Source organism: Rhinatrema bivittatum, chromosome 19, assembly GCF_901001135.1.
Source record: "Rhinatrema bivittatum chromosome 19, aRhiBiv1.1, whole genome shotgun sequence".
Taxonomy (NCBI): domain Eukaryota; kingdom Metazoa; phylum Chordata; class Amphibia; order Gymnophiona; family Rhinatrematidae; genus Rhinatrema; species Rhinatrema bivittatum.
The window spans coordinates 10682584-10749004 of NC_042633.1; the positions used below are offsets into that span (position 1 = coordinate 10682584).

The following is a 66421-nucleotide window of genomic DNA, read 5'->3' on the forward strand; positions in this document are numbered from 1 at the left end:
TGGTCCCTGACTAACCACTACAACATCCACTGGGAGTCATCTGACGGAGGCCCACCTAAGACCAGCTGGCCCCGGCACCCAAGGGCTCAACCTGTGGGGAACGCGGGCTGGTATTGGCAAAGCTCCAGTAGGCCTCCGTCTCCTAGTCTGCTCCGCTTCCCGACAGTGGGGGCCCATGGTGCTTGCCCTATGGGTAGCGTGAACCCCCACCTCGGGCCAAGGGTCCACCTCTGGCGCAACAGGGAGGGATCTAGTGAAGCTTGAGGAATGGTCTAAGATCTGGCAGCTAAGATTTAATGCTAAATATGCAGAGTAATGCTTTTAGGATGCAAAAATTCAAGGAAAAGGTACTATATTGGAGGTGAAATTTTTCTAAGCACAAAGGAAGAGTGGGATCTGTGGGAAGTTGTATCTGATGATCATAAGGTGGCCAAACAGGTGGATAAATTGATGCAAAAAGACAGAAAGATGCTTGGCTGCATAGGGAGAGGAACTGTCAGAAGAAAAAGGGAGGTTATATTGCCCCTGTATAGGTCCCTGATAAGATCTCACTTGGAATATTGTGTACAATTCTGGAGACTGCACCTTCAAAAGGATATAAACAGGATTGAGTAGGTCCAGAGGGTGGCTACTAAAATGGTCAATGGTCTTTCTTCTAAAACATATGGAAATAGACTTAAAGATCTAAACATGTATATCCTAGAGGAAAAGCAAGATAGGGGAGATATGATAGAGACATTAAAATATCTCAAAGGTTTCCATGCACAGGAGGTGAGCCTTTTTCAATGGAAAGGAGGCTCTAGAAGGAGGGATCATGAGATGAGGGTGAAAAGGGGTAGACTCAGGAGTAATCTTAGGAAATATTTCTTTACAGAGAGAATGGTGAATGCGTGGAACAGTTTCTTAGTAGAGATGGTGGAGACAAAAACAGTACCTGAATTCAAGAAAGCATGGCATACATACAGGAGATCTTTAAGGAAGTGATGAGAATTATAATTCTAAATTAATTGGATGGTTGGGCAGACTGCATGGGCCATACAGTTTATTTCTGCTGTCATGGAATTCTATGTCATGGAATTTCTATGTCATGGAATTCTATGTCATGGAATTTCTATGTCATGGAATTCTATGTCATGTTTCTATGTCATGGAATATGATCAGAAAGAAATTCCATTTCTTGACATCCAGATTTTCAGAGAAGATGATAAAATGAGCACAATATTAAGAACATAAGAACATAAGAAAATGCCATACTGGGTCAGACCAAGGGTCCATCAAGCCCAGCATCCTGTTTCCAACAGTGGCCAATCCAGGCCATAAGAACCTGGCAAGTACCCAAAAACTAAGTCTATTCCATGATGTAACCATTGCTAATGGCAGTGGCTATTCTCTAAGTGAACTTAATAGCAGGTAATGGACTTCTCCTCCAAGAACTTATCCAATCCTTTTTTAAACACAGCTATACTTACTGCACGAACCACATTCTCTGGCAACAAATTCCAGAGTTTAATTGTGCGTTGAGTAAAAAAGAACTTTCTCCGATTAGTTTTAAATGTGCCCCATGCTAACTTCATGGAGTGTCCCCTAGTCTTTCTACTATCCGAAAGAGTAAATAACCGATTCACATCTACCCATTCTAGACCTCTCATGATTTTAAACACCTCTATCATATCCCGCTCAGTCGTCTCTTCTCCAAGCTGAAAAGTCCTAACCTCTTTAGTCTTTCCTCATAGGGGAGTTGTTCCATTCCCCTTATCATTTTGGTAGCCCTTCTCTGTACCTTCTCCATCGCAATTATATCTTTTTTGAGATGCGGCGACCAGAATTGTACACAGTATTCAAGGTGCGGTCTCACCATGGAGCGATACAGAGGCATTATGACATTTTCCGTTTTATTCATCATTCCTTTTCTAATAATTCCCAACATTCTGTTTGCTTTTTTGACTGCCGCAGCACACTGAACCGACGATTTCAATGTGTTATCCACTATGACACCTAGATCTCTTTCTTGGGTTGTAGCACCTAATATGGAACCCAACATCGTGTAATTATAGCATGGGTTATTTTTCCCTATATGCATCACCTTGCACTTATCCACATTAAATTTCATCTGCCATTTGGATGCCCAATTTTCCAGTCTCACAAGGTCTTCCTGCAATTTATCACAATCTGCTTGTGATTTAACTACTCTGAACAATTTTGTGTCATCTGCAAATTTGATTATCTCACTCGTCGTATTTCTTTCCAGATCATTTAAAAATATATTGAACAGTAAGGGTCCCAATACAGATCCCTGAGGCACTCCACTGTCCACTCCCTTCCACTGAGAAAATTGCCCATTTAATCCTACTCTCTGTTTCCTGTCTTTTAGCCAGTTTGCAATCCACGAAAGGACATCGCCACCTATCCCATGACTTTTTACTTTTCCTAGAAGCCTCTCATGAGGAACTTTGTCAAACGCCTTCTGAAAATCCAAGTATACTATATCTACCGGTTCACCTTTATCCACATGTTTATTAACTCCTTCAAAAAAGTGAAGCAGATTTGTGAGGCAAGACTTGCCCTGGGTAAAGCCATGCTGACTTTGTTCCATTAAACCATGTCTTTCTATATGTTCTGTGATTTTGATGTTTAGAACACTTTCCACTATTTTTCCTGGCACTGAAGTCAGGCTAACCGGTCTGTAGTTTCCCGGATCGCCCCTGGAGCCCTTTTTAAATATTGGGGTTACATTTGCTATCCTCCAGTCTTCAGGTACAATGGATGATTTTAATGATAAGTTACAAATTTTTACTAATAGGTCTGAAATTTCATTTTTTAGTTCCTTCAGAACTCTGGGGTGTATACCATCCGGTCCAGGTGATTTACTACTCTTCAGTTTGTCAATCAGGCCTACCACATCTTCTAGGTTCACCGTGATTTGATTCAGTCCATCTGAATCATTACCCATGAAAACCTTGTCCATTACGGGTACCTCCCCAACATCCTCTTCAGTAAACACCGAAGCAAAGAAATCATTTAATCTTTCCGCGATGGCCTTATCTTCTCTAAGTGCCCCTTTAACCCCTCGATCATCTAACGGTCCAACTGACTCCCTCACAGGCTTTCTGCTTCGGATATATTTAAAAAAGTTTTTACTGTGAGTTTTTGCCTCTACAGCCAACTTCTTTTCAAATTCTCTCTTAGCCTGTCTTATCAATGTCTTACATTTAACTTGCCAATGTTTATGCTTTATCCTATTTTCTTCTGTTGGATCCTTCTTCCAATTTTTGAATGAAGATCTTTTGGCTAAAATAGCTTCTTTCACCTCCCCTTTTAACCATGCCGGTAATCGTTTTGCCTTCTTTCCACCTTTCTTAATGTGTGGAATACATCTGGACTGTGCTTCTAGAATGGTATTTTTTAACAATGACCACGCCTCTTGGACATTTTTTTACTTTTGTAGCTGCTCCTTTCAGTTTTTTTCTAACAATTTTTCTCATTTTATCAAAGTTTCCCTTTTGAAAGTTTAGCACGAGAGCCTTGGATTTGCACACTGTTCCTTTTCCAGTCATTAAATCAAATTTGATCATATTATGATCACTATTGCCAAGCGGCCCCACCACCGTTACCTCTCTCACCAAGTCCTGTGCTCCACTGAGAATTAGATCTAAAATTGCTCCCTCTCTCGTCGGTTCCTGAACCAATTGCTCCATAAAGCTATCATTTATTCCATCCAGGAACGTTATCTCTCTAGCGTGACCCGATGATACATTTACCCAGTCCATATTGGGGTAATTGAAGTCTCCCATTATTACTGCACTACCAATTTGGTTAGCTTCCCTAATTTCTCTTAGCATTTCACTGTCCATCTCACCATCTTGACCAGGTGGACGGTAGTATACCCCTATCACTGTAGTCTTCCCTGATACACAAGGGATTTCTACCCATAAAGATTCAATTTTGTATTTAGTCTCATGCAGGATGTTTATCCTGTTGGACTCTATGCCATCCCGGACATAAAGCGCCACACCTCCTCCCGACTGCTCCTCTCTGTCATTGCGATATAATTTGTACCCCGGTTATAGCACTGTCCCATTGGTTATCCTCTTTCCACCATGTCTCTGAGATGCCAATTAAGTCTATGTCATCATTTACTGCTATACATTCTAATTCTCCCATCTTACTTCTTAGACTTCTGGCATTAGCATACAAACATTTCAAAGTTTGTTTTTTGTTTGTATTTTTATTCTGCTTTTTAATTGATAGGGATAAGTTAGAATTTTTTAGCTCAGGTGAGTTTTTAGTTACAGGCACTTGGACTACTTTTCTAATTATTGGAACCTCACTGTCGGGATGCCCTAATTCTAATGCATCATTAGTATCCTTTAAAGATACATCTCTCCGAACCATGCGCTGCTGAGCGACTGTCGGCTTTCCCCTTTGTTCTAGTTTAAAAGCTGCTCTATCTCCTTTTTAAAGGTTAGCGCCAGCAGTCTGGTTCCACCCTGGTTAAGGTGGAGCCCATCCCTTCGGAAGAGACTCCCCCTTCCCCAAAAGGTTGTATCAAAAACCAACTGAACATAATAATTTACTGCATTTTTCTAGTTTCCACCCTCCCAGTCTGAGAAAAAACCTTTCGGTTGGGCAATTTTCCTGAGGATACATTGGATCTGTTCTAGTAAGGATGTCTTGTTCACCATGCACAGGAATTAAACACACGATTGTTAGATCACAGCTATCTGTTTTACACTAAAAACAAGGCTTATAAAAGAGTTATCCTTGCAAATAGATCATGGCTATTTTTAGACAAAAAGCACAGTCAAAATGTGTCTCTGGTACGTGTACTAGAGTACTCTCATTTATCAAGAACTATTGCATCCATTTTCAAACATTAGCATAGCTTGTCACTTCATTTGGTGCTCACTATCCCACCTCTGATTTCCTTGCAGTAGTATGTAAGATAGCTCCATGAATCATAGGGGGACATATTAAAAGGATTTTGGAAGGATTAGAACATGAATATGGTCTTCAGAAGGATAGGGCATGGAGATATTTGATCTGCTGGAGAGAATAGATGAGTTTTTGGTATGAGCTAAAGAACAAAGACCTACTGGAAGGAGCGGAAGCTCTAATACATCAGCCATCATCAACCATTTCAGTGAGTTGTGAGGTGAAGGAGGAGAACTCTTCTGTTCTTCAGTGGGGCCTAAAGGAAGGAAATGGCCTTACTGGGGTCCTGAGAGGGAAAACTCTTCATTTGGACCGTACTCAAGTGACATGAGAAAGTAACTGTTTTGTGCTTTTGGATTATCTCATAAACTATGGAATCTGCTTTTGTTGCGCTCGGGGGTGGACCCTTGTCCTGAGGCAGTAGAGAACTTCCTTCTGGTTGCGACCAGAAAGCAACTACCCCCAGGGGGTGGAGCACTGGAGGAGACAGAGGCTAGGTAGAGCTTCACCACTGGAAGCTCGAGGTCCCCCCGAGAGGAGCCCATAGGGACCCGGGCCACTTGGACTTAGGTGGGCCTCACAGGGTCTCCTGGGAAGGTAAGAGTCTGGCGTGCCCATGGGCAGAAGAGGAGCATGGTCAGGTTCAAAGCAGGAGGTCCGATGTAACAAGGAGAACCAGAAGAGCGTGGGTGATGACAAGGTGAGGAATAGAGCCAGAATCCTGAGATATGGTCAGGCAGGCAGAGGTCAAGTCCAAGAGTCAGTCTGAGGAGTGGTCAGTGAGCAGAGGTCAGGTACTGGAGGTCAGACAAGGTCACAGGTAGGCCGAGGTCAGAAGGCAGGCAGCAGACAGGCAGGTCAATGAACAGACTGGAGTCAGAGGCAGGCAGCAGGCAGGTGAGTCGAGGGATGGACTGGAGTCAGGAGGCAGGAGAGTTGAGGAACGGCCTGGAGTCAGGAGGCAGGCAGCAGACAGGCAGGCAGGTCGAGGAACAAACTGGAGTCAGAAGGCAGACAGCAGACAGGCAGGCAGGTCAAGGAACAAGCCGAGGTCAGTACCAGTAAGACAGTCCGGGGTACTATCTGGGTAGATGAACAGCCAAACAGGAACAGGAGGACGCTGGAGTACTAAGAAGCAGGAACAAGGCAGGAACAGAACTGGAACAGAAGGATCCTGGAACAAGACTTGGAACAAGACAGGAGCAAGCAACAAATGCAGTGACAATCTAGCACAAATGCCGACCCGATTGCCAAGACAAGGAAGTTCAAGCAATTACTTCCTTATAACGGGGAATCAATCAGGGCTTGCTGTGGAGCTATGACCCGACCTTGGCCCTACAAGAGGCCGGGCGGTATGCAGCCACGCACGTAGGGGCGTGGCCGACACAGCCGAGGACGCCGAGCTCCGGTGTGAGGCCTGGTACGTAGTGGAAGGCCCGGTGACTGCCACCGCGGGACGCCGGGGCCTGGAAGCGCTAGCAGCAGCTGCTAGGGAGGCCAACCCAGGACCTGCCGTGGAACCACGAAGGTGAGTAGGCCCGTGTGCAGGCCGGGCGCAGATGGGATGCGTAACAGCTTTGCCTCCATCTAGGATATTTTAACTTTTTGCAATAAATTCTTTTTTCTTTGGAAAGCCAAATTGTGTGGACTACATTTGTTAAATTCCTTAGGACCCACAGGTAATTGTTCATTTTGTGTACTTATTTGTATCCCTGTTAATTAAAACCCAATAAACATATTTGGAAAAAGAAGATGTAAAAATTTCAGAAACTTTGTTGTACATTCTTTACTTCCTCCGGCAAAACAATTGCAATCATTTTCCCCCTGTTCACAGATATTGTGGTAACTCAGTTTTTGTTCTTAGGACATAAATGGCATAAAATGGACCCATCCTGGTTCAGGTAAAGTTATTAAGCTTCTCAATGCTAGAAACTGAATGTTATCGTATATTATGTACGTCTTACAATGTATGTGTAGAAACATATGTTGGACACACAAAACACAACATCAAGACCCAACTTACTGAACCCTAAAGCTGTATCAATAACAATAAGGTCCAAACTCATATAGTAGCTCACTGCTTAGAGCACAACTATCAGTTCAAGGACCTAAGGAGGGAATTCTTGAACAGATTATTGAGACACCAAGAGGAGGTAATCACTCTCAACATCTAAATAAAAGAGAACAATTTTGAATTTACCACTAAATTTGTAAGTTGAAAGGTATTCACTGATTTAAAATGTCCTTTTCGCATCTGGTCAATATGTAGATAAGCAATCACCTGACAAAGCCTCTCTTGTCTTCTGTTTCACATTTTGACACCAAAAACAAGCCATGGTGAGAGAGGGAAATGTCTATGAATACATTTCTTTGACTCACATTGTTCTGTTTCTTTAAATATTATTTAAAAGAAATTGGTAGAAATATGCTACATATGGACATCTGCCTGTTCATTTATTTTGATGAGTTTTACATGCTATTACTTATTGTAATGAAAAAGAATGAATGGGTGGAGTTGAAGAGGCTGCTCATCTTCGATCTAAAGGGTACAGTTAGGCAGAAAAAAGTTGTCTGTGTCTTTAGATACCCTTTAAAAAAAAAGAAAAAATAATATATGTTATCACTCTCATAAATGCTGATCAAGGGTAAGAAAAACTAATTAATGCTCTTGGTGGAATTCCTCTAGATCAGCTATGCCTCAACTGTAGCCACTCTTAGTGATAAAAATCGATTTCCATCTTTCCTCCGCACTACTCCAAGTGATGAGTTACAGTCTCTGGGCATTGCCCGGTTGATCACCTTTTTCAGTTGGACATGGGTTGGAATCCTTGCTGAGGACAGTGAATATGGACAGATTGGGAGTCAGATGCTAAAAGAAGAGCTGGTCAAGTCTGGAGTGTGCATAGCCTTCTACGAAATCATCCCCTTGTTTTACTCTCAAGAGAAGACACGGCGCATTGTGGAGGTGGTGAAGAAGATGACAGCCAGGGTCATAGTGATCTTTTCCACTGGTAACAATCTCTATCCAGTGATGCTGGCAATTGCAAAGAATAACATATCTGGGAAAATCTGGATTGCTACGGATGGCTGGGCATTCAATCCAAAATTTAATGAAAAGGATTTCTTAAAAACTCTGAAAGGAACCATTGCATTCTTCGTTCCTACGGGTAACATTCCAAGCTTCAAAGAGTACCTCTATGACCTTCATCCTCTCAGAACTGCAGAAGACATCTTTGTTGGGCTATTTTGGGAAGAAGTCTTTGGCTGCAGATGGGCAGACCCCAACATGGACCAGGTCACTCTTGAAGAACTAAGCAGAAAAGTGAAACTCTGCACAGGGAAGGAAGACTTGAGGACCCTTACTATTCGTTTCTTTGACACAACAAACCTAAGATCTGTTTATAATGCTTATAATGCTGTGTACATGGTGGCCCATGCCCTCCATGCCATGTATACCTGTGAACCTGGAAAAGGACCTTTCTTCAATGGGACATGTGGGGACATTAAACACTTTGAGCCTTGGCAGGTATGTACCAATGTTTGAGATATGTGACTTTCAATAAGCATGTAAGTTCACTACATTACAATGGCAAATAGTAGACTTTTCAGCCTATAGAAACTTCAATGGTCTTAAAACACCAGCTACTTGCATACATTTTTTTTAATATCGGCTTCCTATGTGGCTAAAAGTTTGTATGGCTACTTAAGTGATATTAACAATTATGATTATTAATATTTGATGTCTTTATATACTGCCATTTCAAACTGGTGCTCCCTGCAGTTTACAGCATGCATAAAATGATTGAGTGTGCTTTGTGCAATTTACAACAAACATAAAGTGCTATAAAAATATATTTAACTACCCCACTCCCCCATACTGCCAAGCCCTATGTTGCACTCGGGGGTGGACCTTTGTCCTGGGACAGTGAAGGAACGTCTCCTGAAAGGGAACAGGAGGTAACTGCCCCCAGGGGGCAGAGCACTGGAGGAGACAGAGGCTATGAAGAACTTCACCACTGGAAGTCTGAGGTCCCCCTGGGAGGACCCCGTAGGGATCCGGGCCGCTTGGACTTAGGTGGGCCTTGCAGGGTCTCCTGAGAGAATGAAAGTCTGGCATGCCCACGGACACAGGGGGAGTGCAATTGGATTTGAAGTTGGAACAAGGAGAACCAGGACAGAGTTGGTGATGACAAGGCGAGGAACAGAGCCAGAATCTGGAGACGTGGTCAATCAGGCACAGGTCAGAATCCAAGGGTCAGTCCGAGAAGTGGTCAACAAAGCAGGGGTCAGGTACCAGAGGTCAGATGAGGTCAAAGGCAGGCTGAGGTCTTGAGGCAGGTGGCAGGTAGGCAGGCAGGTCAGGAGCAAGCTGAGGTCAGTACCAGTAAGACAGTCTGAGGGTACTACCTGGGTAGACAGACAGACAAACACAGGAACAAGCAGGTCTTAGGAACTAGGATGCAGGAACAAGTCAGGAACAGAACTGGAACAGAAGGATCCTGGAACGAGGCTAGGAACAGGCAAGAGCAGGAACAAACGCAGAGGCAATCTTAGAACAAACCGACCCGATTGCCAAGGCAAGGAAGCATAGACAGGAACTTCCTTATATCGCGGGATCAATCAGGGTGCTCCACGGAGCTAAGACCCGCCATTGACCCTACATGATTGGGGGCGGTCCGTGCGCGCGTGTATGGATGTGGCTAACATGGCAGAGGACACCGAGCCTCAGCATGACATGCAGAGGAAGGCCCGGCGACCGCCTCTGTGGGACACCAGAGCCTGGCAGGGCTGGCAACTACCACGAGGGAGGTCGTCCCAGGACCCACTGTGGAACCATGAAGGTGAGCAGGCCCGTGCTCAGGACGGCCGCGGGCAGGGCGCGTAACACCCTAGACAAATCATTTCAAACTTTAGAGAAATGCATGGATTTGTGCTGTGGGAAGCAGGATTACCTGCAGGTTCTAAGGAATTTAAAAAATGTAGTCCACATAACTTGGCAATCCAAAGAAGAAATTATTTATTGCAAAAAGATAACATATCCTAGATGCAGGCAAAGCAGATTCCATAGTTTGAGATAATCAAAAGCACAAAACAGTTACTCAGTTTCTCAGTACAGGTTGAAGAGTTTTCCCTCTCAGGTCCCCAGTAAGTCTTTTTCTTTCTTTTAGGCCCCACTGAAGAACAGAAAACCTTTCCTCCTTCATCACATAACTCACTGAGATGGGGTTACACTCACTGAGATGGGGTTACACTCCTTCCAGTAGGTCTTTACTCTTTAGCTCATACCAAAAGCTCATCTACTCTCTCCAACAGATCAAATATCTCTCATGCCCTATTCCTGAACTCCTCAAGACCATATTCAGGTTCTAATATTTCCAAAATCCTTTTAATATCTCCCCCCTTTGACTCATGGAGCTATCTTATATACTACTTCTAAAACCTTTGGTGGAAGGATCCACCTTTCACTCACTATCACTGACGGAAGAACTCCAGTGATAAAACATAGCACAACCTGTGTTACATAGGCAGCATATACATTTTTTTAAATATATAAATAAACTAGCGGAATACCCATGCTTCGCTACGGTGGAGAAGTTGATAGAAACGTGTGAGTTTATTTCACACAAGTTGAAAAGTAATTGTTTTGAGTGAGTGAGGGCTTTGGAGTTTATATATTTAAAATGAACATGTTATTATTATAGAGTGAGGTTAGTGGTAATTAAAAAATGTGAAATGAATATGGGGAATGAATGTACTGTGAGTTGCCTGTCATGACATAATGATTTCTTTGTATACAACGTTTGCGACCCTCTGGCTGCAGTATGATGAGGCTATCAGCTGAGCTGACTCTAGAGCAGGCATTGTACAGCTGGCCATGTGAGAAGCAGTGGTGCCTCAAGTCAACACCAACGACCTTGAGAGTCTGGCCCTGAGATTTGTTAATAGTCATCGCGAAGCAGACGCTGACCGGGAGCTGCAGGCATTTAAATTGAAAGGGTACGTCTGATGGTATAAGGGGGATGCGAGGGATGAAAACTGTTTCCCCTCGTCCACAACCTGTGAAAATGATTGCTTCAATGACATTTATGTGGAGAGACATGACTTGAAGTCTGGTGCCATTGCAAAGTTTTGGTGGCTGTAGATTTCTTAGTAACATAATTGGTGTTCTGACCTTCAAAATGAGATTGTGCTGAGGAATGCCTGGAGGGTTGAGACTGTTCAGGAACTCAACAGGGTAATGTACCGCATCGTCGACTTCGATGACCAAGTCCACAGACTTATAAGTTTTTGCTTCTGAGGTGAACGCCTGCAGGAGTGTGTAATTGATGGAGTTTGTCGTGTCATTTGTAGAAGTTAAAATTGCCCTCTCTCTAAACCACGATGTGTCCTTCATGTGGATGTTTTGAAGATCCGGGTATACCTTTTGTGTAAGACAATGGCCACTGGCCAAGTCCTCGCCACTGAATCGGAGACTTTTCACAGATGCTTCTTCATCCCCGAAAGCATGATAGAGATGAGCATTTCGAAAGACCTGAAAGCGGTTTTGGAACAATTCAGCTGCTGCCATCAACTCACATGTGGAACCATAGGTGCAGGCCCTCAACATGTCACCTGTGTAGTGAATTTGGGAAGTGTAATTGTTCCCCATATCATCATCAGTCCACACTTAGAACCTGTCCCATTTCAGACAGACATAGTAGACTATTGCTATCCTGATATCAACGGTGGAATGTGCGTTGTCATGCAGTAAATAGGACAACAAATGGAAAAGACACAAACCATCATGAGGCATAGGAACAACAGTGTAGGGGCAACTTGTGTGGCCAGTGGTGACAACCTTACAAGACATGTCGGTCTTGGTAATGATGAAGGTGAGTGAAAGGAATGAACGTATGTAGAAAGCAAGGAAGTACGTAGAAAGTAACCAAGAAATGCAGAATCGTAAGGAAGAAGTGTTAATAACTGTTTGGTGGTCCTTAAAAGTACCGATTGAAGCAAAGCAAAAGAAATGAACCAAGGAATAAATCAAGAGATGTGATACTGTGAGGCTCCGGAGAGCACGATGTAGACAGTCCAACCATACTGGAAGGACAGTTGAGAGAGCGAGTGTGTGGCTGGGTATGATACCCCTGTGCATGGGCAATGGGGAGAGAGAGGGACACCCCTGCGCATCGGCATGTGTGACGCGTACCAACCAATGCGGCAAGGCGGGGTGTGCTAGTGTGGTGCACGTGGAAGGGGTGCTGCCGCATGCGTGGTTGCAACGTAGGGAAGTGGAAGGTGGCCCTTGACCTTTTGGTGAACGCAAATGCCTGTTTAGATTGAATGATGCAACGTGGGAAAGTGAAAACCGGATCCAAGTTGCAGTGCTGTAGGGACTCGGGAAGTGGGAGAATTAGTAATGAGTGAGTGAGTAAGTGAGGGCTTTGGAGTTTATATATATAGATGTAACGTATATAAGAACATAAGAAATTGCCATGCTGGGTCAGACCAAGGGTCTATCAAGCCCAGCATCCTGTTTCCAACAGAGGCCAAACCAGGCCACAAGAACCTGGCAATTACCCAAACACTAAGAAGATCCCATGCTACTGATGCAATTAATAGCAGTGGCTATTCCCTAAGTAAACTTGATTAATAGCCGTTAATGGACTTCTCCTCCAAGAACGTATCCAAACCTTTTTTGAACCCAGCTACAGTAACTGCACTAAACACATCCTCTGGCAACAAATTCCAGAGCTTTATTGTGCGTTGAGTGAAAAATAATTTTCTCTGATTAGTCTTAAATGTGCTACTTGCTAACTTCATGGAATGCCCCCTTCAGATGGATACTTCTTCCAATTTTTGAAGGATGTTTTTTTGGGCTAAAATAGCCTCTTTCACCTCACCTTTTAACCATGATGGTAATCGTTTTGCCTTCTTTCCACCTTTCTTAATGTGTGGAATACATATGGACTGCGCCTCTAGGATTGTATTTTTAAACAATGTCCAAGCCTGTTGAACACTTTTAACCTTTGCAGCTGCACCTTTCAGTTTTTTTCTAACTATTTTCCTCATTTTATCAAAGTTTCCCTTTTGAAAATTTAGTGTTAGAGCTGTAGATTTACATATTGTCCCCCTTCCAGTTATTAGTTTAAATTTGATCATGTTATGATCACTGTTGCCAAGTGGCCCCACCACCATTACCTCTCTCACCAAATCCTGCATTCCACTAAGAATTAAATCTAAAATAGCTCCCTCTCTTGTTGGTTCCTGAACCAATTGCTCCATGAAGCAATCATTTATTACATCCAGGAACTTTATGTCTCTAGCAAGTCCTGATGTTACATTTACCCAGTCAATACTGGGGTAATTGAAATCTCACATTATTATTGCACTGCCAAATTGGTTAGCTTCCCTGATTTCTCTTAGCATTTCATCATCTGACCATTTTGTCCAAGAGGACGGTAGTATACTCCTATCACTATACTCTTACCCAACACACATGGGATTTCTACCCATATAGATTCTACTGAGCATTTAGTCTCTTGTATGATCTTTATCCTGTTGGACTCTATACCTTCCTGAACATAAAGTGCCACACCCCCACCAAGTTGATCCTCCCTATCATTGAGATATAATTTGTATCCTAATATAGCAGAGGATACTTGTCTTTACGAGTATGATGTACTATTGCATGATTGGCACATAATATCCTGCATTACGGAATGCTATTCATATCCCATTCTGACTGGGTATCTGAGTACTCAACATTGGAGTGCTATTCATATCCCATTCTATCCCATTTTCTTGGTGACCCCAACATGACCCTGGTGGGGTGTTGCGTTCGATGGCAGTATGGAACTATATCCCATTCTATCCCATTCCGACTGGGCATGCGAGTACTCAACATTTATTTTGATGACCCTGACGTGACCCTGGTGGGGTGTTGCATTTGATGGAGGTATGGAACGAACCATTGAATGTAGGAAAGTAAGAAGTGGTTAGTTTTTCCAAGGACATGATAGGGAATGACGGAGCCAAGTTTCAGCCTTGTCGGTATTTGGGAAGTGGGAGAGTTAGTGATCAGTAAGTCAGTGAGTGAGTCAGTGAAGGCTTTGGCATTTATAGATATAGAAAATGTCAAACCTGACAGTAACATAGTATCATCATAAGGATGGCAGAAAAGGACCAGATAGCCCTTATCTCTGTGCAGATATTACCATAAGGATATGTGAAGTGATCAAATTTGCAGATGACAAAATTATTCAGAATATTTAAATCACAAGTGGATTGTGATAAATTGCAGGGAAACCTTACAAGACTGGAAGATTGGTTGTCATATGAAGATGTAATAAAATGTGGACAAGTGCAAGGTGATGCATATAGGGAAAAATAACCCATGCTGTAGCTACACAGTGTTAGGTTCCATTTTAGGAGTCGAGTTACCAGCAGGAAAAAGATCTGGGTATCATAGTTGATATTATATTGTAATGGCTGGCTCAGTGTGCTGTTGTGGTCAAAAAAGGAAACAAAATCTTAGGAATTATTAGGAAGGGAATGTCATAATGCCTCTGTATTGCTCCATGGTGAGACCGTACCTTGAATATTGTGTGAAATTCTGGTCACCGCATCTCAAAAAGGATATAGCAGCACTGGAGAAAGTTCAGAGAAGGGCGACCAAAATGATTAGGGACATGGAACAGCTGCCCTATCAGGAAAGGCTAAAGGAGTTAGGGCTGTTCAGTTTGGAGAAGAGACGACTGAGTGGGAATATGATAGAAGTCTACAAAATCATGAAAGGACTTGAACAAGTTAATGTAAATTAGGGATGTGAATCGTTTTAGGACGATTAAAATTATCGTCCGATAATTTTAATATCGTCTTAAACCGTTATGGAACACAATACAATAGAGATTCTAACGATTTATCGTTATAAATCGTTAGAATCGTGAGCCGGCACACTAAAACCCGCTAAAACCCACCCCCGACCCTTTAAATTAAATCCCCCACCCTCCCGAACCCCCCCCAAATAACTTAAACATTTCCTTGCCAAATCCTACCTCCTTCAATCCCCCACCCAAATGACTTAAATTACCTGGGGGTCCGGAACGGCAGCGGTCCGGAACGGGCTCCTGCTACTGAATCTTGTTGTCTTCGGCCGGCGCCATTTTCCAAAATGGCGCCAAAAAATGGCGGCGGCCATAGACCAACAGGATTTGACAGCAGGAGGTCCTTCCGGACCCCCGCTGGACTTTTGGCAAGTCTTGTGGGGATCAGGAGGCCCCCCCCAAGCTGGCCAAAAGTTCCTGGAGGTCCAGCGGGGGTCAGGGAGCGATTTCCCGCCGCGAATCGTTTTCCGTACGGAAAATGGCGCCGGCAGGAGATCGACTGCAGGAGGTCGTTCAGCGAGGGTTCCGGCGCCTCGCTGAACGACCTCCTGCAGTCGATCTCCTGCCGGCGCCATTTTCCGTACGGAAAACGATTCGCGGCGGGAAATCACTCCCTGACCCCCGCTGGACCTCCAGGAACTTTTGGCCAGCTTGGGGGGGGCCTCCTGACCCCCACAAGACTTGCCAAAAGTCCAGCGGGGGTCCGGAAGGACCTCCTGCCGTCGAATCCTGTTGGTCTATGGCCGCCGCCATTTTTTCGGCGCCATTTTGGAAAATGGCGCCGGCCGAAGACAACAAGATTCAGTAGCAGGAGCCCGTTCCGGACCGCTGCCGTTCCGGACCGCCGCTGGACCACCAGGTAATTTAAGTCATTTGGGGGGGGGGGGTTCGGGAGGGTGGGGGATTTAATTTAAAGGGTCGGGGGTGGGTTTTAGCGGGTTTTAACGATTTTAACGATATATCACGATATTTTACCCCCCCAAACGGCAACAATACGATTCCCTCCCCCTCCCAGCCGAAATCGATCGTTAAGACGATCGAGGACACGATTCACATCTCTAATGTAAATCGGTTATTTACTCTCTCAGATAATAAAAGTACCAGAGGGCACTCCATGAAGTTAGCAAGTAGCTCATTTAAAACAAATCAATACATTTTTGTTCACTCAGCGCATAGTTAAGCTCTGGAATTCATTGCCAGAGGATGTGGTTACAGCAGTTAGTGTAACTGGGTTTAAAAAAGGTTTGGATACATTCCTAAACTGCTATTATGGTAATTAATAAGCAAATGTAGCTTGTGACTTATCTAATGTTTAGGTACTTGTCAGGTACTTGTGACTTGGATTGGCCACTGTTGGAAACAGGATACAGGGCTTGATGGACCCTTGGTCTGACTCAGTATGGCAGATCTGATGTTCTTATGTTATATTCAGGATACCCACCATGTTTTTCTAAAGGGTAGAAACTGTCAGTGTAGTTATTTCCAAGCCTTATGATAAGGGTAGTAATATTTACAATCAAAACCAAGCAACTGTCAACCCCTTAAATTACTGCTAGCAACATATTTACTGGGTGAGGAGCCTTTTTGATAATTCTGATAATGCTCCTTGATGTTCTTTGCTTTGGGACACCTATAGATTGAGACAGATTGAGTAACCAGGTGTACGGCAAGGATCAAATAAATATGGTGGCTCAATTATTAGGTGGGCAATAAGCAGTAAATATCAACACAAGAATAGATGAGAGGTAAGTGCATATAGCAGGTGTTCTGTCCATACCTGCAGACTCTCCTGATTTGGTGAGGAAACTACCGAATTCAAAAGAAATTGCCAGATCCCTGGGCAATAATCCGCTGCAGCGGAAGCAGGTCCTAGAATTGAAAGTTGCCTGCGTCATACGGGGAGTGGAGGAGGAGGAGTTTGAACTGAGGCCCATGTGGCTAAAAGAAGAAGAAACATCAGCCACCGCATGGGGAAAGATGACACAAAATCCATGGGGTGGAAGATGCAACTGGGGAGAGAATGGCTGAGCATGTGCATGGAAAAAAAGAGCGTGAATGTCTGCGTGTGGAAGCAGAGCAGTAGAAAGCATGTATGAGAGGTCGTGAGAGTGAGCGTGTGTGTGTGTGTAAGAATGAGCATGTTACGGGACCGGGCCATGCCCCGGTCCCTCCACTCACCTCGGGGCCGGCCCGGCCCGTGCGACGCTCTCTGCAGCCCCCTGGGCCTGTCCTGCTGCCTGCCGCGGCGTCTCCACCGCGAGGGAGACGCCGCCGACTCCCGTCACTGGCCCCGCCCCCCAGGCACGCGCGCATGCGGGGACTCCTCTCTTAAAGGGGCCAGCGTGGGAGAACCAAGGACTGCTGGCGGATGATGTCAGACGCTGCAGGGTATATCACCCTGCAGCTCAGAGAAGATCTTCGCCTTGCAACAAGGTTCCTGGTCTCCTGTCTGTTGTTGCTGCGTTCCTGGATTGCCCTTCGTTCCGACCCGGCTTGTCTCCTGACTCCTCTCCGCTTCATCCTTGGTTCTGGCTCTTCATCCCGCTTCTGCTCTGCCTTCCTTGCTGGATTGATTCTTCTGGACTCCGACCCCTGGACTGGCTTAGGACCGCTCTCTGGACACCGACCCCTGGACTGGCTGCGGACCGCTCTTTGGACTCAGACTCCTGGACCAGCTTTTGGATTTTCTTCAACTTCTCTACAGAAACTACCTACGACCTGCTGGAGGTGCAAGCCGTCTGGAACCAACGACCTGCAGGAGGTGCCTGCATCCAGACCAACATTCAGGGAGTCGCCTAAGTCCCAGCGTCCGTGTCCCTACGGGCTCCTACTGGGGGGACTCCGGCTTCCAGGGTGAATCTCCAAAAGTCCCAGCAGCTGGACTCCTAAGGGCTCCTCCCGGGGGAGTGCCGGTCTCCAGGTTGAAGATTCTTCAATCACCAGGCTCCAACGTCATCCATCCTCCCACGGGGTACCGAGTCCTTGGTCGCATAGGACGCCACCGCAGTCCAGTATCTCAGCTTGCTCCGAGTCTCCGAACCGCCTCCTGGTTGGGACACTTACTGTGGACCTCTACAGCACTCCATCCTCAGTCCCAACTGGCCCAAGGGTCCACGAACACAACAGAGCATTTATGTGTGTTAGTGTAAGAAAGTCTCCAAGGACGTTTTGGTGCATGCTGCTTTAGATCCTACCCCCCCCCCCCCCCCCCCCCGTACATCCATGATAATCTCAGGATCAGTGAAAATCCAAAGTCGCCTGTTTTTAGTTTTCATTATTGAGGCCTGGGCTATGAATGGGATGATGAATGGAGAGTTTTGTTTGTGGCATACAGAATCAGCTGATCCCTATAAAGTTCACTAGTTAGAGGCATGCCTGCTATGGACATACATTTATTAAACTTAAATATGCGTGTAGAGTTTCCTACCATGCTTCCAAATTTCTCCATGCAATCACTCTTTACTGTGGGCCTGATATCCAAAGCTGTTCAGATATGTATCTTAGCTGGATATGACTTATCTGGCTAAGTTACAAGGGATGTTCAGTGGTAGAGCTATACCGCTAAATATCCATGTACAGTCCGCTTCTTAGCTGGATAAGTTATATCTAGCTAAGTTAAACCTGCTCATTGACAGGTATAACTTACTGCCAATCACAAACACCAAAAGAGTCTGAATGCACTCCATATAGAAAATCAATTTCATGTATTCATGGCAACATTCAAATTTCTTATTAGAATGACATTGTAGTTTCTGCTTTGGACTGTCATAAAACCCGTGCATGCCAAGCTATTGTTTTCCTTTTGAACGTACTTGCAGCAAGTCTTAGGTCATGGAATCACCCATCCAGCAACAGGTCTTAAGTCAAGGAATGGGCAATGGAAGGTTGCAATCATTTAACTGAATAATGAGGCTTGTAAATTTATTTTATTTATTTATTTATTTATTTATTTAGAAGTGTTTATATACCGCTTTTACAAATATGATTTAATCAAAATGGTTAACAACTAAAATGAACATAATCTACAGAAGTTAAGATAATAAATAAATATAAATGGAAGAAACCAACATTTGTAACTAAAAATCAAAAAAGTATTATACAATAAGTAATTAACATAAGTGCCAAAGAATCACAAAAATTGTTAAATTAGATAGGGATGGAAAGGGACGGGGGGGGGGGGGGGGGATAAAGCTAGTCTTGTAATTTTTTTTTTTTTAATTTAATCTTTATTAAGTTTTAACCATTTTCATGACTTAACTATATGATATTTAAAGACAACAACATTAGGAAAAAAAATATAGAGGCGCTTATTCGGAGTGGAAGAGTAGCCTAGTGGCTAGAGCAGTGGGCTACAAGCCAGGGGAGCAGAGAGGTGTTGCATCCGTCGGTCTCAGATGGCTTCAACCTCTGTGCCTCACCTTTCTTCCTTCTCTCTGCACAAGCCTTGGGAAGATGGCTCCTGCTGCGTCTTCATGCCGCTCTCTCCGGCGTCCCCAGAATGGCAACAGTGACGGTGTTCGCCATGATTTTCCTGAGGGCCTCCTAGGGCGCGCGCACGCATGCCACCCACGTCTTTATCCACGTCATGGCGGGATCCTCGGGGGCGTCCCCTCCGAGTGACGTCATCACATCCTGGTATTTAGCCTGCCCTTCTTTTGCTAACAAACTGAGTTAGCAAGGATTGGAATCCTCCAGTCTACGCTGCTCTGCCGCTGGAAGCCCTCTCTGCCCTTCTGGGTAATTCTTCTCTAACTTGGGTACCCGCTCCTCTGGTGCCCCTTTGCTCTATTTCAGATACCTATCCTGGGAAACCGGGTACTCACTCCTCGAGGGCCTGCATACAGCTTTCTACTTCAGTGAGTACTAACCCTTCTCAGTCTGTCTCATCTGCAGTTCATTATTAATCAATGTTGCATGCACTTTTCTCTGCAACCTCACCATTTCCCTACAGCATATGCTAAGACCACCTATATCCTTTCATATCTGGACGGAAGAGCTTTGGCTTGGGCCTCACCGCTGTGGGAGCGCAATGACCCTATTCTGAATGATCTTGCTGTGTTTCTTGACCTGTTTAAGTCAGTATTTGATGACCCAGCCCGGTACTCAATAGCAGGATCAGCTTTGGTTCATCTAAAACAAGGTAACAAACCTTTGCCAGACTTTGCCATTGAATTCAAGACTTTGTCTTCTGAATTACATTGGGACCCTAAGTGCCTGAAAACCCTATTTTTTGAAGGTCTGAACTCCCTTTTGAAAGATGAACTAGTGACTCGTGAGATGCCCGAGATCTTAGCGGAACTTATGCAGTTGGCAGCAAAGATTGATCACCGAATTCACAACAAAGTTCAAGAGGTCAGGAATCCCAGAAGACCACTCCAGGGAGAGATTCGTGCCAAGTCTGTACCCAGGCCTATACCCCCAGGGCCTGCTGCTGGCGAAGAAGAACCAATGCAATTAGGCCGCAGTCATTTGACTTCTAAAGAGACTAGGGGGCGTTCCATGAAGTTAGCAAGTAGCATATTTAAGACTAATCGGAGAAAATTCTTTTTCACTCAACGCACAATAAAGCTCTGGAATTTGTTGCCAGAGGATGTGGTTAGTGCAGTTAGTGTAGCTGGGTTCAAAATGGTTTGGATAAGTTCTTGGAGGAGAAGTCCATTAACGGCTATTAATCAAGTTTACTTAGGGAATAGCCACTGTTATTAATTGCATCAGTAACATGGGATCTTCTTAGTGTTTGGATAATTGCCAGGTTCTTGTGGCCTGGTTTGGCCTCTGTTGGATACAGGATGCTGGGCTTGATGGACCCTTGTTCTGACCCAGCATGGCAATTTCTTATGTTCTTATGTTCTTATGAGTCCGAAAGAGGTTGGGCAAGCTGGTCATGCTATATAAACATGCCCTATACGTCTGGGAAACTGGCAGACCTAAGTCCTGCGGGAGGACTCTTCTTAGGTCTAACTGCACCCTCTCCTCCACTCTCTCTTCCATTATCTTTAATCTGCGGGCCTTTGGAATATCAGACCCTTGCCTTGGTAGACTCTGGCAATCAATGATATATCACACCAATAATCAAAAAAATATCATATAGTGACATATAGTGTATTGTAAATCTTTATTTATTTTATATTGGTATTCCTTGGGTCCATTTGAAATTTAGAGAAGTTTTAAGAAGGTTATCTTTATAATATCTTTGGAATAATAAATAAAGATTTACAATATACTATATGTCACTATATGATATTTTTTTAGTAGACTCTGGGGCAAGGGGAAATTTTGTTTTGAAACGTCTAGTGGAACATTTGCGGATCCCTACCACTACGATGACGCCTCCATTACTTTTGTCCTCTATTCATGGAGAGCCCTTACCAGGTGAAGTAACTCTGCTTACAGAACCAGTGAGCTTGCATACTGGTGCTCTTCATACAGAGACTATTTCCTTCTTTGTGCTAGAGAAGGCCATGCACCCTTTGGTACTTGGGCTACTGTGGCTGCAGAAACACATGCCACAATTCAACTGGACCACTTTAGAGCGTTCACGTTGGGATCCAGACTGTCATTTAAAATGCTTAATGGAAGTCTCTCCAATACCATGCATGCCAACTACTCCGTTGTTGCCTGGGTTGCCACCTCAATATGCATCTTACCAAGATGTATTCTCCAAATAAGCTGCTGATGTGTTACCTCCACACAGATCCTACGACTGCGCAATTAATTTGAAGCCGAATACAGAACCACCCAAAGGAAGGGTCTACCCCCTCTCCACAGTGGAGAATAAGGCGATGTCGGAGTACATCCAGGAGAATCTCCAAAAAGGTTTCATAAGACCTTCCAAGTCTCCTGCCCGTGTAGGATTTTTCTTTGTGGGGGAAAAGGACGGAACGTTACATCCATGCATTGACTACAGAGGTCTGAATGAGATCACCATAAAGGATCACTATCCTTTACCACTCATCTCGGAGCTATTTGATAGGTTACAGGGAGCCAAGATATTCTCCAAGCTTGACCTCAAAGGAGCATATAATTTAGTTCACATCCGCCCTGGCGATGAATGGAAGATGACTTTTAATACCTGGGATGGACACTTTGAATACATGCTGATGCCCTTTGACTTGTGCAATGCCCGGCTGTCTTCCAAAACATGATGAAAGATATTCTGCACGATTTACTCTACCAATGTGTTGTTGTCTACTTGGACAACATCTTGATATTTTCTCAGGACCTGCAATCCCATCAGGAAGATGTCAAAAGAGTTCTGCAGAGACTTTGTGAGAACTGCCTGTACGCCAAATTGTCTAAATGTGAATTTCATAAAGAATCTGTGCCCTTCTTAGGTTATATTGTCTTAAACAATGGTTTCCAAATGGTCCCTCAGAAGCTTGAGAGTATTCAAAAATGGCCATAGCCCACGGGGCTAAATGATCTAAGATGATTTTTGGGATTTACCAACTACTACCGGATCTTTGTTAAAAATTACTCATCATTGACTGTTCCATTAACAGCAATGACTAAGAAGGGAGCCAACGCTGCTGCTTGGTATATGGAAGCTGTGACTGCATTCCAGAAGTTAAAAGATGCCTTTCAAAGTAAACAATGTCTCCACCATTTGGACCCTACTTGACCCTTCATTGTGGAAGTCAATGCCTCTGATGTAGGTGTAGGGGCCGTGCTAAGCCAGACAGGTGATTCAAAGATCTTGCACCCCTGTGCATTCTTTTCCTGACGCTTCTCACCAGCGGAGAAGAACTAGGGCATTGGGGATAAAGAACTGTTGGCAATAAAAATGGCATCTGAAGAATGGCACCCCTGGCTTGAGGGTGCACAACATCAGATTACTGTTTACACTGATCACAAAAATCTGGAGTACCTCCGTCACGCCCAGCGCCTCAACCATAGACAGGCGAGGTGGGCCCTGTTCTTCAACAGATTTGGATTTTTGCTGAAATATTGCCCTGGTGACAAGAATGTCAGAGCAGACACATTATCTCGCTCTTTCCTCTCAGAAGACGTACCTGATGAACCCCAGCATATTATTGACCCGAAGAGAGTGATTCTCACTGCTACACATCCGGTACCTCCAGGCAAGACCATTGTACCCTGCAATTTAAGAAAGAAATTGCTAAGATGGGCTCATGATTTGAAACTGGCCGGACACCCTGGTCAACGGCGAACACTGGCCAAGCTACAAAAGTACTATTGGTGGCCCATCATGAAAGAAGACACCCTAGCTTACGTAGCCTCCTGTTCCAATTGTGCCAGACAGAAACCTCCATCTGGATGCCCTTGGGCCCTGCTTCAACCCTTGCCAGCACCAGATGAGCCCTGGACCCACATTGCAACAGATTTTGTGGTGGACCTGCCACTTTCTGAAGGTAACAATACCATCTGGGTTACAGTGGACCGATTTTCAAAGATGGCTCACTTTGTGGCTCTCCCTGGCTTGCCATCAGCCATGGAACTTGCTAAGCTATTCATCAGTCACATCTTTCGCCTACATGGCATGCCTAAACACATTGTTTCTGACAGAAGAGCTCAATTTACAGCAAAGTTCTGAAAAGCCTTGTGTAAGAAATTCAACATCACACTTGACTTCTCTTGACTTCACCTCAGCATAAATCCTCCTCATACAAAGCCAATATGGATACTGACAGAGCAGAAAGAAAACCAATCCAGGTCTGCTGCAACCGAGGTAAGTATAGACTCAGACACCCATACATAACAAACAACTGGAACAACCCAAAAGAAAAGAAAATTAGCAACTCGAATAACCTCATCCAAATTAAAACAAACAACCATTCTAATGTGAACAAACTCTTGATGCTAACATTTTTATTAGTTAATGCACAGTCAGTTTCTAAAAAGTTCCCTGTAATCACAGACCTACTATTTGATATTAAACCAAATTTCTTAGCAATAATGGAATCCTGGCTGAAAAAACCTGATACAGTCATAGAAAATCAATTAGTGAACAAACATTATGATATCTTCTCAATCCCCAGAATAAACAGAAGAGGTGGTGGACTACTACTAATTATTGAAAAACAATTCAAATGTAAATTGCAATCCATCTCACCTTTGGCTAATCATGAAATCGCCATCTTCAAAACTTGTAATATTCAAATCTGCCTCTTATATTGTCCACCCAGTTTACTAGAATTAAACATCTCACCTTTAATTGAATTTTTCACAGCTCTCCTAAATACAGCAAAACCCACCATAGTACTAAGGGATTTCAATCTTCACATGGACGCAATACCCCCATCCAATACCTGCCAGACACTATTAGATGCAATGAATGCACTAGGGTTTAAACTAATTATAGACAAACCCACACGCAGAGCCAGAAACTCCCTAGATCTCACATTCATAAACACCAGCCACCTTGAAGAAACAAACACAAGCTATACTCAAATTCCTTGATCTGATCACCTCCTTATTCAATCCACATTATCATTTGCAAATGCAACAGAAATACCAAAAAAGGAACCTATGGTCATTACCTACCGCCCCCCATTTAACACTGAAACACTGAAAGACAAGTTACAAAATTAACTTAAATCATTTAATTACTCTGACAGCACTACAGCAACAACAGCCTGGCTCAACATGACTAATAAATTAGTGGATAACATAAACCCCCCAAAAACCATACACGCAAAGGAATCAAAACAAAAAAAACCCATGGTACACCGAACACATAAAGGAATTGAAACAAAAACTTAGGGAAAAAGAAAAAATTTGGAAAAACAATAAAACAGCTGATCATCTGACACAATACTATAAACAACTAGCATTCTACAAAATATCAATTCTCGAAGCCAAAAATACGTACTTTAGCACAAAGATAGAAAAATACATGAACAGCCCTAGAACCCTTTTCAAAATAGTTGATAATCTTACCAAAGATACTACAAACTCCCCAGATAACTTATCCCTCACCCCCGCCACTCCTCCCATTTGACATACCATGTATATTCCAGCTGTATATATTCCATATATATATATTTCCATGTATATTTCCGCTGATTATAATCCATGTTTCTGTATTATTAATTTATTGTTTTATGTTAATTTATAGTTTGTAATTTTGTTAACTTATTGTTCAATTACTTAATTCTGTCCTATCTTCCGACATCCATGTTTTTACTCTCCCTGTTTTAATGTAACTTCTCTTTTCCACTTATACGTTAATTGGTTTTTCCCCTTGTTCTAATGTAAACCGGTACGATAAGACCTGGTCTTGAGTGTCGGTATAGTAAAAGAAGTTAAATAAATAAAATAAATAAGCAATGAAATAGCTAGATTTTTTAATGATAAAATTGAGTACCTGCGAACCAAAATACCAAAGACACCCAAACAAGAGATTAAAATGTGTAAGAGAGGAGGTGGAGGAGAGGACCAGCGTTATCGCTTTTACCTGCAAAATTGAATTCCAGGGGTAAGGCTGCTTTCCTAGCCCCGACGGTGCAGCAACTTGACTTCCGGCACCCTGACGTCATCGGGGAGGGTCCCCAAGTGAGCGCCTTCAAAAACGGAAGCGTACCGACTTTGAACTGAGGTGGAGGAGAGGACCAGCATTAGCGCTTTTACCTGCAAAATTGAATTCCGGGGGGTAAGGCTGCTTTCCTAGCCCCGACGGTGCAGCAACTTGACTTACAGCACCCTGACATCGGGGAGGGTCCCCCAGTGAGGGCCTTAAAAAATGGAAGTGTAGCAGCGTGGACGACGCCGGCACGCCGCCTAAGCTGCGTGCGCCAAAGGGGCCCGCGGCTTTGTTTGAATTTCCTGATAAAATTCCATAGTCTGGTTGAAACACTGGTTATAAGAGCTCCTCCACCTAAAAGTGAGTAAGTTTAACTTTTACAATTACCTTACCTCTCTATCTGCCTCCATTATATATAAGATTCCTAAAAATTGTATCATAAGAAAGCTAAGCAGGGAACCCTTCTTTTCCTTAATACATGCCTCATACTAAACGAAAGGGTAGGGTGAGGATAGCGTCCTCTGCAGCTACCATGCCCATGCCTTCTCAAACTACTATAGATGGGTTCTTTGCACCAACCTTAGTATCTACCCCAGGAGCGTCTGTTGGGAAGACTGATGAGGAACACATTGAGACTCCCCTAGACATTCAAACATCATTAAGCTCTGGGGCTCCTGAAACTCCCTCACCACCTACGAGCACCCAGATCCAGGTACAGAGCTAGAATCTGGACCCCAATAAATTGGAGCCCAGTTCAGGCTGTTCCTGAGTTTTCAACAGAGAGTGCTAAGAATGGAGGTGTAGAAGGAAAGATGATAACCTCAATCAACAATTTAAAGAGTGGTGAGGAACCTGTAAATGGATCTATGAGGATCACAGTAATTAGTCAGGATGGAGGAATGAGAGATATACCATCCCTGAGAATGATTAAACCACAGGAAGTCACACTGGGAACAGTATGGGAAGCCTTAATGATGATACAAAATTCAATAGCCTCTCTTACACAGGCTATAAATAAATCTCAAAATAAAATACAGGAGATAGAGCCAAAGTTGGAGACTCATGAGATGAAAATAAAAGAACTAGAAAGTAAATCTTCCTCTATTCAAGACATTCAAACGAAGATGATACAAGAAGAAAATGTTATTATGAAGAAGACTGAGAACTTAGAAAATTCTACCAGATATCATAACCTACAGGTTTTAAATTTTCCAAAAGTTAAATTAATATCTCCTAGAGAACAATTCAAAAAATATCTGGTTGAAATATTACAATTTTCTAAAGAAATATTACCATCTATATCTAATATCTACTTTGTAACAACAACAAAGAAAGACAAGAGCAATATGTCAGAACCAGCAGTGGAAAAGATATAAATTTAACTTCCTTTTTGGAAACAACAGAAGAGGATCAGATTGAATATCGAGGCACCTTATTGGTGACCTTTGTCTTATCTATGGACAGAGACTTTGTATTGAATTTGTTCTTTTGTAATAGGAATAAATTATATCTGGGAAGCAAGATTTGGGTTTTTCCAGACCTTAATAGGTCTACCCAAATCCGAAGGAAGAAGTTTCTTCATATGATTCAAGAAGTTAAGAATATGGGGGCAATAATGTCAGTCAGATACCCATGTAAATGTCTGATATATTTGAACAATGAATGTTATCTTTTTTTTGAACCATCACAGCTAAGGTTTTTCATAGATAATCAGGGAATGAGTACCACTCCAATTCAACCAACTCAAGATAAGTTGGAATAAGGTTACTTTCTTTTACTTTTTCCATATTTTTGATGTGATGTTCCAGTTAAAATTGGAATCTTATATATCTTCCTGTTTAAATAATAATAAGATTATGGTATGATCAGGGAATGATATAAGGATTATTGAAAATGCTAATAAGTATACTTATAATGTTGTAAACCTGAAATATCTTCTCTGTTTATTTTGAAAATGCATAAATATAAAATAAAAAAAAGTGTAAGAGAGACATGGCACAATGTTCAGAATTCGATGAGATAACTAACAGTGAGGTCGAGAACATGATTAGACAACTTAACCCCGCCCAAATAGATACATTACTCATAGTTGAAATAAAAAAGCTTCCTGACATCACCGCTCCAACTTTTGCAAAAATTATAAACTCCTCCCTAGGAGAAGGTCATATGCCAGAAATACTGAAAGGAGCAATCATCAAACCAATACTCAAGAAAAAAAATATGGACCCCCTAACACTAACGAACTATAGACCAGTATCCAACCTACCTCTAATGGCTAAATTAACTGAAAAAAAAAACAGTACAAAAACAACTATCTGAGCCCTTAGATAATAACAATATCCTTTACCCATCACAACACGGCTTCTGTAAACACTACAGCACTGAAACACTCCTACTCACAGATAATATACTAAGAGGATTCGACAGCGGAAAACATTATATTCTGGTATTACTGGATTTATCAGCAGCATTTGACACAGTGAATCACAAAATACTAATAAAAAGGCTTGAAGAAATAGGACTACATGGTAAAACAATCACATGGTTCAGGTCATATCTATATAAAATAACATTTCAAGTACAAATTAAAAACACTCTATCTGAAAAAATTACCCTAAAAACAGGAGTTCCACAAGGGTCGGCACTCTCAGCTACTCTTTTTAACATATATCTACTTCCACTATGCCATCTCTTTGCAGGACTAGGAATCATACACTATGTTTATGCCGATGACATTCAATTAATCCTACCAATAGAAGACACTATTGAAAAAACAATGAGTTTAGCCATTATGTATCTAGACATAATAAAACAACTACTAAACCAAATGGAGCTGATAATTAACATCGATAAAACTGAATTCATACACTTAGAAAGAAAGAGTATGAACATTACACAAACTTCAATAATTCCCAACAGTAACCAAAAAATTGAATTAGCTGAGAAAATACACAACCTCGGAGTAATAATTGACACAGAGCTAAACCTCAAACAGCACATAACACTAAAAGTTAAAGAAGGGTATGCTAAACTCATGATACTCAGAAAACTTAAACCATTACTATCGCTGCCAAACTTTTGCACAGTGCTTCAATCACTGATATTTGCTAGCACTGACTACTGTAATGCTTTACTACTCGATTTACCCTAACTACGATAAGACCACTCAAAAACCAAGACCAGGTAGGGGGTCTGGAGGGGGCCCTTTGAAGGGGGGTACTGTTGCGTCCGTCAGCCTCAGACGGCTTCGATCTCTGTGCCTCAACTTTCTTCCTTCTCTCTCCTCAAGCCTTGGGAAGATTGCTGCCGCCACGTCTTCATGCCGCTCTCTCCGGCGTCCCTGGAACGGTAATGGTGTTCGCCATGATTTTCCTGAGGGCCTCCTAGGCTGGGTGCATGCCACCCACATCTTTATCCACGTCATGGCAGGAACCTCGGGGGTGTCCCCTCCGAGTGACATCATCACATCCTGGTATTTAGCCTGCCCATAGTTTGCTAACAAACTGAGTTAGCAAGGATTGGAATCCTCCAGTCTACGCTGCTCTGCCACTTCCCAGCTGCCGCTGGAAGCCCTCTCTTCCCTTCGGGGTGATTCTTCTCTAACCTGGGTACCCTCTCCTTGGGGGCCCCTTTGCTCTATTTCAGGTACCTATCCTGGAAAACCGGGTACTCGCTCCTCGAGAGCCTGCTCTCCCTAATCTGGTGCCTGCCACTGAACATCTGTCTGCCAGGACCTTCAACCATACAGCTTTCTTCTTCAGTGAGTACTAACCCTTCTCAGTCTGTCTCATCTGCAGTTCAGCATTCTCCATCTATATCCGGGACCTCTACACTGCGCTGCCCATCCTACTCGGGTGTGAGACTGGTCTCCTCTGCTGTGGACGCCTGGACTACCTCACTGGGTTACCTTCACTGCTGCCTGCTCCCCAGGTAGTACCATCGAGCTGTACAATAGACACAATTTCTCTGTGTTTGAGTGTATAGAGTCTAGCCTAGTACTGCTGTTCCTCATGGGGCTCCTCCCCGTGGGAGTGGCCATCACCTCAGTACACAAGAATACACTCCAACACCTTACAACCATAACAGGAGGATCAAGTCCCACTGTTGCTCCTTCTGACCTTGGGCAAGTCACTTTACCCTCCATTGCCTCAGGTACAAAATTAGGGCTAGATTTGTCAATCTGCTATAAATACTGCATGTGATAGTAAAAGGGGTGTGTTTTATGGTAATAGCCTAATTATCACAATGTGCACATTCGGGCTGATTCAGTAAAGTCAGCGGGAGAGCGGGCGAATGCCCGCTCTTCCAGTGCGCGCACATGCCACTCGCCTGTGTGCGCGATTCAATATATAAATGAGGCCCGGCAGTAGAGCACCCTATTCACCCCAGCCGGGATGGTCGTGGACCACTCGGACCACTGTGTGCCCTACACAACCCAGCCGAGCTGGTCACGGACCACGCAGGGACGGAACAAGCAAAGCCTCGGGAACTTGGAACTCGGAACATCAGGAACTTGGAGACATGGACATCTGGAACATCAGGAGATGGAAGGATGCCAGAAACATCTGGACACATCAGGAACAGAAGAGACATCAACAGAAACCAGGAACATGGATGCAGGAACATCTGGACGCATCAGGAATGGAGGAAACATCAGCAGAGACCGGAACATGGACGACGAGGGATCCCACAAAGGCAAGGAGATGCCAGGAAGGGGCAGGAAGCAAGGAGTCCTACGGAGGACTAGCCCCTTGCCAAGGCAAGGAAGAAGTGAGGAAGGAGCCCTAATATAGGGCTCTACTGGAGACCCCCAGGGAGGAGTCCACAAGTGGGGCCCGGCGCATATCCGGCCGCGGGTCCTTTCAATCCAGAAGAGAGGCCCAGACCCACGCCTAAGGAGGAAGCAGGAAGTGGGCAGGACACTGGACAGCATCCATGCTGCAGACGCCGAGCAGGAGCAGGAACCAGGCCGCAGGACAGGCCCCGATGTAGGAGACAGCGATGCTGGCAGCCCCAGCCGCTGAAGGAGAACCAAGTCCACAGCTCCCTGCCGCGGCAAAGAGGAGAAGCAGGCCGCGGCTCCTGCCGCGAAGGAGGACCTTGGCAATGGCTCCTGCCGTTCCGGCCATGACGGCGGCCTCCGGGCCGCATGGTAAGCGCCTGCTCGCGGCAGAGCCCGTGAGCAGGAGCGCAACACTAATTATGAATATTCAAGCTATAATTTATTCCTGAAGTTATAGAGAATTCCAAATTAGTAATTCTAGTTAAGTGTGCAGAGACCTGAGATTCTGTTTGCCTCATATTGTGATCTATCTCTGTTAATTTTAAGGAAACAGCAGAGGAGAAAGAACATAATTGAATAATAGAGTTTGACAATGCATTTTTTAGCTCTTGTTACCACCCTCCATATGTCCCTTGAGACTTCTGCGGGTTCAGATATTGTATTACATTCAGCCCCAACTCCAAGAGTCTGGGTAGCTTGGACTGAATTAGGAATGGGCAGGTAAATAGTACCCAATTGAGAATAAAGAGAAACAGCTTGTACCTTTTGATGTTCCTCCTCCAAAACATAGGGAGGATTACTGGGGCCAGTTATAATCTGCGTGGAACAAACTTGAGAGTCACATTGAGTTAAAACTTGATTGCCTGATGCAACAGAAGTCATAGGTGGTAGAGCGTGCCCTTCAAAACTGAGAGAGGTGTCCTCTATATCATTAGTGTTAACTGTAGTATTGATTGATGATGAAGAACATGGGAATGCATTATCCCTCTTAATGGTATAGAAACTATGGGGGATGACAATCTTCCCTTTTCTTGCCCATAACACAGAGAAAAAAAAAATATAATGGGCGTGCCCGATTGGCACACAGTGGTGGCGTGCTGGCAGCAGCACATCATAGGGCCTAGTCTTGTAATTAAAAAAAAAAATCTCTTATGTTTCATTTTAACTTTTTTGCCTTTATTCAATAACTACCTTACTGTGTCTACCCCTGATGCAGAGTTAATCTCGCAACATAGCATTAGGTCAGGCGATTCCATGATTTAAGACCTGCTGCTGGATGGCCGATTCCATGACCTAAGACTTGCTGCTGATAGAAAAGGAAAGTATTTATTTTATATGCATAGAAAAGTATTAATAAAAGGGACTTGAGGACCTATGTTTACATATGACCCAGAAAGACAAAACACATTTTTTGCTTTAAGAACATAAGAACATAAGAAAATGCCATACTGGGTCAGACCAAGGGTCCATCAAGCCCAGCATCCTGTTTCCAACAGTGGCCAATCCAGGCCACAAGAACCGGGCAAGTACCCAAAAACTAAGTCTATTCCATGTAACCATTGCTAATGGCAGTGGCTATTCTCGAAGTGAACTTAATAGCAGGTAATGGACTTCTCCTCCAAGAACTTATCCAATCCTTTTTTAAACACAGCTATACTAACTGCACGAACCACATTCTCTGGCAACAAATTCCAGAGTTTAATTGTGCATTGAGTGAAAAAGAACTTTCTCCGATTAGTTTTAAATGTGCCCCATGCTAACTTCATGGAGTGCTCCCTAGTCTTTCTACTATCCGAAAGAGTAAATAACCGATTCACATCTACCCGTTCTAGACCTCTCATGATTTTAAACACCTCTATAATATCCCCCCTCAATCGTCTCTTCTCCAAGCTGAAAAGTCCTAACCTCTTTAGTCTTTCCTCATAGGGGAGTTGTTCCATTCCCTTTATCATTTTGGTAGCCCTTCTCTGTACCTTCTCCATCGCAATTATATCTTTTTTGAGATGCGGCGACCAGAATTGTACACAGTATTCAAGGTGCGGTCTCACCATGGAGCGATACCGAGGTATTATGACATTTTCCGTTTTATTCACCATTCCTTTTCTAATAATTCCCAACATTCTGTTTGCTTTTTTGACTGCCGCAGCACACTGCACCGACAATTTCAATGTGTTATCCACTATGACACCTAGATCTCTTTCTTGGGTTGTAGCACCTAATATGGAACCCAACATTGTGTAATTATAGCATGGGTTATTTTTCCCTATATGCATCACCTTGCACTTATCCACATTAAATTTCATCTGCCATTTGGATGCCCAATTTTCCAGTCTCACAAGGTCTTCCTGCAATTTATCACAATCTGCTTGTGATTTAACTACTCTGAACAATTTTGTGTCATCTGCAAATCTGATTATCTCACTCGTCGTATTTCTTTCCAGATCATTTATAAATATATTGAACAGTAAGGGTCCCAATACTGATCCCTGAGGCACTCCACTGTCCACTCCCTTCCACTGAGAAAATTGCCCATTTAATCCTACTCTCTGTTTCCTGTCTTTTAGCCAGTTTGCAATCCACGAAAGGACATCGCCACCTATCCCATGACTTTTTACTTTTCCTAGAAGCCTCTCATGAGGAACTTTGTCAAACGCCTTCTGAAAATCCAAGTATACTATATCTACCGGTTCACCTTTATCCACATGTTTATTAACTCCTTCAAAAAAGTGAAGCAGATTTGTGAGGCAAGACTTGCCCTGGGTAAAGCCATGCTGACTTTGTTCCATTAAACCATGTCTTTCTATATGTTCTGTGATTTTGATGTTTAGAACACTTTCCACTATTTTTCCTGGCACTGAAGTCAGGCTAACCGGTCTGTAGTTTCCCGGATCGCCCCTGGAGCCCTTTTTAAATATTGGGGTTACATTTGCTATCCTCCAGTCTTCAGGTACAATGGATGATTTTAATGATAAGTTACAAATTTTTACTAATAGGTCTGAAATTTCATTTTTTAGTTCCTTCAGAACTCTGGGGTGTATACCATCCGGTCCAGGTGATGGTGTTTACTGAAGAGGATGTTGGGGAAATACCCATTCCAGAGACAGTTTTCAAGGATGATGATTCAGATGAGCTGAACCAAATCACTGTGATCCTGGAAGAAGTAGTAGGCCAGATTGACAAACTGAAGAGTAGTAAATCACCTGGACCGAATGGTATACACCCCAAGGTTCTGAAGGAATTCAAAAATGATGTTTCAGACCTATTACAAGTAAATTGTAACCTATCGTTAAAATATTCCTTTGTACCTGAAGACTGGAAGGTGACTAATGTAACCGCAATATTAAAGTGCTCCAGGGGTGATCCAGGAAACTATAGACTGTTGAGCCTGTTTCAGTGCCAGGAAAACTCATGGAAACTGTTAGAAAGAATAAAATCATAAAACATTTAGAAATGGTTTAATGGGACACAGTCAGCATGGATTTACCCAAGGAAGTCTTGCCTCACAAATCTACATTTGTTTGAAGGGGTGAATAAACATGTGGATAAAGATGAACCGGTAAATGTGGTGTATTTGGATTTTTAGAAGGTATTCATCAAATTCTCTCATGAGAGGCTTCTAAGAAAACTAAAAAGCATGGGATAGGAGGCAATATCCTTTTGTGGATTACAAACTGGTTAAAAGACAGGAAACAGAGAGAGTAGGATTAAATGGTCTGTTTTCACAGTGGAAAAAGGTAAACAGTGGAGTGCCTCAGGCATCTGAACTTGGAGAAGTGCTTTTTAATATATTTATAAATGATCTGGAAAGGGTATGATCAAATTTGTGGATGATACAAAATTATGCAGAGTAGTTAAATCTCAAGCGGATTGTGATAAAATGCAGGAGGACCTTGTGAGAGTGGAATATTGGGCTTTCAAATGACAGATGAATTTTAATGTGGACAAGTGCAAAGTGATGCATATAAGGAAAAATAACCCTTGCTGTGGTTACACAATGTCAGGTTCCATCTTAAGAGTTACCAACTAGGAAAGAAATCATCGGTTCAGTGTGCTGTGGCAGTCAAAGAAACCCAAACAGAATGTTAGGAATTATTAGGAAGGGAATGGCAAATAAAATGGTGAATGTCAAAATACCTCTGTATCGCTCCATAGTGAGACCGCATCTTGAATTCGGTGTGCAATTCTGGTCACCGCATCTCAAAAAGGATATAGTTGCACTGGAGAAAGTGCAGAGAAGAGTGACCAAAATGATAAGGGGCCTGGAATGGCTGCCCTATGAGAAAATGTTAAAGAGGTTAGGGCTGGTCAGCTTGGAGAAGAGACAGCTGTGGAGCAAGATGATAGAGGTCTACAAAATCAAGAAAGGTCTTGAACAGGTTAATGTAACTCATTTATTTACACTCTCAGATAAAAGAAGAACTAGGGGGCACTCCATGAAGTTAGTAAGTAGCTCATTGAAAACAAATTGGTGAAAATTCTTTTTCACACAACGCATAGTTTTAAGCTCTGGAATTCATTGCCAGAGGATTTGGTTATGGCAGTTAGTGTAACTGGGTTTAAAAATAGTTTGGATAAGTTCCTAGATGAAAAGTCCATAAACTGCTAGTAATCAATAAGGAATAGTAGCTTGGGATCTATTTAATATTTGGGTACTTTCCAGGTACTTGTGACTTGATTGGCCACTGTTGGACACAGGATGCTGGGCTTGATGGACCCTTGGTCTAACCCAGTAGGGCAAGTCTTATGTTCTTATTTTCTAAGTACGTACAAAAGCAAAAAAAATAGTTTAGCACGCATGGGTGTTTTGATGGTCCAAAGCAGCAACTACGATGCTGTTCTAACAAGAAATTTAAATGTTGCCATGAATGCTTGAAATTGGTAAGGTATAACATACCCATATAACTTATCCAACTAAGGCTAAATATCACTTCTTAGCCACGTAAGTTATCTAGCTAAGTAACACCACCTTGATCAGCCCACTGCCCACCCACTGTCTAGCCGGCTAAGATCTGGATAAGTGACTTATCCAGCTATCAAGCAGCTGCTGAATGTAATCAGATATTCAGTGGTTGCACTTTGGATACCGTGCCCTCTCTGGCTAAGAGGATGCATATACTGAAAGTTTGTGCATGATATTAGGTTATTGAAAATCAAATCCACTTATGCAGCAGACTCAGTAAATCTACCCTGAGACACTGCTTACGTTCTATGCATAGATCCTGCCAGCTCTTTGAAAATGTACCCAGTTATGTTTTCCAATTCCTTTTGTTTCTTTGTGTTGTAATTATGTGCAAGCTTTAAAGAGACTTCTAGGCTTCTCTGTTTCTATGCTTGTTGGGATTCATTTTCTTACATTAATATAAAGTTCCTATACATCAACTTAGGAGACAACAAGAGGGGCCTTCTCCAGACAATCAGATAAAAGGCTTTGCAGCCTGCAAAGAACCCAGATTGTCCAGGATATATGAGATGTCTAGTACTCTATGCTACTAGGTGTCTACAAAGAAGCCACAGGAGAACCCTGCTCTTCAGAGCTTTCTACAGATTTCTGCTGAAAGCTGAAACAATTTTAGTAGTCTGTGGTGTGTTTCAAGGAAACACAATCAATTACAGTGAGTAATCAATGAGAAACACCGTTAGAAATCTCCTCCTGTCCCTTTTCCACTTCACTCTAACCTTAGAATTGTAGAAGCTCCTGACCTAATATCAAAGGATCCATCTTATATGACTTATATAGGCTTAAATTTCAACATCCCCTTGCCCTCCTCCTTGTCAAGATAAGCGTTCTTTGGCTTGCAAACAGCATATTTAGCCATGAAGGAAATTCAGTTCCCTTGGAATTATATTTATTTATTTAAAATGTATATACTGCCTCTCAATGTTTCAAGGCGGTTTATACGGAACATTCTTAATTAATGTTAGTTACTTGAAACATGGGCCATCTCGGGTACTTCTTCATTCAAATTTGGATTTTGCTGCAATTTAAGATATTATTTAAGTTCATTCAAAGCACATACATAAAAAATGGCTTAATTATCTCTTATGGTGCAGCCATTTCATCATTTTATCCCTCTTGTGTTAACTGATAAGATGATGGCACACAAAAGTTATTATAACTGGTAGCCTGATTTTAATATAATCCCCCTATGTTATTCTATTTACATTCTGTAGAATATGTATATATACGTATGAGTGTGTGTGTGTGTGTGTGTGTGTGTGTGTTTGTGAATTTAGTTTTGGGCCAGTTGGCTCTTCACTGTTTTATACCTTTACTAGCCGTTAAGCCCGTAACAATGGGCTACATTATCATTTTTATTTTTCGTTCTGTTTTCGGACACTGCACCCTTCTACACTTCTTCTCCCTCACTCCCCCTTCCCCTCGCTCATTCACCTTGGTCACTCATCCTCCTCCCCCTCGCTCACTCACCCCCCTTCCCTCCCCTGCCCCCACTCAAACTCCCTTCCCTCAGTCTTACTCACCCTCTTTCTCCCACTGCCTACCTCCCCTCTTACTGAAACCCCCTTCCCTCACTCTCACCTCCCCCCCCCATTCTCCCTCCCCTTCCCTCAGTCACTCCCCACCCTCTCTCAATCCCATCCCTCCCATCCCATCCCTCACTCTCATCCCCTTCCCTCTCCCTCAGCCCTCCTCCACTCCCCTTTTTCTCTTCTCCACAACTTCTTACCCTTCCCACTTACTCACATCACTTTTCCTTCCATCCCCTCTCGTCTTACCTTTTCTTCCCCTCTCACCTCATCCACAACCCCCCTCCCTCTCCCTCTTGTTCTCATCAGCTCGCCCGCCACCCAGGGTCCCGTTAAGCGCGGCCCCGCTCTCGCTGGACGGCACAGACACAGAGACAGGAGGTCTCCGGGGGTCCCTCCCTTGCGCGCGCCTCACCACCGGGCTAGTTGCTGGCCCGCCCGATGCTCGTCGCTGCTCCTCCCACATTAGAATGTATTTTTTTTTGGTCCGAGGTCTCCGGGGGTCCCTCCCTTGCATGCGCCTCACCACCGGGCTAGTTGCTGGCCCACCCGCCGCTGCTCCTCCCACATTACAATTTTTTTTTTCGGTCCGAGGTCTCCGGGGGTCTCTCACTTACGCGCGCCTCATCGTTGCTGGCCTGCCCGCAGCTCACCGCCACCACTGCTCCTCCCTCCCCGACGCTGCCTCCCAGCGCCATCTTTACGCTCCGCTGTGACAGATGTGCTTTCCCGCCCGTGCAGGCGCAGTAGAGCTGCTCTCTACTGCGCATTTGCGGCACGTCGGTCCAGGCTCCCTTATAGGTATGATACTATATCATGCACTGTTCTTATTAGGTTAAGTGAGGTTCTTAAGGGTTAACTACAATAAATCCATAAATGCTAAACGCTAATAAAATTAGCGTAACTTCCTATAAGGCAGTATGTTGCGCTGGAGGTGGATCCTTGGCCTGGCGCAGGATTGGTACGGCCCTCTGAGGGTTCCCAGAGGGTGCCTGCCGCCAGGAGGCAGAGCACACGAGGAGGCAGAGGCTGACAGGAACTTCACTAATAACGATCCAGGGGCTCCGCGGGTTGAGCCCTTGGATTCCCGGACTGCCTGGGCTTAGGTGGGCCTCTGGGGGTCTCTCGGAGAGATGACGGAGAGGTGTACCCACCAAGAGAAGAGATGTGTGGCTGTCAGTGAACAGGCGAGCTAGACCGGAACCGAGAGTACTGGAGACCACGGGAACAAGGCAGGAACTGAAGGTCCTCTGGGTAGGATAGGCAGCGCCTAGTGGTCCAGCTCGAAGAAGGCTGCAGGTGGTGTCAAAGCAGGTGGACCTGGTGGTCACAGGAGGAGCGAAGAGAGTGTCCAAATGGAGCGCAAGGGTCAAAGCCAAGGAATCCGTCCGAGGATGGTCAGCCAAAGCAAGGATCGGTTCCAGGTATCAGTCCGAGCGTGGTCAAAGGCAAGCAGAGGTCATTTCTAGGTATCAGTCCAAGCGTGGTCAGAGGCAAGCAGAGGTCAGTTCCAGGTATCAGTCCAAGCGTAGTCAGAGGCAAGCAGACGTCAGTTCCAGGTATCAGTCCAAGCGAGGTCAGAGACAGGCCAAGGTCAGTACCAGATATCAGTCCGAGAGGGTACAACCTGGGTAGCAAGACGAGGAACAGTACTCAGGAATGAAGGAACTCTGGAACAGATGCTGGAACACAGGAAGGACCATGGGAACACAGGAGCAAATGCAGGGACACTAAAACAAGCACAGGAACAAGGAACGCAGAAATGCTGGAACAAGCCCAGGAACAAGGACGGCGACTAGCTTCACACTAAAGTGATGACCCGATTGCCAAGGCAAGGTTCTGAGGAAAGGGCCTCGCCTTATATAAGGAAGTTAAGTGACGTCATTGCTGCATGCCACGGAGTGGTTTCCCGCCCTGGGCCCTTTAAAGGGCTGGGCGGTCCGCGCTCACACCTAGGGGTGGACCCGATGTGGAGGAGGACACCGAGCCACTCCAAGAGGTGCACTGGGAGGTCAAAGGCCCCGAAGGGCCTGGGGACGCCGCCACGAGGCACCGCGGGTGCAGGGAGCTGGCTGGAGCGAGGGCAAGGTGAGCAGACTCGGGTGCAGGCCTAGCGTGGCCAGGATGCGCAACACAGTAATGTTTCATTTCTATCAGAATGTAAGGTGTGGATTTAGCTAGTATACTGCTTTGATAAGATGTCTCTGTGTGGTGCAACCTGAATTTTAGCTGTGCAGATTGAGGGATATACAGAAGCCAGAGTTTTAGCTCTCCAGAGTAATTTTGATTGTGCCCTTTAGGCACATGTTTATTGAGTGTGTGGACTTTCTGGGTGTGGTATGAAAGTCACATTTGGTGAGCATTATTCAGGGGTCAGTTGGTCAGTACTTGTCCCATCCCCCAGTACTCCAACCTGGTACATGTGAGAACACTACAATCCAGGGGATGTAAAATTCTTAAAATATTGGAATTATTATACCAGAGACAACCCTGGTTTGCAATTCCCACTAGATGGCAGCTTTAACTCTGATAAGATTACTTATTTGTAGGGATGTGAATCGTTTTAGGACGATTAAAATTATCGTCCGATAATTTTAATATCGTCTTAAACCGTTATGGAACACAATACAATACAGATTCTAACGATTTATCGTTATAAATCGTTAGAATCGTGAGCCGGCACACTAAAACCCCCTAAAACCCACCCCCGACCCTTTAAATTAAATCCCCCACCCTCCCGAACCCCCCCCCAAATAACTTAAATAACCTGCGGGTCCAGCGGCGGTCCGGAACGGCAGCGGTCCGGAACGGGCTCCTGCTCCTGCATCTTGTCGTCTTCGGCCGGCGCCATTTTCCAAAATGGCGCCGAAAAATGGCGGCGGCCATAGACGAAAAAGATTGGACGGCAGGAGGTCCTTCCGGACCCCCGCTGGACTTTTGGCAAGTCTCGTGGGGGTCAGGAGGCCCCCCACAAGCTGGCCAAAAGTTCCTGGAGGTCCAGCGGGGGTCAGGGAGCGATTTCCCGCCGCGAATCGTTTTCGTACGGAAAATGGCGCCGGCCATACGCGTATGGCCGGCGCCATTTTCCGTACGGAAAATGGCGCCGGCAGGAGATCGACTGCAGGAGGTCGTTCAGCGAGGCGCCGGAACCCTCGCTGAACGACCTCCTGCAGTCGATCTCCTGCCGGCGCCATTTTCCGTACGGAAAATGGCGCCGGCCATACGCGTATGGCCGGCGCCATTTTCCGTACGAAAACGATTCGCGGCGGGAAATCGCTCCCTGACCCCCGCTGGACCTCCAGGAACTTTTGGCCAGCTTGTGGGGGGCCTCCTGACCCCCACGAGACTTGCCAAAAGTCCAGCGGGGGTCCGGAAGGACCTCCTGCCGTCCAATCTTTTTCGTCTATGGCCGCCGCCATTTTTCGGCGCCATTTTGGAAAATGGCGCCGGCCGAAGACGACAAGATGCAGGAGCAGGAGCCCGTTCCGGACCGCTGCCGTTCCGGACCGCCGCTGGACCCGCAGGTTATTTAAGTTATTTGGGGGTGGGGGATTTAATTTAAAGGGTCGGGGGTGGGTTTTAGGGGGTTTTAATGTGCCGGTTTTTCGATTTTTCGATTTTTTAACGATTTTCACGATTTTTCACGATATTTTACCCCCCCAAACGGCAACAATACGATTCCCTCCCCCTCCCAGCCGAAATCGATCGTTAAGACGATCGAGGACACGATTCACATCCCTACTTATTTGCGTCAAATGTTAGAACAGAGACAAAGTAAGTCAGATGATGAGGCCCATGCTTATTATGCAGAGTCTCCTCCTGAAGTTACAAGAGAAAGTTGTGAATGTTTGCATTACTTGATCCACTAAAACTCCTTCTGAAGTATACTGGATTGCTCAATATTGATATGAACAGCATATGCTTACAGCTAAGCAGATGGAAACCAAACTCATGCCTTTACAAGTCAAAGCTTTACAAGGCAATGACTGTGGCCGAGGCAGGGAGCAGGAAAGGAGGAATTTCCCTGGTCAGGGGCTACCCAAGTAGACCTGTCCCTACTGTTACTTGCCTTTATTGCCACCAAAGATTTTGGAAGAAGGATTGTCCTCTCCTATCTAAGCACCACCCAGACTCTGGTCTATTCCCTACAATGGTACCCTTCACTTTGCACTAGAAAATTGTGGAAATTGTCTGGGTTTTCCCTGTTAATGCCAGTGCCCTTGTCCCAGGTACTCCTAAACCCATGGTCTGTTTCACAGGCTCCGGACATCGAATAAAATGTCTAATTGACACTGGAACTATCCACTGCCCTCTCAGGATGAGTCTGTAGCTGCATTTCTGCTATCCTCTCATAGTCTTCAGGTTGTAGACATTAACAATACTCTAGAGACCCTTCCCCTTCTCCACCAATCCCTGGGACGCTGGGTCCCCTCCAGACCTCCCATTTTTGCCTTCTCTCCTCATCCACCCCCCTTAATCTCCTTGGCTGTGACCTTTTCTGTAAGCTGCTCCTTTTCAAGGAGATCTTTACCTTGGATGGTTGAAGTCATTGTTTCTAAAGATAGGATTCCTGGTCGGTCCCAATATCTGCTGATCAAGTCCAGGTTTCATCACATTGTATGTGAAGAGCTATTCTTATTCCTAGTAGAAAAACCCAGATACCAGGGGCCCATGCAGAGAATGAAAGTAAAATCAGGACTGGACTATCTGGACCAACAATAACTGAACCAACTGAAAACCTTATCTGTAGTGCATAGAGTATTATTAGGGCAGAATATATATATCGATATATAATTCGATATATATATATATATAATATTTGAGGGTTTTTCTTTAATATGGGGCTTAACACATCAGAGAATTTAATTTTTTCCCTAGGCATATTTCAGCTGCATATTGAGTACATCAAGGCAAGGCCCACCCAGAATCCTAGTTCATCTTCCTGGCTAGCTCAGAATTAAGTCTGATAAATATAGTCAGTGGTGCTAAAGTGATATTTTAAGCCACATTCTAGGTGTGTAGACATCAGTGATTATCAGGGTATTTTTACTTGGGAAATATACCTGTTTCTCAGCTAGAAATGCATTGCAAATTCTGGAAACAACTGGCAAATATGACACACAGCTGTACACCTGTAAAATCAGACTGCAACTGTATAAAATCAATGCGAGCATGTCTCCTTTTCATGGCACAGCTCCTGCATTACATAAAGAAGGCACGCTTCCAGAACACCATGGGCCGGGAGATTTTCTTTGACCGAAATGGCAACCCGCCGGCTTCTTATGACATTATGAACTGGCACCTATCTTCAAGTGGTTCCTTTGATTATATAAAGATCGGCCTCTATGACTCTGGAGCAGCCAGTGGCCAGGACATCAAAATCAACACCAGTGCCATCATGTGGACTGAAGACTATACACAGGTTAGATGACTCTCCACCCACCGTTCCCTCCTTCCCATCTTCATAGAGAACTGATTGATAAGATACTCAGTAATAGTGAAGGAAGGATCTTTCTTTGACTTGACCAAAATCACATTTCAAACACTTTAATATTTGACTTGAATGAACTTGATCAATAAAAGTCATCCTCACTTTACTTTGAAGCTCTTATTGATTTTTCAGTAATTAGAAGCTGTCTGGGATCTTTAGCTCAGTAGTAGAGTCACCACCCCAGAATCCAGGCTTCACCAGTCTGTTTGTTAGGAAGGCTTCTATGGGAAGACATAGCAAAATAGACAGTACTAAGTTTTATGTATTTATTTAGGGGTCGATTTCAAAACCCGCTCGTGTGCATCCATGTGTGTGTGGTTCCTGGCGCACGCACATGGACGCAATCATTTTATAACATCCACGTGCTAGTGTGCACGTTCGAAAATACGATTCCCACACACACATGCGCACCAGATTTTAATATCTGCAGGCGCATGTGCAGGCGGGTGTCGTCTAAAGCATGCAAGGGGCGGATTTTTAAAAAATATGTACGGCGACGCAAGTAGACCTTTCCCAGTTCCCTCCCAGTCTGCTGCAATTAAGGAACGGACTGGGCGGGAACTTCCCATCCCCCTAACTACCCTTCCTACCTTTTCCCCTCTCCTCTCCTCTTCTCTCCTCCCCGATCCCTAACCCCTCCCTAGCTATCCCCAATTTTTTTGTTTTATCACTTACTGCTCCTTTGAAGCAGAAGTAACTTCCATACGCTGGCGGGCTGATGGCGCGTGCTTCCCCAGGACCGCATCTAATAGTACTGCCCCAGCCGACCCCGTCCTGCTCCCCGGGCCACCCCTTTGTGATCTGCCAACACTTCTGCACGTACCGGCAGATACACACATGGCCAAGCTGTTTCTAAAATGCACTCAGCGTGAGCACGGCCCGGCCACGTGCGTACCTCCAGGATTTTACGCACGCTGGCGTTTGAAAATTCGGGCATCTGCTTCCAAAAGAATAAGGAGAAACCACACTGCATAGTGTTATCAAATCAAACCCCCCAAAACCAACAGTGTCAACACTAAAACATTAGAAATACAATAACATTTTGAAAAAAATATCTTTTATATATAAGAACATAAGAAAATGCCATACTGGGTCAGACCAAGGGTCCATCAAGCCCAGCATCCTGTTTCCAACAGTGGCCAATCCAGGCCATAAGAACCTGGCAAGTACCCAAAAACCAAGTACCCAAAAACCAAGTCCACTCCCTGTAACCATTGCTAATATAAAACAGTATTGACACTTGTTTTTTGGGGTTTGATTTATTTAATTTCCTCCATTCATGACACTTTAAAGTGGATTACGTTCAGGTATTGTAGTTATTTCACTATCCTCAGAGGGCTTGCAAACTAACAGGCCGATACAGTAAGGACGTGGGAGAAAGAGTGCGGCAGTGCCGGGTGCACCCGCGTTTGCCGCACGCACGGTTCGGATCACATACCGCTCGATACAGTATTTAAATAGCATGCAAATGCAAGCCGCGTCCAAGAAGCATCCATGAAGCGCAATCCATTTTACTGTATAGGCGCTATACAGCGCCTATACAGTAAAATGATCCTTGTCGGTAGAGACTGACAAGGGTTAAATTGAACGTACACCTTCCCAGCGCCATCTTGCAGCTTGTGACGTCACCCCTGACCCTTGAGCGCCCAAATTGAACATACAGGCGGTGCATGAACGCATGCCGTGGTCACGCCTGTACATTCAATTTGGGCGCTCAAGGGTCAGGGGTGACATCACAAGCTGCAAGATGGCGCTTGGGAGGCAGTGAGCGGTGGAATGGAGGGAGGCAGGTGAGCCGGCGCTGCCCTGCATGCAGGAAAGGTAGGGGAGACCGGCACCCATGGACGCGGCCAGGGCAGGTGAGCAGGGGCTGGGGGAAAGTTTGCCCATGAAATTTCACAGGCAAACCTTACCGCCTACCCTCTAATGCAGGGGTAAGGGTAGGCGGTAATTTAGCAGATTAAAAACGCGGCTAAACTGCAGGTTAAAAAGGCGATAGTCGGGGCGCACGTTACTGTATGGGAGGGAATAGCTAATCGGAGCGTTTACATATCATATACATGCCACGGGCGGAAAGGGTTACCCATTGATTTAAAGAAGCGGTAAGGATGGGTTAAAAGGGATAGTGAATCACGGGTTGGACTTACACTGCCAAATTGCAGGTACAAAGCGGGTTAGAAACGGGGTAATCGCGGCCGCGCTTTACTGTATCGGCCTGTAAGGGGATCATTTCCTAGGCTGCAGAATTTTTCATGGAGGGGAAAATACTGCGGGTGTTATGGCCACCGGCCATGGCAAACCGCGACCAGGGCCGACCGTCATGGCCGCCGGCCACGGCAGTCCACGGCCGGAACCAAGTACTCACCCGCAACACCGGGTGGGCCCGGAGGCTCCTTCAGGCGCAGGGAGCCTCCTCCGCGTTCTTCTTGCGGCCTTGGCCGCTGCCCGGGCCGGCCGCAGAGCCCAGCGGGGCTGAGATGAATCCTCCCTCTTCCTGGCTGCATAGGGCCGTGTGCGCGGCTGAAGAATAGATTTAAAGGGGCCACGACAGGAAATGTCGTGGCTCCCTCCTGAAGACTCCTCCCTTCCTCCAGGTATTTAAGGCAAGGTCTGCTCCTCAGACCTTGCCTTGGTATTGAGGCTCAGTACTTGGTTTCCTGTTTGGTGTTCCGGATCTGCTTCTTGCCCCGCTTCTGCTCTTCTCCTCATTGGACTGATTCTTTGGCTCCTGACCCTTGGACTGGAAGTGGTGATTTTCTGGCTTTGACTTGGATTGGCTCTGGACCCTTTTCCTTCTTGTTCCTGGATTGGCTTCGGACCATTCTTCCGTCTGCTCCTGGACCGGCTCTCTACCTCTCTCTGGACTTCGACCCTTGGACTGGACTGGGACTATTCTTCAAGTATACTCCTGGACTTCTCACGACCTGCTGGAGGCACCAGCCATCTGGAAACCACGACCTGCAGGAGGCGCCTGCATCCAGACCATCTTCATCCTTCAGAGAGTCTCCTAAGTCCCAGCGGCCGTATCCCTACGGGCTTCTCCTGGGGGGTTCATGAGCTTTCAGGGTGAAGTCTTCAGTTCTACCTCTCCAACAGGCCTTGCCATCCGACGGTAGAGACCGACAAGGGTTAACTTCCTTCTCGACAGTGCTGACTCTACCTTGGAACAGGGGTCCACTCTCGAATTCGCAACAGAATACCAAGGCCATGGACTCGGCAGAGGTCTCAGCTCGCCAGGCCATTCCTGGATTAGCCCAGAAGGTCATGGAGCAGCAACGAATACTAGAATCCATGGTGGCTTTCTTGGAATGACTTAATGCCCGGCTGGATTCTATAGCCGCAACTCAAGCCATTCCAGCACCACTACCCTCGGTGGTGCAGAGCAATCCCCAGGCCGCGATTCCACTACCGACTCTTCCACGTTACGCCGGAGACCCTCGCCTGTGTCAAGGATTTCTCGACCAGTGCAGCATGCACTTTCATCTTCAAGCCTCCATCTTTCCAGATGATCTCACCAAAACAACATATATCCTATCGTTGTTGGAGGGTAAGGCCCTAGCCTGGGCTTCCCCTTTCTGGCGAATGTCAGATCCAATCCTACAAAATCTGCCTAAATTCTTGGAATTATTTCAAGCGGTGTTTGACGACCCCGGGAAACAAGTGGTCGTGGGTTCCAAGATTTTACAACTCCGGCAAGGTGGACGGCCACTGGCCGACTATACTATTGAATTCAGAACTTTGGCATCCGAACTCCACTGGGAGGAGAACTGTCTTCGGTCTATATTCCTAGAGGGCCTGTCACCCAGAATAAAAGATGAAATGGCGACCCGAGATTTACCACAATCCTTGGATTCCATCGTGGACTTGGTCACCTGAATTGATCGACGACTACAGGAAAGAGCGCGGGAGGGATCAAGTACTAGAAGGCACATAGCAGGAGCCACGTCTTCCTGTTCGGTTCCCGCCTCCCAAACAGCACCTAAATCTGAAGGAACTATGGAGGAACCTATGCAATTGGGACGAGGCCCCCTTTCTCCAGAAGAACGGCAAAGACGCCACAAGGCAGGCCTCTGTCTATATTGCGGAGGAGCGGGTCATCTCATTGCCCGTTGTCCTACACGTCCAGGAAACTCCAATGCCTAGGCTCTACTGGGGGAGTAACCCTTGGCATCACCTCTTTGGCTCCCCCACTGACTCTGCAGGTCACCCTGGATTTCGAAGATCACCGGTTCTCCACTCTGGCTTTAGTAGATTCTGGAGCTGGTGGAAATTTTATTCTACAAGATGTGGTAGAGCAACTACATATCCCCACTTGCTTGTGTCCAAAGCTGTTAATTATATCCTCCATCCATGGAGATCCCCTGCCGGGGAGGATAACTCATCATACAATTCCGATGGAATGTCACATTTCACCGAACCACACTGAAAGTATTTCTTTTTATATCATCCAAAGAGCAATCCATCCTATAGTTCTTGGCATTCCATGGTTACAGATACACAATCACCAGTTCGACTGGACTTCTTTAAAACTAATCCATTGGGGATCAAAATGCCTGGAGACCTGCATTCACGGATCAAGTTCCTCCAGCAGTTTCATCTGTACTTCTCAGCTGGAAGGTCTGCCGTCTCAGTGCAAGCAGTTTTCGGACGTTTTTTTCCAAAAAAGCTGCGGACATTTTACCTCCACATCGAGAATTCAATTTTGGTATCAATTTGATTCCTGGCACCACCCCGCCTCGGGGTAGGGTCTACCCGTTGTCTGCCTTGGAGACCCAAGCTATGTCTGAATATATTCGAGACAACCTGCAGAAAGGCTTCATCAGATGCTCTAAATCTCCAGCCGGGGCCGGGTTTTTCTTTGTTGGGAAAAAGGATGGAACTTTGCGTCCATGTATAGACTATCGTAGGGATGTGAATCGTTTTCCATATCGTCTTAACGATAGAAATCGTGTGGCAGGGCAAGAAAATCGTCTTAGGCACGATTTTTTAGTTAAAAAATCGTTAAAAATCGTTTTTTCCGATTAGTGCGCACTAACGGGAGTTAGTGCGCACTAACTGGGAGTTAGTGCGCACTAACTGAAAATGATACAATTTGACACTTTTCAGGTCAGTTAAGGTCAGTTTAGGAATTAATATGTATTCCTATTGGCTGCCCTCTTATTTATTCATGTTACCAAGTTTCCTACTGACAGTATATGGGGGATGGGAAATGGAAACAGTTGGTAGCTTGACAAAACAAGTAATGTGATCAGTCAATGTGACTAGAACTTGTGCCCTAACCCTGATACCAGGGGTATTGTGATCTTCCTGCACACAGTGCCCTATCCCTATTAATACCAGGAGTGTTGTGATCTTCCTGCACACAGTGCCCTATCCCTAATACCAGGGGTGTTGTGATCTTCCTGCACACAGTGCCCTATTCCTGATACTGGGGGTGTTGTGATCTTCCTGCACACAGTGCCCTATTCCTGATACCGGGGGTGTTGTGATCTTCTTGCACACATCCCGATATCAGGGATAGGGCACTGCATGCAGGAAGATCACAACACTCCTGGTATTAATAGGGATAGGGCACTGCATGCAGGAAGATCACAACACTCCTGGTATTAATAGGGATAGGGCACTGCATGCAGGAAGATCACAACACCCCTGGTATCAGGGATAGGGCACTGTGTGCAGGAAGATCACAATACCCCGGAGGAGTGAGGGTCAGGCAGCTCCCCCCTGTCTGTGAAGCCAGCCTCTCACTAGTAATGCAGGGAGGGAGCTGTCTCAGACTTCACCATCCTTCCCCCCCCCCCCCTTACCCACACACCATTCACTAGCTGGGACATGGGGGAAGTCAGGAGTGAGGGTCAGGCAGCTCCCCCCTGTCTGTGAAGCCAGCCTCTCACTAGTAATGCAGGGAGGGAGCTGTCTCAGACTTCACCATCAACCCCCCCCCCCCCTCACCCACACACCATTCACTAGCTGGGACATGGGGGAAGTCAGGAGTGAGGGACAGGCAGCTCCCCCCTGTCTGTGAAGCCAGCCTCTCACTAGTAATGCAGGGAGGGAGCTGTCTCAGACTTCACCATCCTCCCCCCCCCCCCCACCCACACACCATGCACTAGCTGGGACATGGGGGAAGTCAGGAGTGAGGGTCAGGCAGCTCCCCCCCTGTCTGTGAAGCCAGCCTCTCACTAGTAATGCAGGGAGGGAGCTGTCTCAGACTTCACCATCCTCCCCCCCCCCCTCACCCACACACCATTCACTAGCTGGGACATGGGGGAAGTCAGGAGTGAGGGTCAGGCAGCTCCCCCCTGTCTGCGAAGCCAGCCTCTCACTAGTAATGCAGGGAGGGAGCTGTCTCAGACTTCACCATCCTCCCCCCCCCCCTCACCCACACACCATTCACTAGCTGGGATATGGGGGAAGTCAGGAGTGAGGGTCAGGCAGCTCCCCCCTGTCTGTGAAGCCAGCCTCTCACTAGTAATGCAGGGAGGGAGCTGTCTCAGACTTCACCATCCTCCCCCCCCCCCTCACCCACACACCATTCACTAGCTGGGACATGGGGGAAGTCAGGAGTGAGGGTCAGGCAGCTCCCCCCTGTCTGTGAAGCCAGCCTCTCACTAGTAATGCAGGGAGGGAGCTGTCTCAGACTTCACCATCCTCCCCCCCCCCCTCACCCACACACCATTCACTAGCTGGGACATGGGGGAAGTCAGGAGTGAGGGTCAGGCAGCTCCCCCCTGTCTGTGAAGCCAGCCTCTCACTAGTAATGCAGGGAGGGAGCTGTCTCAGACTTCACCATCCACCCCCCCCCCCTCACCCACACACCATTCACTAGCTGGGACATGGGGGAAGTCAGGAGTGAGGGTCAGGCAGCTCCCCCCTGTCTGTGAAGCCAGCCTCTCACTAGTAATGCAGGGAGGGAGCTGTCTCAGACTTCACCATCCTCCCCCCCCCCCCCCTCACCCACACACCATTCACTAGCTGGGACATGGGGGAAGTCAGGAGTGAGGGTCAGGCAGCTCCCCCCTGTCTGTGAAGCCAGCCTCTCACTAGTAATGCAGGGAGGGAGCTGTCTCAGACTTCACCATCCTCCCCCCCCCCCTCACCCACACACCATTCACTAGCTGGGACATGGGGGAAGTCAGGAGTGAGGGTCAGGCAGCTCCCCCCTGTCTGTGAAGCCAGCCTCTCACTAGTAATGCAGGGAGGGAGCTGTCTCAGACTTCACCATCCTCCCCCCCCCCCCTCACCCACACACCATTCACTAGCTGGGACATGGGGGAAGTCAGGAGTGAGGGTCAGGCAGCCCCCCCCTGTCTGTGAAGCCAGCCTCTCACTAGTAATGCAGGGAGGGAGCTGTCTCAGACTGGTATCAGGGTTAGGGCACTGTGTGCAGGAAGATCACAACACTCCTGGTATTAATAGGGATAGGGCACTGTAAGAGATGACTGTAGTAGATTGAATAAAGATCTGATATTTCTGCTCTCCTCACACCAAACAAAAACAACACACAAGCAGAGAAGCCCTTCTTACAAAGCTGAGCTAGTGAGTTAAGTAGGAGGAAAAGTAAACATACTGGTGCCAGTGTGGCTACTTAAAAAATACACTTACCAACAATCAATTACATATATTTGAACTGTGTACAGTTCCAGCCAGGACCACCTTTCTAAAATGCACAGTGATTGGCAAATTCAACATGCACTAGCATTTCAGGTGCCTGCTAACAAAAATAATAAACAAACAAGTTCTAGTCACGTGAGTGCTGATCATTACATTACTTTTTTTGTCAAGCTTCCAACTGTTTCCATTTCACATCCCCCCAACCATATTGGTAACATCAATAGATAAGAGCACAGCCAGCCAATAGGAATACATACATACATGTTCATTCCTAAGTGACCTTTACTGACCTGGGAAGTGTGAACACTTTGTTTCATTTTCTGTTGGTGTTCGTTAGTTTCCAGTTCCATTTCCCATCCCCCCAACCATCACCTCAGTGGTAACCTTGGTAACATCAATAGATAAGAGGGCAGCCAGCCAATAGGAACACATATTCATTCCTAACTGACCTTCAGTGACCTGGAAAGTGTTTATTTGTATCATTTTCAGTTAGTGCGCACTAAATCGAGTTAGTGCGCACTAACGGGGAGTTAGTGCGCACTAACTCGAGTTAGTGCGCACTAACACGATTTAACGATTTTTAACGATAAATCGTTAGAATTTCTATTGTATCGTGTTCTATAACGATTTAAGACGATATAAACATTATCGGACGATAATTTTAATCGTTGAAAAACGATTCACATCCCTAGACTATCGTGGGCTCAGTGCCATTACCATCAAGGACCAGTACCCATTGCAGCTTATAGCTGAACTATTCGACCGTCTACAGGGGGCCAAAGTGTTTTCAAAATTGGACCTTCGAGGAGCATACAATCTAGTTAGGATTCGTGAGGGAGATGAATGGAAAATGGCTTTTAACACCAGGGATGGACATTATGAATATCTTGTTATGCCTTTTGGATTGACCAATGCTCCTGCCGTCTTCCAGCATTTTGTTAAGGAAATATTTAGAGACTTGCTCTATATCTGCGTGGTAGTCTACTTAGACAATATTTTGATTTTTTCCTGTGATTTACAAACGCATCGTGAACATGTTGTGCAAGTGTTACAACGTCTGAGAGAAAATCGACTCTATGCTAAATTGGAAAAATGCATCTTTGAAAGAGAAGCTTTACCTTTTTTGGGGTATATAATTTCTAAGCAAGGATTTCAAATGGATCCAGCTAAACTAAAATGCATCCAAGAATGGCCTCAACCTAGTTGTCTATGGGCCCTCCAACAATTCCTCGGATTTGCAAACTACTACCGTAGTTTTAAACAGAACTTTTCTAAGCTGGCTGCACCTCTTACGGCACTCACTCGTAAGGGGGCAAACATCAAGGCCTGGCCCATTGAGGCTGTAGAAGCCTTTCAGGCTCTCAAAGAATCCTTCCTTCAACAACCTTGTCTGAGACATCTGGATCCCAGACGTCTGTTAACAGTGGAGGTCGATGCCTCCGCTGAAGGAGTGGGAGCTGTACTGAGTCAAAGCAGTGCATCGGGAAAATCTCATCCGTGCTCATATTTCTCTAAGAAATTTTCTCCAGCAGAACGCAATTATGCTATTGGCGACAAAGAACTTCTTGCTATCAAGCTTGCGTTTGAAGAATGGCGACAGTGGTTGGAGGGGGCACAGCACCGTATCACTGTCTTCACTGACCACAAAAACTTGGTGTATCTTCAACAAGCTCAACGTCTGAACCCTCGTCAAGCTCGCTAGGTGCTTTTCTTCTCACGTTTCAATTTTGAGCTTCGATTTCGACCTGCTACAAAAAACATCAAGGTTGAGGCACTGTCTCGATCTTTTTCAGATGTGGACATTGAGGAGCCAATTCAAAATATTATTGATCCTGCTCGCATTATCCTCTCCGCAATGTTCACAGTCCCACCGGGCAAGACTGTGGAACCTAAGAGACTTCGTACTAAAGTCTTAAAATGGGGACACGATTCTCAGCTAGCCGGACATCCGGGCAGAGCTCAGACTCAATCGCTTCTACAACAATATTACTGGTGGTCCGACATGCACAAGGATATTCGTGCATATGTGGATTCTTGCCCAACTTGTGCACAACACAAGAGTCCTACTGGGAAGACTTGAGGACTTTTACAACCACTCCCTATTCCTCAGAAACCCTGGATGCATATTTCCACAGACTTTATTGTGGACCTTCCACCTTCTGAGGGCAATACAGTAATTTGGGTGGTTGTGGATCGATTTTCTAAAATGGCACACTTTATCCCACTTCCCTCCCTCCCATCAGCTCCTCACCTGGCCCAACTGTTTATGCTTCATATTTTTCGTCTCCATGGCCTTCCACAGCACATCGTATCTGATCGTGGCCCTCAGTTCACGGCTCGTTACTAGCTCAATCTTTGCTAAAAATGTAACATTTCCATGGATTACACCACGGCGTTTCATCCGCAGGCTAATGGACAGGCGGAACGCACTAATCGTGCATTGATTCAATTTCTTCGGATGTATGTCAACTCCCGCCAGGATGATTGGGCAACACTCCTATCATGGGCTGAGTTTTCTCATAACTCGCATGTTTGCTCCGTAACTAGGACATCTCCATTCCAGATTATATTTGGACAACACCCTAGGCTGCCTCTACCGTTGCCTTTACCGGTACCATCACCAGCAGCTCAGCTTACCGCAGTACAGTTACGTCGGCTCTGGATTCACACTCAGCGCATGCTCCAGAAAGCTGCTCATTCCGCCAAGACATTCACTGACAAGCATCGACGAGCAGCTCCACGGTTCCGTCCAGGAGAGAGAGTATGGCTCAGCACACGCCATATCCGGTTGTGAGTTCCTTCCATGCGGTTGGCCCCACGTTATATTGGACCTTTTCCTGTACTACGTCAGCTGGGCCCTGTAACTTACCAACTCCGTTTACCGACCACTTTGAGAATTCATAACTCATTCCATGTGTCCCTTCTGAAACCGTTGGTCCTCACTTGGCCTACTCGAAAGATTCCCGAAGCCTTACCGCCTAGGGCAGAAGAAACAATTTACCAGGTGAATGAAGTACTTGATGTCCACAAACGAGGACGCACATGGGAGTACTTGCTGTCTTGGGAGGGCTTCAGACCAGAAGAGAATTCCTGGGAACCTGCAAAGAACATCCTAGATAAAACACTTCTCCAGAACTTTCATACCGAACACCCCGATAAGCCCAAGTCTTCTAGAGGGAGGCCTAAAGGAGGGGGTACTGTTATGGCCGCCGGCCGCGGCAGTCCGCAGCCGGAACCAAGCACTCAACCGCGACGCCGGGTGGGCCTGGAGGCTCCTGCAGGCACAGGGAGCCTCCTCCGGCATTCTTCTCGCGGCCTTGGCCGCTGCCCGGGCCGGCCGCGGAGCCCGGCGGGGCTGAGATGACTCCTCCCTCTTCCTGGCTGCATAGGGCCATGCGCGGCTGAAGAATAGATTTAAAGGGGCCACAACAGGAAATGTCGTGGCTCCCTCCTGAAGACTCCTCCCTTCCTCCAGGTATTTAAGCCAAGGTCTGCTCCTCAGACCTTGCCTTGGTATTGAGGCTCAGTACTTGGTTTCCTGTTTGGTGTTCCGGATCCGCTTCTTGTCCCGCTTCTGCTCTTCTCCTCGTTGGACTGATTCTTTGGCTCCTGACCCTTGGACTGGAGGTGGTGATTTTCTGGCTTTGACTTGGATTGGCTCTGGACCCTTCTCCTTCTTGTTCCTGGATTTACTTCGGACCATTCTCCCGTCTGCTCCTGGACCGGCTCTCGACCTCTCTCTGGACTTCGACCCTTGGACTCGACTGGGACTATTCTTCAAGTATACTCCCAGACTTCTCACGACCTGCTGGAGGCACCAGCCATCAGGAAACCACGACCTGCAGGAGGCGCCTGCATCCAGACCATCTTCATTCTTCAGGGAGTCTCCTAAGTCCCAGCGGCCATGTCCCTACGGGCTTCTCCTGGGGGGTTTACGAGCTTCCAGGGTGAAGTCTTCAGTTCTACCTCTCCAACAGGCCTTGCCATCCGACGGTAGAGACCGACAAGGATTAACTTCCTTCTCGGCAGTGCTGACTCTACCTCAGAACAGGGGTCCACTCTCCAATTCGCAACAGCGGGACTTACAAAGCAACTGTGCTGAACACTACTGCTTTTTAAATTCCATGGTATTTTCCCCAGCAATAAAACACCACCAGCAAAAATACTGCTGCAATACCTGGCCCCACAATTTCACACTTTGGCAGCTTTGGGTGCTGTGATGTCTTAAAGGAGCCAATCAACCCTGACTATTCTCCAGACTTTGGGGATTTCCGTAGACAAACCCCGTCCATCCTTCCCCACTCTTCCAGTGAGTTGCTTGTTTGCAATGCTGCACATTTCCAACCTTGTTCTTACCATTACCTTCTGTTTCTGTCCCAAGTATGCTTGAATTCTGTCACAGTACTCGTTTCCACTAAATCTACTGGTGGATTATTCAAGGCATCTTCCACCCTTTCAGTAAAGAAGTATTTTTACATTTTTCCTCCTTCTTACTTCATTTGTGATCCCTTGTCCTTGAAGCTCTTTTTCTATGCAACATTTCACTATCCTTATCCTGCACTATTGAAGCCTAACAAATATTTGATGTTTTTGTCATATCCTCTCTTTCCTCCAGCATATGAATGTTGTGAGTCTTAAGCTCCTCTTTGTAGAGTTTCTGTTTCTGGCTTTGCACAATTTTAGGAGCCCTTCTCTAAACTGATACCATCCTCTCATTGTCCTAATGGAGGTTTGGTTAACAGCAATGAACACAGTACTCAAGGTGGGGTCTCACTAGTGACCAATACAAATGCAATATGACCTCCTTTCTCCTGCTCATGATACCTCTGCTTATGCAACTGAGCATACTGCTAGCTTTTCCTGTCACATTATTACCTTGACTGGCTACCTTTAAACCAGTGCAGAGATTACTCCTACAGCTCTCCCCAATTTAACAATTTCCAGGTTTTGTCCTCAAATGATAAGTAATTTGTGGAGTTTTCTGCTTCAAATGCATGATTTTAGAATGTCTTCTATACATTTCAGACCATTCTTCCAGTCTTTATTTTTTTACACCTCGTCCAGTTCGTCTAATCTTATGCACCAAACTTCTCTGAAATAGAAAGCATCTTGGTTCATTATTAATAGATAAATTTGCTCTGTCTCCCTCCACACTTCTCTCCGTTAAGGCTCCTACCTCTACCTGCAGTGAGAGCTGTGGTCCTGGGTTCCGGAAGGCCATTCTGGAAGGGCAACCTGCCTGCTGCTTTGACTGCGTCCCCTGCTCTGAAGATGAGTTTAGTAACAAAACAGGTGAGTGCTATGAATTCTGCTCAATAATGAGCATACTTTTTGGGATGTAGGGTTGGTATTAGAGTGTATATTGGTCAGTTTAATGGAAAAAAGTATTACAGGTTAATGCATTTTAAATTCCAAGCAGATGCTTATAGACAGACATGTTCCAGCATAAATAGTACAATCTTAGGCTTATCTCATGCGATAGCATGCTGGGGACGGAGTCGGGGCGGTGAGGAGGCAGACTCAGCGATGTCTTCGCTGGCAGTGATAAGGTTAGTAAACTTATCGTCGCCAGTAGCGCACCGAATAGCACCACCTTTCACGGTGGCACTATTCGGCGCAAAAGCCGTCAGCGAAGACACCGCGGTGGTGCGAAGGCTGCCGGCTTTCGCAGGTCCGCCCCCCCCCCCCTTCGCCCCCCTGCCCCCTGTTTTCACCGGATTCATCATTCTGCGATAGAATGATGAATCCAGGCCTTAGAAAGCACATTTCTCAGTGAAGAATTGACTTGTATTGTATGGAATTATTTGAAAAAAAAAAAAGTACATACAACATTTTTGGTGGGGTACAACAAAAGTACATAATAAAAATAAGATATCTACCAATAGATATCAATATAAAAACAGACTGAATCACATACCCAACACTAAGTCAAACTTAGTTGAAGCACTAACTTAATTGAAAAGTTATGAAAAGAAACTATGTCTATAAATCTTGATGGAAAAAGGAATAATGCAGCCAGTAGTGATATTCCTTTGTTACTTATTGGAAATTAATCCCATTTCATGGCCAAAAGCTTGCCAGAAAAAAAAAAATTTCACCTACCTTCAGAATGTTTTGATGCACTAAATCATACCCTATAGCCTCTGAGATCCTGTCCAAGGTTGGTTTGTAGATCTTAAGTCATTTATATTGTGACATCTTCAAAAAAAAGACCTAGAAGCTAACAATCTACATTTATCATATGCATGGTGATATCTGTTTGTTGGAGGGAGGTTTCATGGTGCACACAGATGCAGCAGTAGACACCATGAAGCACTGTCCATCATCCGATGCACATATTAAGCAAAGCTGCACAGCCCTGGATAGACAGCACAACGAGACAATGACTGATAGAGTGACTAAATGAGAGAGGATGTCTGCAGACTAGCAAATATGCAGTGGGACAAGGCAAGAGTCTGGTGGTCAAAGACTGCTCAGGGATGGAGGGGGGCGGGGTTTGAAGAAAGTGCTGGGTTCAATCATCATTTCCCATTGAAGTTTCAATGGGTGTCAGATAGTAACGTTAATTATTTCAATTCTTTTGGATACTTGAATAGCAGATAGCACAGCTTTGAAAGCATTCTACCTTTCTTGGGACTGGTGAGGCAACAAACATTGTAATCCATATTTATATGAAGTGCTATGGTAAAAAGTCCCATGTTCAAGGGATAATGTGTCCATTTAGACTTTATTGTATGATGTTCACCAGGATGGACAATAAGCCTTTTTTATTTATCCATAGTTTAATTTACTTTATTGATTTACAAACTTCATTTCCATTTATAAAAGACTTCTGAAGACAGGACACAAAATAGCAAAGCCTCCACAAGCAGAAAATGTTGGAAAAAATACATCAATACAAGCATAACAAATTCAACACAAAATAATCATGTCTCCACAAACAGGCTATATAGATATATCTTGTACTTCAGCAAGATGTTAGGCACAAACATAATGGGAAAAGGTAAAGCCTCTTGAAAGGTGAATGCTGCTCCCATTCTAGTTTCTATTAATATAATGATTTTTCTTCATCAAAGCCATCCATGGAATTGCTTCTTCCTCCAGATGCCACAGAGTGCATGAAGTGTCCCAGTGACCAATGGCCCACCAAGAGACAAGATGAATGCCGGAAGAAGACCATCGATTTTTTGTCCTATCAAGAACCCTTGGGCATGGTTTTGGCTGCTATCTCCATGCTTGGTGCCCTGATACCAGCCACTATCCTTGTTGTCTTCATCAAGAACCGCCACACCCCAGTTGTGAAAGCAAACAACCGTGAACTCAGCTACCTCTTGTTACTGGCCCTCATCCTGTGCTTTGGGTGCTCATTAGTGTTCATAGGCCACCCCATCACACTGACCTGCATGGTGCGTCAGATGGCATTTGGCATTGTATTCGCCATCTGTATCTCTTGCCTGCTGGCCAAGACAATCATGGTGGTCATAGCCTTCAAGGCCACCAAGCCAACCAGCAACCTAAGGTCATGGGTGGGACCACGCCTGCCCAACACCCTTGTATTATCCTGCAGTCTGATCCAGGTCCTTATCTGTGTCACTTGGCTGATTGTGGCTCCCCCATTTCCTCAAATTAACATGAAATCCCAAATGGGGAAGATAATCATTGAATGCAATGAAGGGTCATTGACTGCATTCTGGTGCATGCTGGGATACATGGGGGTTTTGGCTACTATCAGCTTCATTGTAGCCTTTTTAGCTAGAAAGTTGCCTGACAGTTTTAATGAGGCTAAGTTCATCACCTTTAGCATGCTTATATTCATTGCTGTCTGGCTCTCTTTCATTCCTGCTTATCTAAGCACATCAGGAAAATACACAGTGGCTGTGGAAATATTTGCAATTTTGTCCTCCAGTGCTGGGTTGCTGGGTTGTATATTCTTCCCCAAATGTTATATCATCTTAATCAGACCAGACATGAACACCAAGGAATACTTAATGGGGAAAGCCACAGGGAGCCTCAAGAAAACAAAGTAATTACATTGTAACATATTGATTAATAAATATTGAAGTTTGCATGATATAATCTTGTTTCCTGACAAATCATTTTGATAAAGAAGCAACCCTAGTAAATTAAAAAAAAGAACTTGGTTGACAGTTGATCTAGAAAAAAACACCTCCTGTGAAGCTGTACATTGTAACTTAAAAGTAACATGACTGAGTTATTGCATGACTAACTCAGCCAATCCGGTTTTACCAAAAATTGCAAATGCTTCTCTTACAATTTAAAGAGCATGGTGGCATCTCTGAAATGAATGATCATTTGCAAACTAAAGTTTATAACAGCTGGATTATATCCTGACATTCACTTTATCCAACTTAACCTCCAGTATCTTCTCTCATTCTGTAAGCCAGGGTTTCCCAAACCTGTTTTGGTGAACCTACAGCCAGATGGATTTTCAGGATATCCACAATGAATATGCATGACAAATTTGCATACACTAGGTCTCCAATATATGTAAATTTAGCTCCTGCATATTTACGTGGGTACTGCACACAGTTCAAACAACTTATCTTTCTAATCTTTTGAAGCATTATTCTCCTTCTCAGCAGGGTGTAGTAAGACTACCTTTGCATACTGAGATTTGTATAGAGACCACTCAACTAAACACTTTTGGTTATTAAGTTCCACTGTTGTGGAAATCACATCAAGTTGACAATAGACTTGAGTTAGATTATTTACAATTTAGAAAGATTTTAGGGCTTGGTTTTTCTCTCAATCATTAATCATTGAGTGCTTTGGCCCTTTGCTTCTTAATAATAAGTTTTTAACTTTCATAAATTTAATATTTCTGTATTGTATATGATATTAGAAATTTTATGCATGTATTTTTATTGCAAACCACATTGATTTTGCTAATTATGCTATACATCAAATTAAATAAACAATAAGGGGGTTGATTTTCATAAATGCATGCATGCGTCCATGAGTGCGCAGTTCCCTGCACGTGCACTTAGATGGGCCGATTTTATATCATGCACGTGCTGGCGTGCGCATGTTATAAAATCGGATGTCCATGCGCACGTATGCTGGATTTTATTTTTTATTTTATTTTTATCATTTTCAACAATAATCACAAGAATACTCTTGTACAGTAATATGGATAATATCATGAAGCAATAATCACATCAAATATCTTCATTCAAGAAACAAAAGTTTACACATGAGTTCTCAAAGATCAAGGAAATGTGGGAGTGACAAGTGTAAACATAGTGGTATTTCCATGCAATACAACAACACAATAAGGAAACTTGCTCTGAATTAAGTTGACTTAGAAAATAGCCATTGCTATTACTAGCAACAGTAGTGTGGAAAAGACTTAGTTTTTGGGTACTTGCCAGGTTCTTATGGCCTGGATTGGCCACTGTTGGAAACAGGATGCTGGGCTTGATGGACCTTGGTCTGACCCAGTATGGCATGTTCTTATGTTCTTGCCCATGAATACCCCAGACATTTTTCTTGCACCTACTCCTTATCTATGGGATCTCTTCAAGAGTGTACATACAAGAACGCTCTTAAATGTACCCATTCAAGTAAAACATACTTCACATTAGAATGAAAGATTAAGCATTTGCATGGATATCTTAATGCAAATTTAGCTCCACATGTTAGAGCTTCAGTTTGCATTTCCAGAAACATTTTCCTCCTTAACTGTGTGGCCCTCGCTAGATCAGGATAGATCCAAATTTTTTGGCCATATAACAATGCAGATCATTTTTGCAAGAAAAATCTTAATACAGCATTTCTATCAGAGGTAAAAGTAAATGATACCAATAATTAGAGATGTGAATCGGAACTGGAATCGGTTCCAATTCCGGTTCCGATACACATCGTTAATTTTTTTTTTGTGCGGCCCGATCGTGGCTCCAGATCACAGATGTCTTTTGTGATCCCTTCTCTATAGCCTTCGGGGTGGATGCTGGCACTGGAGCTGAAGTAGTGGGTGCACTCTATGACTGATGCCCCTGGCACACTCTGTGCCTACTCTGTCTGCTCTTCCTCCTCATCATCATCAGTTTCATCTCTCCCCTGCAGCATTGAAGTGGAGGCTAAGACAGGACTAACGAATCCTCCTAAACCTTTGTCAGCTATTACTTCTTCCATTTCTGATGATGAGAATCCCACACAAGATGATTCTTCATCAGAATCAGAAGTAAACTGTGCCTGCACTATATTTTCAATGCTATGTCGAGTCTGCTGTCACACTGCTACTTTTGGGTCTCACCCTTTTGTCTTGCATGACTCAGCCTCCCCCTTCCCTCATCTCCAAAACAACAGGGTCAGAAACAGGTGGTGACGATGCATCATCTTTAGATTTCATTTTTTTCATGATGGAACTGCCTGCACTCCAGAGATTTTAGATTGGAACAGGTCCCTTTTTTTTTTCATTTTTTATTTCTGAATTTTCAATACAAATATATTATTTGTTTACAATAGAATAGAAACTTGATTAGTCATTAAAGATAACATTCTTACAAAGCATATCTATATAAATAAAAATGTTAGTTTGTACGTCGTCGCTAATCTCGCCAACCGCTTAACCGAATGCGTTCAAATTTGCACACAACATTCACCATTCACTTCCCATATGGGAAGGATATTATACACTTACATTACATATAGGTCACACCTGTGACAGGTAATACAAGTTTAAAAATTGCTTACACAAAACAGCGACATCTGGTGGCCATCAGCGCAAGCGCAACCTCTTACATCTTTCACACACACTCACACACCATACCCCACCCCCACACAGGGCTATTGTCTTTCATTCACACTCCCTCATAACACACAGAAATCCACACTCATCACACCACACACCCCCACCCACACGCCTGTCAATGTCACTTACTTCACCCACCCTCCCAAAATACACCAAAACACGAATTCCTGGCTGCTACATTTGGGAAGCCACGCATTTCACACACCCTCTGAATTTAAATTAAAGTACCCTCTTCCACCCACCCACGCACTGCACTCCGTTCACACACTACACCTGATACAAGTCCGTGCTTCTCCGCCGGCACCATAGAAACGGTCCGGGACACATCGCATTCAGTAGGGCCGTCGGATGCCAGCAAACAAAATGGCGCCAGCAGACCTTGCCCTTACTATGCTATACGGAGACAACAATGACGTCGGTACACCATGTGACATAGTAAGGGCAACAGCCTGTTGGCGCCATATCCTCAGCGGACATTTGCCCTTACTAGGTCAGGAATCATGACGCACCACTTTCACCGGTGAAGTTTTGCGACATGGCAGCCGGCGGAAGAAACCCTAGCACACACCCTCGCCACCGGCTGGCAGTTTACACAGGTAGCCGGGGAGGAGCACGGTGGGGGACCGTTCTTATTTTCCGCCACGCGATTTTCACAGGGGGGGGGTCACTGATTCTCCACAGGGGGGCTGTAGCGTGGGTTGCTCTATTTCGCCGGGTTGGGGGGGGGGGGGCAGGAAGGCGTGCTTGCATATTTAAACTATTCTTTGCTGGTGCTGTTCATTTGGGGTAAAAAAAAACAACCCATAAACTGTAACCTTTACTGCTCTGTTCTGTTTTTTCAACTTAACTTAACCAGGCTCAGCTACTGCACCAATTGCTTTCAAATTTGGATACAACCTTGCTTTCACTTTCGGCAAGGTTCTTCTCTATCTAGATTACATAGATGTCACACGGTTACAGAAAAAAACATGTTTTTACATGTGTGTGGGGAAAACAGCGACATCTGTTGGACAGACATGCAACACATGCTATCTACCTTGGGAAATGAAGCTGCTGTGCTGCGCATGCGTGGGCGGGAGCGCACATCAGGCACAGCGGGACCAACATGGCGCTGGGATGAGCAGCAGCGGCGGACCGGCGGCAATATCGGGCGTGGTGGTGTCGGCTGGCCGAAATTCGACACCTGGGAGGAGCTGCGGCGGCGATCTGGTACTGCTCACGTGCATGACAGGGAGGGATCCTCGCTGACCTCGCACCTTTGGGAGCGGGCCACGCAGAACCGCACAAGAGGGAGAGGGACGGGGGGGGGGGGGGGGCAGCTAGGAGGGCATTGCGAGCCGGAGGGGATCAGAATCAGGAAAGGAGATTGAGAGAGGGTGCGGTGTCACTGACAAAAGGGTAGGGAGTAGGCAGGGAGAGGTGACAGTGAGGGGAGGGTGAATGAAGGGGGCAGTGAGTGTCAGTGGAGAGACACAGAGGGGAGAGGTGAGTGTGAGGGGTGAGAGTTGGAATGGGGACAGGGGAGTGAAGGGGGTTTAGTGACCGAAGGGGGAGGGGTGAATGTGAGGGGAGAGAGCTGGAGTGGGGACAGGGGAGGAAAGGGGGGGTGAGTGACCAAGGAGGAAGACGATGTGTGACTGAGGTATATGAGCAAGGGGAAGGGGGGGGGGGGGGGGGGGGGAGAACCTGACTCTGCCACTGCAACGCGTGGCCGGGCACAGCTAGTAAACCATAAAGTTATTCCATAATGGCTAAACTATAATCTCAAACATCTCTCATTCGGGGGTTTAGATTTGAGGAATAACAACAACAAATTAAAAGAAGAAATGGAACTGAACAAGAGCAGTTAATTTTCTTGAACGATTCTCTATGAGACACCATTGACAGAAAAAGAATCAATAAAATCTCTTAAATGCTCAGGTGCAAAGAAAATGTAACAATCATTCCCCTTCCTTACAATACATTTGCAGGGATAGCGCAGCATAAAAGTTGCGCCTAAAGAAACGGTCTCCTGCCTCATACTTAACAAGGCTTTACGCCTCTTTTGAGTGATCTTTGAGATGTCTGGGAACATGCGTATAACTATACCATGAAAGGGGGTGTTTAAATGCTGAAAATACTTAGACATAATTTTGTTAACATCGTGTTCTGCAATTAGTGTAACAATCAATGTAGCACATTCAATAATTTCTATTGCAGAGGATTCAAGAAACATAGTAAAATTATCTACATCAAATTGATTTTGCTCTTGCGGAACATTTTCCCCTCTTTCAGCACTGGTTCTGGGAATGAAATAAACCTTATTTATCACAGGCATATCAGAGTCCAACATCTGAAGAGTCTCCCGGAGATATCTTTTGAAAGTTATTATGGGAAGCTCACCCATAATTTTAGGAAATTTGATCAATCTCACATTAAGTCTCCGGTTCCAGTTTTCTAGTAATTCCAATCTTCTGGACAATGCAGTTCTATCTTTTATTGTTGCCTGGTTGAAATCTTGTATATTTCCTATTTCTGTTTCCATTCCATCCACTTTTTCTTTCATTACTTGCAGTGACAGATTTTGCTCAGAAATCTTATTGTTTAAAGAAGAGGATATTTGTTCCATTCTCTGGTTGCTAGCTCTTACAGCAACTGTGAGATTAGCAGAAAGTTCCCATAATTTATTTATTTATTTATTTATTTATTTAACGCTTTTTATATACCGGCATTCGTAGGACACATCATGTCGGTTTACAGGTAACTGTGAAAGGAAATTACAATGAACGATGAAAGAAGGCTAACTAGATAATATACGAAAGTACAAAAATAGAGAGTCAACGAGCAGAAATACAACTTGGTTGAACGAAATGGATTTTGCTTATCCATATTAAAATTAGATATGCATATGAACTTATAAACAATGTTAGGGAGGCGTGTGCACTTATGAACTTAGCATATGAACTTATAAACGATATAAAGGAAGCATGTGCACTTATAATGTCCCCTTAGTTACCACTGCTGGTCTTATAGGAGTTTCTACATGCTTACTTGATGAAACTGATGTTCCTGTAGCTGATGCACTGGCTACCCCTTGGTCAGACGTCTCTGAAAGTCCCCCAAGAGGATTCCTCATCGGCTCTGGCTGGGCAGCTACTTCGCTTCCGTCTCCCTGCCTTCCTGAGATGCTGACTTCCTCATTCAGCATCTCAGGAAGGCAGCTGCTGGTCAAATCACGGGAGGGCTGAGGGAAACCTCTGGGTGTGTCAAATTTCCTCCCTTCGGCACTGCAGCAAGGATACTCCCCCCCGGTCGTTGTTGCACCCAGAGTTGTGAAGGTAGTTATGAGCCTCTGTTCAGATAACTGCGTCGAAATTGAGGGAAAACCCCTTATTTCCCTTTACGTTTTGCTGGCATTGTTTAAATTATTTATTTCTCAAGATACAGTGGGCCCTTGGGTTACGAACAGCTCGGGTTACGATCAAATCGGGTTACAACCAACATTCAAGGTTTCGGGTTGCAAACAAATTTTGAGTTATGAACACAATTTTCGGTTTCGAGTTACGACCAGATTTCAGGTTACGACCCATGTGCAACATGCGTGCAGTTTGTTTTTTTTCCGGATTGGTTGTAATTGGCCCGTTGTTGCTGCCTATTGCATTTTTTTGGTCTTGGAAGGTGGGACTTAAACAGAGATTGGATGGCTAGTGTTGCACGTGGGCAGACCCGGCACGGAAATGCAAACAACAGCATCGGTGGCAGCATCGGTGAACAGCATCAGGGGCAGCATCGGTGAACAGCAGCGGGGTCAGTACTCAGCTGGCAAGGTACAGAACAGTTTCTGGAGGCCATAGATGTTCTTATAAACATTGGTAGGAAGGGGAAAAAGAGTGTCTGGGGTTGGTGTTGTTTTTGGTTATACTGTACACCTTTCTAGATTTCTTTTTTCTTTTATTTCTTCTCCCTGCAGAACTCCAAAGAAGTGTTAAAATGGCCCCAAAGATAAAGAAATCAATAACTATTGAAAAGAAGAAGGAAACTGTGCAGAAATTTGAGAGTGGCATTCGAGTGACCGATCTCGCTCTCATATACAGCATGTCAAAATCCACCATTTCCACAATCTTACAAAGAAAAGATTTGTACAAGGAAGTTAGTGTGGCTAGATGTGTCACTCAAATTACCAAGCAACGATCAACAGTGATAAATGAGGCAGAAAGCCTATTCCTAAAAAAATGGACAGAGCTACAAACATTTGTAGAGAAGACCCACCCAGACAGAGGAAAAGCCAATCATTGCATTCACTTGCTTAATGATAACTCCCTGCTTTTAGGACTACCTCAATCTACAATTCGGCCTCTGCAAATATTGCAAAATTCCGCTGCCAGAATTTTGACAGGCAAAAAAAAGAGTGACCACATTACAGGAACACTTGCTGAACTTCACTGGCTTCCAATTGAACAAAGAATACAATACAAGGCACTTTGTATAATCCATAAACTAATCCATGATGAAAAAGCTGACTGGCTTAACTCTGCACTGCGTGTGCACGTACCACAAAGAAACCTGAGATCTGCAAATAACGCTCTACTAACTGTCCCCTCTATCAAAACAGCACATCTCACGCAAGTAAGGGATAGAGCACTGTCACTGGCTGGTCCTGTACTATGGAACACCATGCCACTTGAAATAAGGCTACAAAGAAACTTGAAATTGTTCAAAACTAATTTGAAAACCTGGCTTTTTAAACAAGCATTTATAAAGATATAAAGCATTTATAAAGATATAAAGAGAAAGAAAAAAAATGGTTGATAGACAAGGATGCACCTAGCTAGAAGTTGTTGTTATTAACGTACAAAACATATTAATGTTAAAGCTAACCCGCTGTATTTGTACCTAACAATCAAGATTAACGTACACACTTAGTTTATTATTTTAAATTGTTACCATACTATGATGGCACATAATTATTTTGTAATCTATACCACCCATATTTATCATTATCGTGCCCTTCTGTAAACCGTTGTGATGGTTATTTAACTTAACGATGGTATAGAAAAGTTTCTTAAATAAATAAATAAATAAATAAATAAATGTCATACTACAGGACAGTGTTGAAAAAAAGACAGAAACAGACAACCTTAGTCCAGTTTTTAATTGAGAAAAGGTTGAAACCAAGTGAGCCAGAAGTAGGTCTTAGTGAGCTACAGACTACCACAAGGAAAGAAAGGACACCAGAGAGCCAGATTCCAGACGTTCTTATGGAATGGGACTCTCCTTCTGAACAATAACCACCTTCCATTTCGTCGCTCGATACTGTTTGCTTCCCCTTCCTCCCTTCCTGCAAACCAAAGATGTTAACTTTTAAATAAATAAATAAATAGAAAAATAAACTTGAATTGTTGTTTCTGGTAGGCTAAGCACATTTTATAACCTTTTGGTGAGTGCACTAGGGAAGTATTGGTGTTTCTGGTAATTAACGACCTTATACAACCATTTTTTATGATAGAAATGTTTAGGCAAAGGGTGCTTTTCGAAGGTTCAGAACACATTATTCATTTTCCCATTGTTTCCTATGGAAAAAATAGTCTTGACTTACAACCAACTTGGGTTACAACCAGCCCTCTGGAACCAATTAAGTTTGTAACCCAAGGGCCCACTGTAACAAAGTTCCAAGGAATATAGAGCGCTGTGCAAAATGAAACTGCTCAGCAACTCACTCACACAGCTCCGCTCAGGGCACCATCTTGCCCCTGCGAACAGGACCCTTTTTAACTTTAATGGGCGACTGTCACTCCCTTTTGAGGTGCCTCCTCTCCCAGTCCCAATTATTCAACCACGTCTAGCTTTCCCTGACATTATGGATTTAATGCCAGTGCCTACTAGGGATTTCAATTAAAATAATTATTTCCAAAAGATGCCCACTGGGGATTTGGCTTCAGAGACCACCGCTGTCTCAATATAGGTGAGTCTGCAAAACTGGCTGCCCACAGGCACAGTGCCTTGATGTGTG

The 66421-nt window shown here is 44.8% G+C and overlaps 1 protein-coding gene across 1 annotated transcript; it reads left to right on the plus strand.

Moving 5' to 3' along the window:
* Positions 1–5548: 5548 nt before the first annotated feature.
* On the plus strand, positions 5549–57685 carry LOC115081137 (extracellular calcium-sensing receptor-like). The gene is made up of 5 exons (XM_029585645.1): positions 5549–5632; positions 7619–8458; positions 41748–41975; positions 54827–54950; positions 56763–57685. Exons 1-5 carry the CDS (start codon positions 5549–5551, stop codon positions 57683–57685), a joined length of 2199 nt encoding a protein of 732 aa, XP_029441505.1.
* Positions 57686–66421: the final 8736 nt, after the last annotated feature.

What these genes read in the sequence shown, in the direction of transcription:
- LOC115081137 (XM_029585645.1), top strand. Translation starts at nt 5,549, where the DNA reads ATGGGCAGAAGAGGAGCATGGTCAGGTTCAAAGCAGGAGGTCCGATGT. An exon ending in AGAGCGTGGGTGATGACAAG is followed by an intron (nt 5,633 to 7,618) that starts GTGAGGAATAGA and finishes GAATTCCTCTAG; the next exon opens with ATCAGCTATGCCTCAACTGT. An exon ending in TGAGTTTAGTAACAAAACAG is followed by an intron (nt 54,951 to 56,762) that starts GTGAGTGCTATG and finishes TTCTTCCTCCAG; the next exon opens with ATGCCACAGAGTGCATGAAG.